Source organism: Thalia democratica, chromosome 3, assembly GCF_965202585.1.
Source record: "Thalia democratica chromosome 3, ktThaDemo2.hap1.1, whole genome shotgun sequence".
In the NCBI taxonomy this organism is placed as follows: Eukaryota; Metazoa; Chordata; class Thaliacea; order Salpida; family Salpidae; genus Thalia; species Thalia democratica.
Genome location: NC_139167.1, coordinates 14,926,899 through 14,996,490, shown reverse-complemented (window position 1 = coordinate 14,996,490; position 69,592 = coordinate 14,926,899). Strand labels below are relative to the sequence as shown.

Below are 69,592 nucleotides of genomic sequence, written 5' to 3'. Positions count from 1 at the left end.
CTTAGTTTGTTTGGCTTATAACGTTATTAAAAAACTCTACATTATAAATACTTTGTTCTGTTTTATCTAGTTTTCGATATAAAGCTAGATGTTTTTTAAGGTTATTTAATACGTGTTTTATTTGAAAACAGACAAATAAAGCTTAACTTGCTTTAAAGTAGTATTCGTTCTATCTAAACGCTTTTTGATTTATTGCGTAGCATGGGCTCAGCACAAAAATGAGAGTCTTTTTGATGCAGACAATTTTTTTATTACTTTTATAAAATGTGTTAGACAGTTCATTGTTTACAAAGTTCGCCACTGCATGTGCCTTTTTTGTTTTATTAGATTAAAAAAAATTATAGCTTTATAAACGCTTAACACAAGTTCCAAGATACAGAACTAAAAAGTTTCAGATTACTAAACAAGTTGTTTTTTTTTGTATAAGAACTGAAGTTTTATTATTACTGAAATTAAGATTATTATGCTAATTTAATTTTTTCAATATTTTATTTAATTTATTTATACTAATATTTTTTTAAAGTCGTAAAGTTTATGCAAAACATTTGAATAAATTAGGTAGAAAGAATGTCTGCTATAACAAAGTAACTTACGAGTCAAGTTAGTTAAACAGTATTAAACCTAAATATTTTTACACAAAAGTTTTGAATTGTTTTTTTAAACTATCTTAAAACCAAAAGCTAGATGTTTTAAAAAGATTTAATTTGAGCAACACTTTTGTTTTTTCTTGCAGAAAAAATAGATAAGAACGTACTTTTTTAAACTTGTTGATTTAAATACACATAACTAACTTCTGCAACTAAGCTTTACACTTTTTTTGTATAGTTTAAAAAAAGTTTATGTAAAAAAAATAGTCATTTTATTATTAGAAGATAACAGTTTTTTTTTTGTATCACAGGTTGTCTGAACTGTTTTTATTGACTTCTCACTTTCAAATGTCAATTTATATTTATTCAAAACTTCAAGTTTTTAGGCAAAACTAAGCTATAAGTTTTCCAAAAAAATCGTTAAGCTCTATTTTATTACAAAAATATTGTTGAAAGTTAATTTCTTGCATTAAATATTATGATTCAGCTGTTACAGATGAGTTTTAGGAATAAAACGATCTTAACTTCAATTACTTTACATTTGATACAACAAACATGTTGAAATTTTTCAATATTTTAAATTGTATTAAAAAAGATAAGGGGTAGTGAATACTACTACTATTAATTACTTTTTTTAATATTACTTATTTCTTTCCTGAATTCTTCTTGGATCATTTTTCTTAAAATAATAAATTTCACTGTCTTTTTTTAAATGCTGAAAAAAAAATTGTTGACCTTCAATTATTTTAAGTAACATGACACACTGTTTTACCAAAAATAAAAAAAAATGTTGTAAATTTAGAAAAAAAATATACGTGTTTATATATGTAAATCATCAGGTTTATGTTAGTAGAGAAATTAAAAGTATATTTAACTTTTTTATTAATTCAACTAAACTTTTTTCCACAGAAAGCTAACTTACTTAATAAGTTTATTTTTCTTTAAATGCAGATATATATTTTTCAACTGATTGATTTATCTTAATAAACTTAGCAAATTTTTCACAAAAATATGTAAATATATGGGAAGTATTGTCAACTATTTTCATGATCTTATGACAACAAATTGATATTTGATTTAATTTTGTCTAGTTTTGAAAAAAAAAACATATAAATCATCACTTTTAAACATAATTTAAGATTAAAAAAATTAAAACTGTTAAGTAGAAAGCTGTGTTTTTTTTACAAATACGTATATGGATTTACATTTAATAAGATTTGCGTTATTGTTAAATGCAAACCAATTGTTTTCAACTTGTAGGGGAACTTTATACATACTCTTGTAGTTTGTATTAACTTTGTTTATTTAAAAAGATACTTATTTTTGTTCTCATTATTTTTGCAAAAAAAAAATTTTTTTCAGAGTTTTTCTTTTAATTCGCAATATTTAAACAGTTAAACTGACTAAAAAAAAGTATATTAACTATTGACACCAGTTTAGATTACAGTATTAAGAAAGTTTATAAACGCTTTTTGAGGGAAACACATAGAATATAAAACTTATACTTCAGTATAAAAGCAAAAGTTTTTTAAAATAACAAAACTCAGTAATCATTTATGAAAGAAAAGTTCATATTTTTAATAAAAAATTAATAAATGAACTTGATTAATTTAGTTAAAAGTATAACGATAAAAAGCATTTGAAATATCTAAAAGTAGACATATAAAAGAATAAATTAAAAAGAATCAAAATATTTATTGTTAGAATTTTAAGCACTTAGCTTTTTTTCTCTCTCTATTTACTAGCAGAATTCTAAAAGGCGAAAGCTTTTTTTACTCTAAGGTGCATATAAATAACAAAAACTAGTTTGTTTAAAAATAAGCTTTTGTCTTGTTTGCTTCGACTTACAACTTGTGTAATGAGTTTATAATTTAACTATTAATCTGTTTATTCAACAAAACTTCACCTTTCGTTTTTAATCAGTCCCAATGTTATGGTGTAAAGACAGTCTTTCAGGGTGTGATTAAAAAAGGTTTTGTTTTAATTTTTTATTTTCTGATTAAAAAAATCCAATTGTTTTTTTAACACTAAAGTTATGATTTTTTACAGCTAAAGCATTAGTTATTTTATTTAGTAAACAGTTTAGTTAATAAAGTACATTTAATTTTATTAACAATATAAACTTGTTTTTCTGACAGTAAGCGTGTTTTTAAACTGGTTTTAATTTTTTACAGCTTTTTAAACGCATGTTTATTAATTAAATAACTTTTTTTCAAAACAAATTAACTATTGTTTTAGTTTTTTTCCTACTTGTAAAATAAATACGTACTAATGGTTTATTTAAATTGAATGTTGTTAAATAGCAACTTAAAGTATAAACTTGTTTTGGTTTGCAGTGAAAACTTTCATATTTCAAGACAATGCAAGTAAAAAAGAATTAAGCTATGTAAAGTCAACGAAGGTTTTATCTTTTAGTTATAAACTATAGACTGTTTTCTTTGAATTATCATTAAATTTAATCAAATTAACAGTGTTAATTGAAAACATGTAAAAAATTTTTTTTTTAATTTTAAAAGCTAACAGCAACTTGGTTTTTTATTTATCTATAGTTTAATTTACTTTCAAATTGCAACTAATTGTTAGCTACTGTAGTTTTTAAAGACTTGGAAACTTGTAATAAAGTATTTAGATAAGATCAGATAAGTTAATAGAATGTATGCTTCTATAACAAAAGCTAATAACAATTTAAAACTAATTAAATTTGCAAAATGTTTTGTTATTATTTTTTATATTTTTTAATAACTTTACAAATTTTAATTTACAAAATAAATTGTGAAAAAAAATATCCTAGCTCTTTATCCATCACAGTTTAGTTTCAAATAAAAGAGTGTTCTTGCTTATCCAGTTTCATTTTAACAAAAACTTAACATTTGATGATTTTAGTATTAATAATTGTTAGCTTTATTTTCATAGCTAACATAAATGTTTTTAGACTAACACATAAATAATATTTATTATTTTACTAGCACAATTTTGTTTTGGACTAAGCAATCTTTTTTTATGTTAGTTATTTTGTAACTTGGAACTAGAAAATTAAAACCTAAGATACTTTTGACTTTTTATTTACAAGAGTTTTCGTGTTAAGACTCCAGTAACAAAATTTTAGTTATTCAAATAAAACATTTAGTTGCTTTAACACTAAAAAGTAAGAACGTTTTTTAAGCTAATTAAGATAAATTTGTTCCGGTAATACTTATTCTATCATTTAAAAACCAGAAAAAGTATGTAGTATTTAAACATGCATAAAAATACAGCTATTTTGCATACTAGTAACTAACATATGTTAGCATTTAGAGCTATTCTTTGTTATTTGTTAATTAGTTTATAAACGGACAATTTGATGAACTATATTTCTTGATGGTTACTTAAAATAAAAGTTTAAAAGTTGATTTTATATAAATTTAAACACTTTTTTGTTTGTTAATCATTTAACTTAACACAGCTTTTTATATTACTATTCGTCAAAGTTAAAAAACCTCACAAAGTAATATTATCTGAGTTTAGTTTTCTTTTTTTATTATATATCAAAAATTAAACAAGTTGTTTAATTTTACACTGCAAAAAAAAAGCACAAAAAAAGCGTATTTAAGACAAATTTCAAGCTTTATGTAAAAAAGTAGCAGTTGTGTAGTTTAAACAGTAATAAAGAATTTTGTCAGGAAAATTCGTAAAAAATAGTAAATTACTATAAGATTTGTCATAAATTTGGCATTTATTAGTAAACAGACAAGAACTAAAATACCATCGGATTTTGCTAACTACTTTGGCTTTGAAATTTAATTTTTATGTTAGCAAGTTAATTTCAAGTTCGCTGTAGTTCACTATACATTTTTTAAAAACGTCTACAACAAAAAGTGGTTTACTTTTTAAATGTTAAAATATAAAATAACGTGTATCTTTAAAATATTTTGTAGTTTAGCTATGTTATATTTTAATTATAAAAATTGCATAGTTGTTGCTTATTTTTTTAAATATTTTAACATTTTTATGAATATGTGAAAGTCTTACAACTATCAACCCGATTTTAAAACGTTAAAACATGTTTGATAAAATTAAATTCTGTATTTTTTAAATTTATTTTATTAAGAACTACACAACTTTATTGATTTCAAATACCAGAACCAGATGTTAAACTATTTTCCTTTTATTCTTTAAAACTTTCTAACGTGTTAGTAATAAAAATTAAATATAAATAATTAAAGCAAGCAAGTAAATGTTCATAGATTTAATAATTGTACCAAAACTTAAAACACTAGCTAGTTTTCTGACATATTTCATATCAAATAGTTGTTTTTCCCAGGTTTGATAGTTTTAGCTAAAATGAGATGCAAATTACTCATCATCATACTGATATGCAAGCTAGTAGTGCTGGCGAACTCACAAGGAGTCAATTCGAAATCGATACTTGATTATGACAGCAAGCTACTTGATCAGCGTGTCACTGAACACAAACAAATGAACATTTTGCTCGTGAGTTTCATTAATTGATTATTATAACTTATATATTTAGTATTTATTATTTATGTATTAAATACTTAATTACGACAGTAGGCAAATTGAAAAACGAATAAATACGATTGTTCTAATATAGTTACAAATATAATTGTTTTCAGTGTTACGTCATTTACATGCATTATCTTAAACGGCATTCTGAATTTGACGTAGGAACATAATAGTTTTATTGATTTATATGTTTAATATTTAGTTATTTGTTATATATACATTATTTTACTATCATATATTAAATAATTGAATACGGTAGTAGGCGTTTAAGCGTATAAGAAAAACATTCAGCAAAATAAAATAAATTATCATTTTACTCATAGGTTAAATTGTATATTATTAAAAGGATACACAATTTGTACCTAAAATACTTAATTTACTTTATTCTGTTATATTATTATAATGTTATACATTTAGTGAATTTTAATAGTTAGTTTGTATTTAAAGTATACTAAAACCTCTTCAATTTACATTCAAAAAAGTCTTGTGCTATTTTTTAATGATAGCAGAGATAAATAAACAACTTTTCCAGTAGTAAACGTTTTTCCATTAAAATAATTAAATTGTTTAAAAAAAGTAAAATAAATATACGGATATGTTCTAACTTTCTATTTTAACTGACATTAACTAACACAATAAAAAAAAATAAAAATTTAAATATAAAGGAAGAAAGCTACCAACATCCGTTTTAAATACTTTAATTTTCTTTTAACTGTTATTTAATTTCCGATTTTACTGAAAATATATTAAAATAAATTTTGTAACTGTTAGCTTTTTATTTTAAATTTTTTATAATAGACTTTTCTTTTTAGAATAAAATTTTATTTAGTCAGAAAATAAGTTAAACTATTATTATTTACTGTCTTACCTAAGATAAAAATTTTATAATATACTACAAATACAAGTAATAAAGATTGTTTTATCTTAAAGCACAGCTTATGTTAACACTAGCTAAAACATTTGAGAAGGTTTGCATTTTTTTTAACAATTATGGCTTACAAACTATAAAATTTTACATAAATCTATATGTCTTCATGATTATATTATTATTTTAACAAAACATGTTTTGTTCTAGAACAAGATATTATCACAACTGCTGAACGACCGAAAAGCTATCAACCCTGGTGTCCATGGCAACGGTTTTCAAGGGCACCCCAAGTACATTGACGAACCAAAACAGGCGTATGGGGACCGAACGAAAGTCCAAAAGAGGGTTTCGGAAAGGGACCTTTTGCACATCTTGGGTAGTTTGCGGGAGAGGCAGAATATAAGAAAGCTGGACAACAGCATACTGAATTCTTATATTATGCAGTACGCACATAGGAAATAAATTGATGAAAAAAATAATTTATTTAAAACAAATGTAATTAATGAAAATAAAACATAGTCCGGAAAAATATTTAAAACTTCATAAAGAAGTTGCTAAAAAAAATAATTATATTTAACTAGTTTAGTATGAAAAAGAAAAAATTAGTAAAATTACTACATTCCTTGTATTATGATACTTTTTAAATTTCTCAACAAACTTTTATATAAGTGGAACAAAAAACTCTCAGCCATCTTCAAATTAAAAAAAAAACTTTATGTTCAATAAAGTCTTTATACATCCAAATACTTTAAAAATTAAATATAGTAACTAGCTGCATATAATGATTTTAAAAATATTTTAAGTCTTACAAATTTATAGGGCTTAACTTTATTACCTTATATTATTTATAAAATTAACAGCTAACTTTAAACTTAAGCTTTAGTAAGTTTAAAACTCTTGTTTTTTAAACTTATCTACGTCACAAGTACTACACTAACTCCATTTGTAATTTATTTATAATTATTCATAATAGTCTTTAACTTAAAACTAAAAAAAAATTTAATTGCTGTTCCAAAAAGTTTTTAATGATTTATACAATCTCAAAATAATTTTAGTATTGTTTAATAAAGAGTTGTTAATTAAAAGTTTAAATCTTATAAACTTTTTTTTTCATTGAAACTACTCAAAATTAGTACATTTTAAAAGCTGTTCTTATACTAAACTATTTTAAACCCTTTTTTGTTCATACTTGCTTTTTATTAAAAGTTTGTTCGTTCTAGAACATTGTGTTTTTTTTCTATTTTGAATAAATAGCAACTAATATTGATAGCAGTTATTTTGTTTATAAGTTTTACTTAGTATTTTTCAATAGATATAACTATTTTTATGTATCAAGTAAACAAAATTTTATGAAAAGTGGTGCAAATTTGAAGATTGTTTAAGTACGTACATATTTCCTTATGTACATTTCAAAAAAAAGTAAAACTAAATTAGAAACACATAGAAGTTATTAAGGTATCAAAATATACGATTAAGTTTTTTCCAAAGTTAGGTTATTTAGATTTTTAGTTATATATTTTTCAGTAAGTTTAAATTTTAATGCATCATAGTGAAAAGTTCTTTAAAGTTAGAATTCTTTAAAATAGTTTAAACAAGATTAAGTACATATAAATTTTTTATCAATAAACTAAGTGTCTTCAAAATGTTGTACAGTCTATAAGACTGACATCTAAGTATTTTGTAAGTTCATTTTTATTTTGTGCTTTACTGAAAACTTGCTGGGCAATTAAAAAAAAACACCCAAAGTGATATAACCAGTGTGTCTTAATAGATTTTTTTGATGTACTTACAAACTTTTATCTCAAATGAAGAGTTTTTTTAAAATATTTGTTTAGTAAAGTGCTGACTAAGACTAAAAATTAACTTACTAAAAAAAAGGACAAAAACTTTTAACATTAATGCAGTGTATTTTAATATTCTAACAGTAAATAAAAAGTTTAAAAGTTTTGTTTATTTTTGTATCTTTTAGGTTTGTAACTATGTCATAATTTATGAACTTTTCTCAATCAAAAGTTTTTTTTAAGTTTGAAAAACGTTAAAATTACTTAAACTAGTCAAAGTAAAATTAAAAACTAGTCAAAGTAAAACGAACTTAAGCGATAAAGAATTTTTGAAGCAAAAACGGTTAAAACAAAAGATAAGTAATTTCTGTGCAACTTTTTGAAGTTTTTAAGCTAGTAAAGCTATTAAAACGGACTGAAGACGAAATTTCACGAAGGCACAGAATTGTAAGAAGACATTTTTGCACGAAGATAAATTTGCACGAGGGAACAAAATTGCACGAAGACAATTTTGCACCAAGGGTCAATTTTGCACGCGTTACAGTTTTGCACGAGAGTAAAAAAAAGAAAAAAAAGGTATTTAATAAAAAAACTAAAAAAAAAAAAAATTGAGGATTAGGAGTAACAGTGATAGTGAAAATAAAAATAAATAAACTAAAAAAAAAAAATAATAAAAAAATTCAACCCGTGCATAAATGTCTCCGTGCAAAATTTTTTGTTCGTGCAAAAGTGTCTTCGTGGAAAAGTGACCCTTCGTGTAATTTTATTCCCTTGTACAAAAGTATCTCCGTGCAATTTTGTCACCTCGTGGAATTTTGTACGCTCGTGCAAATTTGACCACTACCTATAAAAACATTACTGTGGATAGAATTAAATTGGATAATAGAAACTTAAAAGTACATCGTTTGTATTTAAACGTTTATTTAACACACTAAAAATTGCTATACTTGTAGAGTTTTAAAAACATACTATGTTTATCTTATACAATGTTTTGAAACAAAAGCTGGTACATCATGTAATACTTTTCTAGCAATACATAACATTAACAGTGTACATTATTTCTCTTGTTTTTTTTATGGTCAACAAATATGTCAAAAAAAGTTTTCTTTTCTTAACTATTTTAAAACGACTTATAAAAGTACTTTGTTTTTTACACATAATTCTCAAAGTCGCGAAAGTAGATAAAAATAAGTGAATGTTTGTTACATGTATTTATAGCACTAACAGTATGCAAATATGTACTAACAAATAATGTTTATCAACCACTTTACGATGAAACTAGTAAAGTTGAATTTCTCTTTCAATTGTTACAAAAATAGTAAAAACATATGTTTTAAATTTTTTATTTAGTAGTATTATTGATAATTTAACAAACAACAAAAACCACAAGTACATGTGTAAAGTGATAAATTTATTATTAGTATGCGAATATACAACACAATACTAATTAAGTAGGCTGTTTACATAAAATCACATTCCTTTATAAATGTTTTAAAACGACTTCAAAATTATCAAATTAGTGTCATAAATATAATATTTGCAACGGAAAAACAAAAATAAACATTATTACGAAAACCATTAAAAAACGAATACACAAAACAATTTTTTTTTTAACTACTCAGATTCGGGTTTTGGGGCCAATAGTTTAGCGTTCGGGTTACACTTGTACCTCTGAACCAGCTTGCATTTGCCTGTTGAATAAGAAAATATTACAAAATCAATAAAATACTGACCGAGGGTAATGAGTAGGGGTAACAGTGATAATAAAAAAAAATAAAAAAAAAATTAATGTTAAATACAATAAAAATTAGTTACCGACCGAGGGTAATGGTTAGGGGTAACAGTGATAGTAAAAATAAAAATTTAAAACTTAGAATCAAAAAATAAACTAAATTAATGTTAAATAAAATAAAAATTAGTTACCGACCGAGGGTAAGGGTTAGGGGTAACAATGATAGTAAAAAAACCAAAAATAAAAATAAACATTCAACCAGTGCAAAAATGTCTCCGTGCAAAAATGTCTCCGTGCAAAAATGTCTCCGTGCAAAAATGTCTCCGTGCAAATCATAACAAAAAACAGATGAAGCGTTGAAAGCACTCCGAGAAAATTTACTAAAACAAACAACCACTTGGACACAAACATCTAAAATTCTAATAAATGTAATGTGTATTTAATAAAAAGATCAGAAATATTAAACTAAATCCGAGCCAACTATCTGTAAAAATTTAAAATATACTTAAACTTAAAAAGTGTTAAAAGTTGTTAACTGTTTTAGGTTCAACTTCGTTACAATGCCTTTTTTTTTTTTAGTTACAAAAAAATTGCTCTAAATAGTTGCTTTTTTAACACCAGTTCATTAAAGTTTACCACCTGTTATGACATATTAAAAACGCTAATAGTCACTTGTAGATAAAGTTTTGAAATTAAATTTTGTTACAATATCATTTATTTAATTTCAACTGTAAGTAAATAGTAAAATTGTCTAGAAATCAAAGCTTATGTCAACACTATCTTAATGAAGCTTTTCATTATAATTATTTTTACTGAAAGTAGTTGTGTTTTTTGTCAAAAGAACATCAGTTTAACTGTTTTTAAAACGAACTCTTATAAAAAGTTAACTTTATTTAAAACTAGTTAGATACATTTTTAAACTCAATTTTCTAGTTTTAATTACAACCCATTTAGTGTAAAGCTTTTTTTTTTTGCTTTTATAGTTTTGTTTAAAGCGTAATAAAGGTTTTTTCTTTGAAAATAAGATTTCTTAAAGAAAGACTTAACACTTCAAGCTTTTATTATAAAACAAAAAAATTTTAGATAAAAAGATAAATCTTTTTAATTTGTTTTTGTAAAAACGGTTTTTATCTTATTTCTTTAGTTTACATTATCTAATTTCAATTTTATTATAATTTTGTTATATTTTTCTTGTTATTTCGCTTGTTTGTTTTTGATTTCTAAATTAAACTTTAACTTTGTAACTGATAGTTAATTTCACAAAACGTATAAATAAGATTTGAAATTGAGTTTAAATAGCATTTTAAATTTCTATCTAAAAATTAAAAGCCATTTTTAAAACCAAACTATTACAGTAATTAAAATAAGATAAAATATACGAGCATATTAAACTGCCTAAGATTTAAAACGTTTACATTTAGCCATTATGTATATACAAATAAAACTGCAGCATTATAATTTACTACCGTTATACAAAAAAAAAGAAAATAATATTGTAAATTTACTTTTAGTTTTCGGATTTCTCAGTCTGTTGCAATTGAAGGTGAAGTTTCCGCTTGAATTTCTGTTACAAATTCTTTTTGTTTGTGACTTTCCTAAAAAATTCGTATGTTAGTTGTAGCTAAAACTGCTGAGTTCAGTCTTTAAGTTAACCAACATTTGTATCGCTGAATCATTTTAAAGAAAATAAAGTAAAAGAATCTTTACAGCTTATATAAATGTAAAATTAAAGTTATGTCAGAAAATACTTGACGGTTGTTTAAAAGTGTAAATGTATAACATAAAAAGGCAGACATTTAAAGTTTTATTGTTAACTTTAACATAAACATGCTTTAAATTGTTTTAAAATTAAACAACTACAGATGGTTTGTGCATTTACTAAAGTTTCTTTGGTTATCTGTTTGTTATAAACTTCTTGTTTTATCACGTAAAACTATAACAGTTAAAAATGAAAAATGTATATTTACTTTAATTTACTTAATTTTCAATATGTTTTTATTTTTGTACTTTTTTCCTGCAAATATTTTACTTAAAACGTTTTTTATTTCAAAATTTTAAAGGTAAGCTGAAATATTAAAATTAAAAAACTTAAAAATAAAAATTAAAAACTTACTTCTTCCGGCAGTGGCACCTGCGATCAAAAACACCAGAACGACGAAAAACAAGAACCTCATTTTTGTCAGAAGTTTGCTAAGATATGACAAAAACTAAAAGCTGTTTTGCTTTTATATTGATTTTCACATCCTCCTTAAAACCCCGCTGTTGCGTCATGATGGTCAGCTGTGTTCTCTTTAAAATCACATGTTTCCGCTTTAATTGAGACGCTGTTTGATTATGCCCTCATCTCAAAAAGCACCTGACGCGTTAATACGTCACAATGTATGACTTTTTACGAACTTAAAACCTTCTAGTACAAACTTAATTTTATGAGATTTAGTTTTCAATGTCGTTATATTTGTACCGAATGATTAAGTCTGTATGCTTAACAAACAGCCATGTGTTTTTTTACAAAACAGTTTGGCTGCTCCACTTAAATCTTAAATTACCTTGGTTGTCAGACATAGTTTCAATAATTAAAATAAAAATACTAGTCTATTACTTTACTATAAACAAGTGAAACGTTTATTACAAACAGACATTATAAAATTTAAAACAAATGTTTTAAAGTTGTGAACTAACACTTTTTTACTAAATGTAAGTTAATCAGTGTATGCTTTGTAATACAAGTTTAATTTTATTTAAGTTGTTTCTTTAGGTTTCAACTAAAACCTGTAATGCTCATTGTTAAAAATGAAACTGGTAGTTTTTAAAAATAAAATAAATCTAATTTAAACAAAATTTATTTCAAGTTTAATTTAAATAAACTGTTAACGAGTTTAATCTACAGCCTTAATACATTGGTTGTTTCTTAAGTTTCAGCAATAAAATGTAAAACTAATAGAAATATTATAAGTGTTTTTAAGAATAAGTTTTCAGAAAACTGTTCTAAATATTTTTTAGTTATTTATATAATTTTTATATCAAACATTTATGTTTTAATTCAAGTACTGTAATTTAAGAATATTTTGCTCAGTTCTTGTTGTGTAAAATAGCGTAGAGATTTCTTTCATTACAGCCAATAAAGTTACTATAGTGCTTTTATAAGTATTTATATAGTTTGATAACCAAATAAGAAGTACTTATGTGTTTTATTATTCATAAGCGCTTACAAGCTAGTACATTTACTTGTCTACATTAATTTAGTTAGACTACAGAAGCTAATAATACTTAGTATTAAATTTCTAAAACGTTAAGTATAAGTTTCTTTAATGTTTTTACAACAATACTAACTTGTATTCAATATTAGTCTTAATATTGAATTATACTTTAGCTTTAACTAAATGTTTATATAACTAACTTGTAATGTATTTAAAACATTATAGAAGCAAAATCTACTACAAGTAAGTATTACTTTTAATGTTTTTAAGCAAGTAAGTAACACTATTTGTGTTAAATTACCTATTTTTGTAATTATACAATGACATTGTAGCAACTCTGTTAGGTAGTTTACTAAAAGAACTAGTCAACTAACTGCATAAGGCAGTTTAGTTACTAATTTTTATTTGTTTAAATTTTTAATTAAAGTAAAAACTGTATTTTCAATTTTTTTGTCGATAAAAACTTTAGTATATAAATACTTTGAAGATGTCCTGGACAAGATGTTAAAAGGTATCCATGGTGTGCAACCCGATAACCAAAAGATTCTTCGTGCACCGGGTCCTAGGACCAAATACTTTGAGCGTCTTTTTTTATTGTTCAATAAACTGCAATTACTAGCTCAAGGTTTCTGCGTAATAAAATTTATTAAAAACAAATAATTTTTTATAAATTAGGTGACTTGTTAATATGTGAAAAAAATAAAGTTTTGCTATGTAAATTTTGTACCCTTATTTTTAGCACGGATATAATTTTCTTGTGCACATATATTTTAGTGGGTACTGACTGACCAAACTTTCTAAATCTTACTTGAAATAAAAGACTTAAAAAGTATAATTATTAAATGCAAATTAAGTGCGTACAAAAGTCAGTTTTATGACGTAACAATATACCAGGTGGTTTTCAAAACAAACGTAGACAGACTTCATGCTTGGTTAAGCATGAACTTGTTAGTTCTAAGAAACATTCTGAAAAACAAAAAATTGCAAATGTTTTAGGAATTTTTAAATTAATTTTTAAAAACAAATTTTTACAAAAGTTACTTTCAAATTAAAATAGTAAAATTTAATAGTATTTTAATGAACAGTTTTTGAAAACATTAGTTTAATGTTTTTACGTATTCACTTATTCATTATCAAAAACGTTCAAAAAAACATATTTTTATAATTAGGTAGCTTCTTATGTGAAAATTTTTATCTTAGCCATGTAAAAAATGGGTTGCAGCTGTAAGGTTTTGGAAGTTTTTTAGTGCATAACATTATGCAAATGAAATTAAGTGATATTACGGCAAAATATTAAGAACATATATACCCTTATCTCTAACCCACCTTACCAAAACAAAAAAAAAACATAAAATAAAAAGTTTTATTAAATAGAAATAAAAATAAAAATAAGTGAAATAATAGCCAACCAGAAACAAAGTAATTGGCATTTTATGTTTTCAACGCGCATGTATTTCTGCTATGCACATACATTTTACTGTTTTCACAATAGTGAAACTCTAAACCCCTACTTTTTAGGTATGACTATCTAATGCACGTTAATCGCGTATGATTGTTAGCTTTATTACGTCACAAAGCATCGGGTGGTCTGAACTAAAGACGTTTTAAGACGACACGCTCTACTTGGCATGAACTTTTGTGATTACAAGAAAAATGCATTTAGGGTAAAGTAATGATAAAGGCTAAAAGGTAAATGTATAAAAGCTGAAAAGTATGTCAAAAACTTGTCAAACTACAGAAATAATAAAGAGATGAAATTCTTATCAACTCTTTTGTTGGCTTTTTTAGTTGTTAGATCTTCTACTAGCAAAAAAGGTGAGTGTTAATATACGATTTTTTTTTAATTAACCGATATAAAAGCTTTATTTTATATACAACATTAGTATTTGAAAAAAATTATATAACTCAACTTTTAGTTTGTTGTGATATTGATCATAATAATGAGATTAAAATTTAAAGTTTGTATAAAAAGTTAAATTATAAAGTATTTGTCTACTAAATTAAATTCTATTTGAACTGAAATACATACTTAACTGTACTGCAAAAACATTCTAACTAAGTTATAATTTCTATTATTTCCGTAAATGTTTTGATTATTAAATACCAAACATTAAAAGTATTCAAAACAAAGTTTGTTTTCACTTTTAAACACAAGTTTAAATACAAGCACAAATAAAAACAGTGTAAATATTTTATTAGTTAAACAAACATTTTTTTTTATTCACCAACTAATTTTAAGTCAACAACGATGTCAAGCTCCTTAAACCTCCGAAAATTGATCAAGAGGCAATATCTTTATTTAAAAAAATCAGTGAATTGCTACGGACTGCGAAACCCACTTTAAATCCTCATCGGCGCATAAAGTCCCGGTTTTCGGCGATGGACCGACCTCGCAAACCGAAAAACGAATAGAACTGCTCGATGATTTTTTGAAAACACGAACACCCAGACCCCTTGAAGTTAGGTAAACCCAAAAAAGATTATAAAAAAAAAAAAAAGATTTTTGGGTCAAAAGAGGAGCCTAACAACTAAAAAAAAATCTTTAAACTTTTTTACAGTAATTGTTTTTTTTTCAGACGTTTTAAAATTTCGGTAATTTTTTCTACAATCAACTTCATTTTTACTTTCATTTCATACTAAAAGTTCGTAGTTTTAGCAAACAAAAGCTTAAATCTTTTTTTTTTTATAGTCAAATTATCCCCTCTGTGGGAATATGTTGCTCACTTACCAAAAATATATGTTTGTAATAAATCTAAAAATGCTTTATTATTATTTCGTTTTCATTTCATTGCATTGTAAGTCTTGATCGGTGAAATGCTTTGTTTTAATTAAATTTTCGATTTCAATAAAAGATAAAAAGTTAAACATTATTTTAACTTTTTGTAAATAGCTTCTAAGATAATTTATTTAAACATATACATACTAATAAAAATAACATAAAGTTTGTCAGGTGTTTTATTTTAAGTTAATCAAAGGTAAGACATATGCATATTTTAAACAACTATTAAAAATTTTTACAATTAGGTTTCGACTTGTATATTAAGAATTTATTATTTAAAAGCTTGAATTATGTTTTGAGTCAAGGTAAAATTAAAAAAAAAAAACGAACAATAACTCAAGTAAAAGAATTGATGTTTTTTTCAGTTTTTTTAAACATATTCACATTTAAAGAAGTATGATTTTTACAACAAACACAATGTTTAAATATTGTTTTAAGTATCTTTGTTTAGATTCTTTTAGTTATTACATATAGTGAAAATTTAATACGTTGTAAACTAAAAACTGTACAAAAGAAAGCATTAAACAAATCTAAGGAGTTTTAAACAATTTGTTTTAGATTTATAATTTCCAACGTAATTTAGCTGCAGCCTCTAAAAGCTAATTTTTTAGAAAACATACTCGCGAGTCACATAGTTTAAGAAAAAGTCTTCCGCGAGCCACTTCTTAAAAACCAAAAACACTACTTGTGATAACATAAGCAAAATAATAAAAACTTTAATTGTTATCGTTTAAAAAAGGAATATTTTGAGCTGAAAAGTAACTCGCGGGCCGCAGTTTGGAGAGCCCTTATTTAGCGCTGAATAAAAGTTAGCTCTGTTATTTAAAGCGCATGATATCGTTTAGAAATAATACCTGTCTAAGACAACTTTACAAGTACTTTTATATTTTTCAAAAAACGAGGTTTTAGCAAAAAAACGTTATAAATAATATGCTTTTAAACATGTATATACTTTTATTATTACTATGCTTTGAAATGCTTATCTTTAATATGATATTTCCTTTCTAATTCTTTTTGAATATGATTTATATTGTATGTGAAGATCTCATTATTCTTATTTAAATTCGTTTATCTTTATTAATAAATGTTTCCCTATAATAACTAATTTTTGTTTTAAGTTTTAGTTCTGTGTAATTTATACCAAAAAGTTATTTATAGTAAGATTATAATACTTCAGAGTAACTTACACTTACTTCTTTTATTTATTTGAATCATTTGTCTGTATTTTTATAAAAGTCCAAATTTATTTTCTGCTACAAAAACTAAACTATCATTTACATAAAAATTAGAACTTTAGTAGTGCTTTAAAGTAAAGTATGTAATAACTTGCAATATATCTCTAACATAGTCTTTTAACTTTTTATACACAAAATTTTCAGTTTAAAAACTGATGTCTGAGCCTATAAATATTTTCAGCAGTATTTTTCATTTTTTTTTTTATTCTCTTAAACTTTAAGTTTAAAAAACTTTAAGTTTCGGCTAAAGTTTTTTATTTATTCTTTTAAACAGTATAGCAAATCTCAAGTTGACAATTATTTATACTCATTGCCCAAGTAACTTCTATACACAGTAAGTTTTTAATTTAAGTTCATTTTCAAGTATGGAAATATTTGTATTAGAGTTTGTATTATTTTGAAAATACTCAAAGAATTGGCATTCTGTTTTTTTGTTTCATATATAGAACACAAATTATCGTCATGTTCAGGTAAACTAATACCCGCGGGACAATTTTTTAAACAAATGCTTTCAATAAGTTACAAATAGTAGTATCCAGTTTAAAAATTTACTTAAAAAGAAAAATGTGATAAAATGGGCAATAAAACAGCATATTAATGGTTAGTTTTTACTAAATATTTAGCCTAAATGTAATTTTTTATCACAATTTTTTTTTTGTTTCAAAAAATTAGTTAAGAGCCGCAGACGTGTGCTTAGTGTGTATATTACCGATGGAAAAATGCAGTGCTTAACTTGAGTTTGTTGTTAAAGTGTTGCATACTAAGGTTTTAATATCATTGTTTTCCTGCTTGAATTGAAAAAAAAAAGATTACATAAATACTTTTAGTGTACAAAATCAAAAAATTCTATTTTAATTAGTAAGTTGTTAGCTTGAGTCTTGCTTTACTGCCTAAGTCATAAAATTGATTTGTTTTAGCCACACACGGTTTGAGATTTTAAAACAAATTGTATAAACTGATATTTTTTTGTTGTCCTGAAATTGTATAACCTAGCGTAAGTTTATCGATACATTTCTGATGTGTTTCAAATTAGATTTGAAAAATGTTAACACAATATGTGTATAGCTTCGTATGTTATCACAGTATAATCTTTTTTAATTAGCTTATTATGAATGTTTTTTGTTTAAACAATAAACATCTTTTGTTGCAGTAGTTATAACATTTAAACTTATCACAAGAAAAAGTTTTTTTTTTTAATAATGCTAACAAAAATTTCAGTGCGTATAAACTCAAACATGGTTGCTTAACAAACTTTATGTTTTATAAGCAACAATATATAAATATAAAACATGTATACCTCTTTTTTATTAGTAATTACTAGTTATTAATACAGTTGTAATCGTATTTGGCGAAGTTTATAAATAAAAAAATATTTTTATTAAGTTTTATACACGCAAATTAAGTCTTTAAATCTATGTAAAATTAAAAAAAAACGGTGTTTGAAAAAGTTGTAATTAGTTGAAAACAACTCAAGCAAGAATTTCTTATGGTTAGATAAGATAAAAATTTCAAACGTTTAAAACACTTTAAGCAAAATTTTTTGTTTCTGAAAAGTTATATAAGTAAAAAAAAAATTATCAAGTGAATAAATCATCACTCTAACAATAGAAAGTATTTGAATTCAATAGCACAAAAACTGGTTTTATATTTGAGTGTGTACTTTTATAAATTTAGGAAAGTCAAAGAATCTGAGCTACATGTGTTTGTAAAAAATGACATCTGAATAAATATTGTTTTTTAGTAAAAAAAAAACAATAATTTCAAAAACTATGTTGCTACAAAAGATTCTACTTTATGTTGGGTTTATTTTTAATATACACCGGGATTTAAAGAACAATATGTTTTGATTAAAAAAATTGTTAAAAAAAAACAAAAAAAAGTTGTTTATTTCAGTAAATAATCAGAATTTATTAATTCAAGTCAAGTGTATAAGCAATATAGAAGACATAGCAAGTAGCTTTCAGTTGTCATCTGGAAATTTGTTGTGTTCGTGCCCGCAACTTAAGTAGTTCCGTTCTTCGGAGGCTTTTGAAGTTTTAAGGCACTCAATGAGTTTGATGAGTAGAATTAGCTCTTCTGCTGACATTTTCCTTCTATGTTTTGTGGGTAGGTGTCGCTGTACATCTCCTTCCAGCAACTTTAAGTGTTTGTGGGATCCATCACCGTTGCCGACTGAAAGTTAAAAACTAAACAGACAAATAGATTTTAAAAAGAGGTTTTTTATTTAGAGTTAAGCTTGTGGTTCAGGTTAAATACAAGATCTGTTTTAAGATCATTTTAGGTTTGTTAGTAATAGTTTTGTTGTTTTTGAAAGTGTTGGGGTCTGTCTTCGTTGTCAACTTAAAATTAACAATTAAGTAAATATTAGTTTTCTGGTATATTAGTTTAACTTTTGGTTAAAAAAGAAATTTTGTTGTTTGAAAAAAGTTGTTTGAAAATATTGGAACTTATTATTTAGAAATTAAACCGTCTTCGAAAATAATAAAGAACAGTATTTAAACTTAATTAAACTTATTAACAGTATTGGTACACAGTTTGTTATTGCGTATAGTTTTTAACTAAACCAAAGCTTGATAAATTATTTACTTCGATTTAATTGCTTAATAATAAAAGTTTAGTTATAATCTTTTACTGATAAATATCAACACTATATACTTCAAGGAAAGCTCATATATTAAAACTTACCACTTTTGCTAACAGAAAATACAGTATTTAAAGAAACCAATAACATTTACCAAAAAAAATATGACTAATAAATATTGTTGTTTTTTTAAACATTGTATTTTCTATTAGCAAAAGTGGTAAGTTATAATATATGAACTTTCGTTGAAGTATAAAGTGTTGATATTTATCAGTAAAACGAAACTTTTATTCTTTAGCAATTAGTCGGAAAATTTTTCTACAATAGAAAATCTATTCTGCTTAGTTACAACAATCTTATTACGTTAAAACTTACTGCTTTTACCAGAAGAATATCCAACAATCATGAAAGCCAACAACAGAACTGATAAGAACTTCATCTCTCCAGTCTTTAAAGATTTTTGGAATATGATGAACTTTTCAAGCTTTTCAGCTTTTATACATTTATCTGCTAACCTTTACCGATACTTTATCTTAAACACTAGTTTATGCTCTGATTACGTTTGAACCTTTTTATAAAATATGATGTCATATATTCGTTTTCGCAAATTTAGTTTTCAAGCCTGTTTTATAACATTACTTGTATAAAATTTTTATAATAAAGTGATAAAACATTTCGTAACAGTTCTAGTAGTTAAAGCTTTATGAAGTTTGATCAGTTTATACTAATATTCGCAACTACTATACGTTCATACTAACCGCGTTTAAACTTTCACCATTGTTTTTTGTCTTAATAAAATAAATTTGTGCTCAGTTGTGCGTGAAGACTGATTACGTCTGTTGTTTGTCTGATGCTCAGTCGACTTTTATACGTACATTTGGCAATTATGCATCACAAGTTGGGGCTTAGGAGTTTTTTTAGAGCAAAGTCGATTTTTATTCGTACTAAACTGTTATAAAAGTATTTAATTTTTTTGAACTTTACTGAAACTTTTACACGTACATTTGATAATAATTCTTAGAAAGCGTTGGAATTTTTTAGGGCAAAAATGTTCACCTTTGTAATACTTAACGTTAAGATCACAAAGTTTATGCTTTAATTAAGTATTTTAAGTATTTCTAAAGCAACCTTATTTGAAGTTGACTTTGGTATTAAAGTTGACTTTTGTTAACAGTTTTTTTGATGATGGCTTGTTCAAATTTCAAAAATTCCAATTCCTTAAAAATTATTTAAGTGGCAAAATCTCAAAAAAAAAAATCTAATAAAAGACGCTTTAGATCCAATAGATAAAATTAAAATATTAAAACACATTGTATTAAAACTTTATTTAAAGATAATTTGAAAAGTTACTAAAATTTTTAGTTTTATAAACTTATTTCAGCTATACCTCAAAAGTATTTAAAATTTTCCAAAAAAAAAAGTCTTTTGTAGGTAATTGATAATTTTAAACTGCTTTTTTAATTTTATCGAATCTATATATACATATATATACTACTTCTTGAGGTAAGGCTTCTTAATAGTTTTTTTAGAATTAAGCTGTCTGAATTTTAATAGTAGCCGTTTAATGAATGTTTATTTGATGGTCAAACCTGTTAAGCGAAGTTTTAAAAAACACTAAAATAAAAGTGCACAAGAAATAAGTGCGGCAATAATAAAAAGAAAGTGCTAAACTTTACAAATCGAAAATTTCCTTTTTCATATACAAACAAGCTAGTTAGTGTGCAAACTAGTTATTAGTTTATTTTAAATAAATTCTTTAAACAATCTTTTAGCAGAGACATTTAACTAATATCTTCAAAATACTTACTTACTAAAGTTTCATAAACAAAATGATACAAAATACGATTTTTAATTTACTTTTTTCTGAGTAAGTTGATAATAAAAAAAGTATTTACATAATGTTATAAAGTTGGCCAGTTCTTTGATTATAAACTATTAAAACAGAAGTGGTAAACCGTGATTTGTTTAATCAAGTTAGTAAATAGACACAGATACCGTCAACAAATTGTTTGAAAATACTACAAATTTTACTTTAAAAGAAATTTGTGTGACAAAATTTTCAATTAACTGTGCAATAAAACTAATGCTGTATCATTGCTTATTTTATCAGATTTTTGGTATAAAATAGTTTTTTTTATACTTATTACTAATTAAACTGTTGCTTAGCATCGTTTACTAAGAAGTTTGGCCCACGACTTATATTAGGCTGCTATCCCTTGTAACAAGCTGTATATATATGTACCTTCTATTTGTTTTTTAAAGTTTATTTAGCTATATAAGTTTCGCTGAAGAGATCGTAATTTCTTAAGATAAACTAAAAACACTAAGTATTCATTTAAAAACAAGGGTTTAGTTAACTAAGCAATTACTCTAAATATATTGAGAGAACAACAAAACTTTACAATCAAATAAAAACAAGTTAATATATTTAAGCGAAAGTTGTATATATGTATACTTTTTATTAACGATAAATGTTTTTGGTGCAAAACTAAAAATTAGCGTACAAATTGACTAATATGTTTTTATTATATCGTTTACAGTTGTTCTAAGTTTTTAGAAGTTTTTTAGACGCAAATAAATATCAAAACTATGTTAGTAAATTAGAAAAATATAATCAACAGAGAAAATGTTCTTATCTTATTATCTAATATATCTTATCTCAATAATGTTTTAATTGTTTAAAATATTAGAGTGTTACCTAGTTTTTCTGCAAGTCTTAAAAAATAATACTTTTAACTCGGGAGTGTATAAACCTTTTGTTTTGTCACAAACGTTCAAACTCTCCAAAACTCATGGTAAAAAAATGAGTCAGATGCTTTACTAAGGTATTATAATTTTATTTATTTATAATAAATGAGATAAGGACATAATATACTGTAATATATTTTATACTATAAAATGTATTTTAATAAAATTTAAATCACTACTTCTAAGCCACAAGCATAAAACAGATAAAGCAAAAAAAAGTTTAAGTTTAATCAAATAGAAATCAAGTTTTAGCTAATCATTAGCGCCTTAAATTTTAAGCCAAAAACAATAAAATGTTAAAAATCCTAAATTCTAAATCAGTAAGTACAAAAGTCGCTTTTATGACGTCACAAAATTTCAGGTGCTTTTGAACATCAAGAGTAGCCAGACTTCATGCTAGGCTGGGCGTAAACTTTTGTTGTTTTACAAAAGTGTTGCAAAAAAACTTTTAAATGCTGCAAAGATAAAAGCATACAATTTTATCTAACAATTCAAAATACATTGGGAAATACAAAAGATTAAATTCTTGATATTCGTCGTTTTGAAGTTTTTAGTTTTTGACTATTCTATTGCAAGATGTAGCAAGTTTTATTGAACAAAAATCAGTCTAATCAATAACTATTCAATGTTAAAAACGTGAAATAAAAGTCTTATCTTATGTGACTAAATTTTTTAAATGTTACATAGCTTGAAATATTGTGTCTTGGACAATACATTAAACTGAGTCCGTGGTGTAAAACTTGATAGTTAAAAGAATTTTTTGTGCACTAGGTGCTTGGACAGATTTTTTTAAGCGCTTACGTTTTTGTCGTTCATTAAATAATAATATTAAAGAAGAGTTGGTTTTTTTAATTATATTAACTAGAATAGGTAAAATGCTAAAAGTTTTTTTGGCAATTGAGTACTATTGTTTGCTTGTTAACAATTTTACGATTGCGTAAATATAATTCTGCCTAATAAGAAGTTAAGTTTAGAAATAAGTTTAAGATTTTGATATAGACTAAAACTGATTTATCAACCTTGTTTTGTTTATTGACAAAATTAAGCTATGTCGTTCCTTGCCTAGGTTCAAGTTGGCAACCTTTTCATTAAATATTTTTGCTCTTCATTATTCCGAAAAATATGTTCTTACTCATTTATTTTGTTTTGAGCCAACAACCAAGATAACAGTTACATCATTAAAAACGATCAAAACTAATTCGAACTAATAATAACAAGATTGGCAATACTTTTTTCAGTAAGCAACGGTAATAGGTTTCTTCCGAAACTTTATATAAAAATTACTTTCTTGAACTACCTGACTTCCAATTAAATACACAAAAGACCAGCCTAAAATATTGCTGGACCCGCTAAAAATCGCTTGAAAAAACTAAGTTCTTGTTTTGTATTGATCACGGAAAGAGTATACATGTTGAAGGAAAAAGACTAATCACAAATAAATAAATAAACTATTTCAACTTTATATCAAAATTTTATTCAACGATTTTTACTTTAGCTAACCATTTTCTCCTAAAAGGATCTTTAGAGCTTTAAAGTAATATCCATTTTAATGCTTTCAATTTTCTACAGTAAAATAAAAATTCTATGAAGGTAGCCTAGAATTTAATAGATTGTTCCATGACTAACTGTTTTGTACGCAAAGCCTTTAAATCTTTTAAAATTTAAGAATTTTATAGCTTGAAAAACAAAACAAATAAAATATTTTACAGTTAAATAATTAATGTTAAAAATTTTTCACTTACTAGAAACGTTTTTTAGCAGGGTTTTGTTAAATATTTTTTACTTAAAATCACAAGGTTCTATATAAATACTTTTTCTCTTATATTGCGATCTGTCATACTGTTAATTAATAGTTAAGAAGCAATATTTTTTGAATTAAGTTGTAAAATATGATTACTAAATGTTTTAAATTTGTGTATATATAATTTTACTTTTTTATACGTTAGTTTAAGATTAAGTTTATAAATTAAACTCTACAAAAAACTAAATATAATTTTTGTTGTTTATGTAGAGCTTTATAAATTATGTTTAAAGAACTTTTACCTTACACACAATTACACATATTTTATAGTGCCTATTAAAACTTAAAATTTCCTAATTATATTTACTTTTCATTTTATATGACTAAATTTGTTGTTAGCACTGTTATAAACTTAAAATTGCACGAAATTTCTTAATTTCATTGGGTAAACTTATGAAAATAAACAAAAACAAATTGCAAAAAAATATTTTTGTACTTTTAACAAAAAAAATATTCACAGTGAAAAACGCTTGCTACGATTGTAGACTGAAATATTTGACTTAAGTACTTTCAAAATATATAGAAACTATATATACTTAAATATATACTTTTTTATTTAGTTGTTAAAAATACTAAGCTAGGTTTTACTTAATGGAAAAAAGTTTGTTACAAAAAAAAAACATTAAGTGTACATAACTAATAAATCTTTTTCTTAAAACCATTAGAGAAACTAGAAAGACTAAGTTTTATTTTGCTTGACTAAGTTCTCAAATGACTTATATACAGAGCAGAAAAAGTCTTTTATAGATTTTTGATTGTAAGTATTTCTAATTTAGACTTAAATGTTAGAAAATTTATAAGCAGTAGTGTATTTATTGAAATTTTTACCATAAAAACTTTTAAAAATAACCATGTAAGTTAATAAAGGTTTCTTAAAATGTTTTGATCTCATTAAGATTTTTATATTTTAGTTTTTGTTTGTATCTTAATGACTAATTTGTATTTTAAAAAGCTAAGAGTTAGTAAATAAATTCAATATGCTTAAATATTAAATACTTTTCTTTTTTAATAAGTTACACAAAAGCTAGCTGGAAAATTATATTTAGTAATAAAGAAACCATAAGTAAATTACACCTTCAGATTAATGGCTTTAGTATGTTATAAAAATAAAGTAAACTATATCAATTCTTTAGTCGTTTAAAAATATTGAAATACGCTAACTTACGTAAATATATATACGTTAGTTTGTATACTGAAAATAAAACAACAAATTTAAAAGTATTAGAAAGCTCTATTTTTAAAAGTAACATAGTCTTTATAGATTTATGAAAAATTCATATTTGAATTTCACAACACAAAAATTTGTTTAAACTAATACTTTTTTAACTTGTTTATTTCAACATTTAAAACCATTCTAAATAATAGTTTAAAAAAATCAGTATGTAAAGCATATTTGTTTATTGTACTTTATTAAATTGATAACTCGAAACTAACTCAAACAATTTGATCATGATATTTTTAACTTAGTAACGTAAGCACAACAAAAGTATTTGAATTTTTGTAAAAATGTGATTTTATGCAAAACTTTACGGTTTGCAAAGACAATTCTTATTAAAAAAGTAAGTCTTATTTCCCGAACAAATTTTTAATATCGCTCTTTGGGTTTTGATAAACTAGATAAGAAATTTATTAATATAGAAAACAAATGTGTATATATAGAAACTGTATTTAAGAAGAAAAAAAAAGTTTTCAAAGCAAATTTTTTTTTAAGACGAAACAGTTGGATACTTCAGTTTAAACTATTTTGTATTTTATTGCCTCCTTTATATGTATAAAATAGAAAATTATTTTTTTATGCTGATTTTAACATGAAACTTTTTGATAAAATTTTTTTTAAACTACTTTAAACTTTAAATACAAAATATAAAACATTTTTTAATAAAAACTATTTTTCTTCTATTCCCACCTCGGGTACTGGTTTTTCGGCGCTCTCGCCAATCCTTCACGGTAAGCGATTCTGCGATTTTCTGAAGGTAGTGGGGGGTGTTTTGCCCATGTTTTTGGGGGTGGAGGCGGTTCTTTCAGGACCATATCAGGTTTCATGAACCTGTCGTTGGGCATTGGTGGCGCTTTCATTAAAACTTGGACGTGGTTGTCGCATTTTAATTGCTGGGTTAGTTTGCATTTGCCTACATAAAATTTAAAACTAAATTTAAAGTTAAATTAAATTTAATACATTATTATCTATGTTTGATACACAAATTTATATTCAAAACAAACTAATTCTCTTATATAGTAACTTAAATTATTGTTTATTTAAATAGTTTCTTGTCAATGGTTTTATAATGTAGCAACGCAACATACAACTAAGTTTGCTATGAAAGTAAAAAATTTAATTTGTAACATACTGTTTGTCAACTATACCTATTTTTCACTAGGTTATCAGTTTTTACTACTTCATTGTAATATATCTATTACACAAGTACGCTAGTATTTGTTATTTAGATATACACTTTTGATTTGAATTAAACAATAATATGCAATGTGCATCTATTTGCAAATAGTTTAAAAGAAAAATAAAAGTTTGTTACGTGGAAGTAAAAAACAATTTTAATGTTTTAATTGGATTTTTTTACATATTACATCACCCTATTTCCCTTGTAAATTAGTATAAAATAGTATAAAATTAAACAAGTAATTATATATACAAAACTTAACACTTTAATGGTTTTATTTATTTTAACCTAGTTATAACAGTGCATCTGTATTCTGTACCATTTATTTGCATTTACATAAAATATTAAATTTAATCAAAAGCATAGTATTTTTGTGCGTTTGTAAACTTTTAAAATTGATTTTATTTGATGGAATATACTCGTCGCTGCATATTAAATAAACATGCCTAAATATTGTTTATACACTAATAACATAAAACTACTCTTTGTGAAAATTGAAAATACTTTTTAGTTGGTTTCTAGATTTTATTATAGTTTTTAATAAATAGATCAAAACACTAAAAAGACAAATTTAAATCAAAAATTGTTATACCGCATGCGAACCTAGAACAATGTTTTTTTAAACAATTATATATAAAGCTGTTATAGCTTGTGTACATTAAAAAAAAAATAATTCTATTTTAGTAGTGAAGTTTATACAATTTAAACACTAAAAGGAAACCTATAAAGTTAAAATATTTGCAACGATCTGAAAAAAAAATTCTAACTTATTTACATAAATTTTACGTATAACATTTTTATTAAAATCAAGGTTTTCATAAAAACAATTAGTTCTCGGTTTAGCAATGATGGAAACTGACATAACAATGTTTTGCAATAAAACTAAGACAATAATTAACTTAAAGTTTAGGCATAACACTTACAATACAGATACGTGATTTTGACAAAACAATTTATTTGTTAATTTATTTTCAATTTAATAATTAAAATGACAATGTTTTGCACTATGACTAACAAAAACATAAGTTATTTAATGGATATGCTTGAATATAAAAACTAACTTCTAGCTCTACTGTATCTCAATCTGTTGCAATTGAAAGTAAATCTTCCGTAAGCATCTTTTTCACACCATCTGCTAGAAGTATATGATCCTAGATAAATATAAATTAAACTATATATTAACAATTTAATATAATGTATTAGTAGTATTAGTAACAATTCTCCCACTATCTACTACTGTACGAGCTTTTAAAATTACAAAATAAATCTTGGTTATATTTGTATATGTGACTTTGTTAATAGTAACTAGTAAAGTATTTTATTAATTTCACTATCAAGATTTGTTTGACTAGTTAGAAGTTTAGCACAAGTATTCTGCATAAAAGCATAATGTATCTTTATTGTGTATAGTTATATAACATTTGTTTAAAACTTTTCAATATAATTTTGTATATGTTTATATTTAAATAAAAAATTATTTCTAATTTATAGTTAATAAAGTATTTTACAACAGTCTCAAAACTAAAACAGAGTTTATAAGCTTTCTTTTTTAGTCTTTTTATTGTTATATACTTAACACGATCTGTAAACAATTTTAGTTATTGTAAGTATAAAGTTTAGTGTATACCCTTAAACACTTTTTTTATGTACTAATTTTGACGTTTAAAATAAAACAAATCAAATAAATACCTTACTTAAAACTTTAAAAACAATAATAAGGAATATAAGATTTTGTTTGATAGCTTGTATAAATAAAAATAATAAAAGAGAATGATTAGATTTGGTTTGTTGAAAGAGAGTTTAACTAATAAAACTAACTTTTTTAAAATTAAAATCATTAAAACTTATTATCTTAATTTTTGATAACAATAAAACCTGTTTGTCGTTTTGTCACAATATTGCTTTGTAAACTCTTTTATAACTTGTTTTATTTTTTATAAGTATCCTATTTTGTATTTTTATTTGTTATTTTACTTTAGTGCCCTAAAAAATTTTTACAGCTGTTAATTAGCTTTTAATCGGCAATAAACTTTACTTTATAGACAACTAGTAACATGCAGTTCCATAATTAATAAACAAACAACACTATAACCAAGCAAAACTAACGAAACTTACTGCTTCTAGCCACAGAGTACTCAATCAACAGCGCCAAAGGAAAAACCAGTAAAAACCTCATGCTGCTTCAGCAAAAGTTGCTAAAGTGTGACTTTTATTCGTTAAAGTTGTAGTTTTAAGTCAATTTATTCTGAACCTTTTTTTTTAGTTCTGAAACCTTTTTAGTTTGAATTTTGAAGCAATTTTTGTTTAAAATCACAAGTTCATGCTTTATGAAGCATGAAGTCCACTTAAGCCCTCTGTTTAAACTTATCTAGTGCTTTGTTACATCATAATGGTGCTTTCTTGTGATGAAGGTCAGTTTAATAGAAATTAGTTTTTTAAATTTGTTTTCAGATTTATTAGAAATATTTTTCCGTTGTTTTGCAAAATGATTGTACAGAAAATATATATTATTCTGTTTTAAAACAGATTATACTTCAAAATGTAATTTTTAGCTCTACTGTTTACCAACAGTTATAGGAACATGTTTATATATTGATCTTGTAATAAAGGATAACTTTTTTAAAAATGTTAAAACACGTCTTGAGTCGAAGAACTTTGATAAACAGGTTTCTTTTTACCGTAGTGCTTATAGTTGTTTAAAACGAGCAGCTCTAAAGTTTTTTCGTTAATGATCTATAAAAATGTATCCACTGTACACCTTAATCATAATTGTTTAAACACCGATATGCACTTTGAAGTATATGTTTGCTTATTTAACATATCACAGAATAATACACAGTATTATAAATAATAAACTGTTCCTAATATAAAAAATTTTATTAATTCAATTACACCAAACATTATAAACCAGAAAAAAAAGTTTTAGTTTTACAAGTAGTTTTGTTCTTCCTAAAACTAATTTCTTACTAGTGAAACGTTTACCTTATCTAAATGTCTGTCTGATTTGAATATTTGCTGAGTCAGCAAGTTATTTTAAAGCTACTTTTGATTGATGACTAAGCAAATATGCAAATCTGCTTGACCTTTATGTGTACTAGCCCGTACTAGTTAATAAACCAATAATACCAAAATAATAAAGTATTACAAAAACTATTAACATTATTTGCAATTTCAGAATAACAAGTAAAACAATAGTTTTACAACTAAAGATAGTATCTAGCCTACGTTTAAGACCAACCAAAAAAGAATTTAATTAAATCGAATATCGCTCATATCTCAATACTAATGTTAAAAGTTAAGGTTTTAGCTTTAAAAGATGTTTATTAAAAAAATTTATCCATATTTTGATGTAATGGTTTGTAAAAATATTTTAAAGCGTTAAAATTAGATTGTGAGTAAAGGCAATGATCAAAAATATATTTAAGTAGAAAAGTTTTACGTAATTGTAATTTGGTTTCAAGGGTAATGTTTACTTTTAACGGAAAATATTCTCAGTTTTAAATTGTTTTATTAATAACTTCCTTCAAAATTTTGCTACAAAAAGGTTAACTTAATTTTTGTTTGATTTAATCTCAGTCAACCAAAAAAACAAACGGTTAGTATTAAGTAACTAACTGCACTATAAAAACAAAATTAGTCTGTTTATTTATATTCCAAAGCAAATTAAAAACTTATTGCCACATTTTAAATAAAAAATACCTTTTTATAAAAGCTGCAATTTTAATTAATTTTGTAGCATTTTAATACTTACACTATTTGTTATAAATTAATTTGTTTTTTATATTTAGTATAATTAACATTTACTTTCTATTTTAATTTATTCTGATTCATAGGTCATATTCTCTTTTTCTAATGTTTTATTTTTGCATCCTTTTTTTTTTGATAAGTTTTAAATACTATTTTTAATAGCTTAAAAAGTAAAAAAAAATATATTTGAGCTCGATATTAAATAACTACTTAATAAACATGATATTAAAGAAAAAAAAAATTTATACACAAAGAAAATATTTATTTATACTTAATTCTATTACAAATTATTTTAAAACGTAAGGAGTCAGACGAAAGTTTATTTACAAAAAGTGTATAACGTTTTTTTAACTAATCTGGAACATTGAAAACTTCACTGTTTATATTTTTTTATTTTCAGTCAGTATTACACAATATTTTAAATTATGTAATTCAAAAAAAAAATACTTAAAATTAAAAACAAAAGATAAAAAATTAGATTTGAGACGAATTATCCAATACAAACAAAACATATCTCAGTTATAAAGAAAAAAAAACTTGATTAACTTTTCTTTTTTAAATTAAGTTCCTCATGTCAATACTTAATTTGTTACTTAGTTTTTTATCTGTTCTATATATCGGTACTTAACATTAGAATATGTATTTAAATAAGTTGTCAAAAGAAAAACCATATTTCAATGAAAATCCAACAAAAAAAAATATTTAATTCTTTTTTAACTATTTTAAATTAATATTTTTTCGTTTGTTTTTTTTTTCTTTTTTAGGTCGATTATTTCTTGATCCACTCCGCATAATAACATTGTTTTCAACACACTTATATCTCTGTATTAGTATGCACCTGCCTGTGGTTAGTTTAAAAAAATTTACTATAAAACCTTTACAGTATAGTACTATTACGGTCATCATTAAAACTATTCGGTTGTAAAAAAATTCTACCTTTGCGTTAATTTGTATCTGTTTTTAATTAATTTAAATAAATAGATCATGTCCTGAAATGTGCTGTAGTTAGTTTGAAAAATTTTACTATAAAACCTTTACAGTATAGTACTATTACGGTCATCATTAAAACTATTCGGTTGTAAAAAAATTCTACCTTTGCGTTAATTTGTATCTGTTTTTAATTAATTTAAATAAATAGATCATGTCCTGAAATGTGCTGTAGTTAGTTTGAAAAATTTTACTATAAAACCTTTACAGTATAGTACTATTACGGTCATCATTAAAACTATTCGGTTGTAAAAAAATTCTACCTTTGCGTTAATTTGTATCTGTTTTTAATTAATTTAAATAAATAGATCATGTCCTGAAATGTGCTGTAGTTAGTTTGAAAAATTTTACTATAAAACCTTTACAGTATAGTACTATTACGGTCATCATTAAAACTATTCGGTTGTAAAAAAATTCTACCTTTGCGTTAATTTGTATCTGTTTTTAATTAATTTAAATAAATAGATCATGTCCTGAAATGTGCTGTAGTTAGTTTGAAAAATTTTACTATAAAACCTTTACAGTATAGTACTATTACAGTCATCATTAAAACTATTAAGTTGTAAAAAAAATTCTACCTTTGCGTTAATTTGTATCTGCCTGTTACTGGTTTAAACATATTGGTCATGTTCCGAAATGTGCTGTAGTTAGTTTGAAAAATTTTACTATATATCTTTTTCAGTACAGTACTATTACAGTCATCATTAAAACTATTAAGTTGTAAAAAAAATTCTACCTTGCGTTAATTTGTATCTGCCTGTAATTAATTTAAACTAAGTTTGTGACTAATTTAAGCATTTGATCATGTTTCGAAATGTGTTGTGAATCATATTAACAATTAACTAAAAACTGTTGATTTTACAACTAAGATATCAATGAAAAAATCATCAAAAGCATTTGACTAAGAATAACAACTGTTCAAAGAATAGTGAAGAAGAAATTGATTTAGTGTTTTTGATCTGGCTAAAACCTAAAATATACTTATTTGTATTTACTGGTCGACTTAAATAGCTTTTGGTATTTTAATTTTAATTGGGTTATTTTTTGGTGTTAACAAATTGCTTACGCTTGATTTAGCTTTGATTATTTTTGTTGATTTTATTAGAAAGTTATAAACGTTAAAAATTCAAGTTGTTTAAGTTAAAATTTAGTCGTTTGTTAATACAAATGTATGTACACTGATGAAAATTGTGTTTGGGTTGAGGAAAAAAAAATGTTTTGTTATATTGTATCAGAATTTAGATAGAAAATTTATGTTTATAGTGTTTTGTGTTGAAAAATGTAGACAGACAAAATTAAATCTTTTATAAGTATAGTAACTTCTTTAAGACTTTTTATGCACTTTAAAGCAACTTGACAACTAAAAATTTCATTATATAAATGTTTATAAAACTAGCATACTTTTTTAGTAAACAACCTTTTTTTTATAAACTGTATAAAACATTAATGTACTAGTGAACTACAATAAAACTATTTGCTTTGATACTATCTAGCTTACTTTTTTAGTAAATAACCAATTTATTTATATGTTTTTTTAAGTGTATAAAATATATATGAGTTAAAAAATAAATAAAAACTAACTTTCTTGCTTTGATTTTATGTAGCTAATAAACAATTTATAATAATACTTTTTGATAAAATTTTAATTAATTATTAAGCTACAATGAAACTAACTTCTTGCTTTTGGATTTTTAAATTGATTGCAGTCAATTACAAGGTCTCCTCTATGGTTTCTATGACATACTGTAGCTTTTGATAATCCTTAAAAAGTTATTAAATATACATATATATTTTTTACTGATTACAACTCATCTAATGACACTTATCCTACAAACTTTTTATTTTTAAACGAAGTTTCTTAATGTTTTTAACTTTTATTCCTAGTTCCATACAATTATTTTATAGCCACTATTTTGAATATCTTAAGTAATTTTGTTTGTAACTAAAATTTGAAAAGTTATATTAATAAAATCAGTTAAATTTCAAATAATTCTAGCATAATATAGTTTAATATTTTTCTTTTTGATAATTACACTAATTAAAAATTAAATCTTAAAGAACAATTTTGACAATTGTCTTTTTAATTTTTAAAACAAAACACAGTTTTGTTTTGTGCTTTTATAACAAATAAATCTATAAGTCTTACTTTTTCTTTGAGCCTGGGTATAGCCCATAACGAAAAATACCAATAAAACGAACAAAACAAGTTTCATCTTGCTGTAAAAAAGTTTGTAAAAGTTTAATTTAAAACATCTGCTGCTTTTAAACTTACTATTGTTATCTTTTTTTCTTAGAATGTTTTCTCTGAACGTATTTTTAGCTTAATCGTTTCCTTTATTACGCGCCATTATGTAATTTAGAGTCATAAGACTGCATTATTACAAAACATTACTTAATTTGAATTAAATCTGTAAATGTTATATTGAGAAATTACTTTAAACACAAAACTCTAAAAATAGATAATTGTGTTATGCGACAAAGTCTGACTTTCTTTATCTGTAACAAACATATTGTCTTAGAACAAATAAAATTTAAAACTGTTTTTTTTTTAAACTTAAAAAACACATTTGCCGTTGCTATAAATAAAACAAAGTGTGCAATTAGAAATAATTATTTTTTTTGCGATTTTTAAATTTTTAACAAGTTGTTATTTTATTAAGAATGATTAACATTTAACAGTCTCTAAAGCAGGTCTAATGTTTACTTAGATTATTTAAATACAAAAAACTTGGCATACCTATTTTTCAAACGTATATGATAACTTTTATAAACGAGTTAAAAACTAGACCAACGAAAAAAGAACATTTGTAATAGTAAGCTTAAATTCTTTTAAACTATCTAAAAACAATTAAAAACTTTAACATTCTAAGCAAAAACACTGAAAAAAGCTCAAGTTGTTAACAATTGGATACACCAGTTAAACAAGGCAAAAATAGTATGAGTATAATACTGAATATAATATATAAAAGTATGACTGATAATATGTAATATATATGATTCATTACCATATTCAAATAACAATGTAGTAATAACTTAACTACTTTGCAGAATTAAAACCTTTATTTTTAAAAGGCTTTCTTAGATATAGCTCTTTTTTTCTAATTAAAAATATATTTGTACTCGGTTTAGCGTTAAGCCCAATCAAGATTTGTTTATAATCTTTTTTTAATTTGTGACTTCATTTTGATTTTGTAACAAAAAAACAATTAATTTAAAGATTTTTTGTTTTCTATATGCCAGGTTATTGTATTAGCTTAATAACATACTGTCCGTTAACAGATTTTTTAAGTGAAATCTAGCACACAAATCTTTTTATATAACTCATAATAAATAGGTAGTATCAGTAAACATTTTTATATGTGCAAAAAATATCAGGTTTATGAAATATCTAACAAGCCTAAGCTAGAGTTTATAAGCACTATTGGTTTTGTTTTCAATAACTAAGTTTCAAAATAAAAACAAATTGAGTGTTTTAAACACTGTTTATTATAGTTGTTACTTGAATTTTAGTAAAATACAAAAATTTTAATAGATGCTTACAACATTATTTTTATCAAAAAAAAGCGTACAAAGAAAAACGATATAGAACACTTTTAGAAGTAGTTTAAACTGCAACTAATTCAAAATCTACTGTGTAAACTTGTTAATTTTTATATATTTTGTATCAAAATTAACTTATGGTAGTAAAAAAATTAGCTAATAAAATAGTTGTGTTAAAACCATAAACAATAATTTAGAATGTCATAGTTACTCTTTATTATGCTTTACTTAACAAAAATACTTTACTTTATCGTGTTCTAATAGCTAAACACAATCTTTAAAAATTTTATTGAGATAAAAAGATGTAAGTTTAAATTTTTTAAGTTTAAAAGGAAGTTTTAATTTATAACGTAAGAATGTTTTATAAATGAGGGCATAATTAACACCTTGAAAAACCTGTGACAAGTGCTTTAAAATTAGAGAAGTAATTAAGTACCAGTTTTATTTGATACAAACAGGTGACTCTAAGGAGAAACAACTTTGTGGTAAAAATTTCAAATAAAAGTGGTTTAAGAGTCAATAAAATAATATTCACTTTATTTTGTTACACTTAAACTATACTAAACATACTGTTTGTTAATATTATACTTAACTTACATTAGTGTATATATGAGTATTCTGAGTAGGTAAAACTTTTGTATTTATAATTTATGAAAGTATTGTTTTATGAAACTTTGTGGTGTTTAAATACAGTATAGTTGTATATGTGCGTATTGTATATACAATCTATAATAAAATTTTATAAATAAATTTTAAAATATTTACTATTACCATGTTTTATAGCCTTTTTTATGGTTTTACATTACACTAAATACACTCTTACAGAACTTTTAACTATAATAATATCTGAAAGAAAATTGTTAGTTAAAACTTATTTTAACAAAGAACATAATATTGCTAGTAGTTTTTACTTAACGACGATTAGATTGATACTGCATAATAAAACATTCTTATTGCTTGAATTTATTTCATCTTGTAAATGAAAACTAATAACAATCATTTATTTGAATACGTATATTACTTATTAGTTATTCAGGTATAATTATGACATAACATAACTGTGCAAACAGAGTTTGAACTATTTTGACTTGTTATAGTACTGATTGACATCTTTTTATAAATGTGCGCAAAGTATTGCAAAGAAGTTCCAAGTTTTTTACTCAAGTTCAATTCAGAATAAAGAAAGCTGAAAACCTTGAAAGGATTATTTTATAAACACTAGTAAAATAAATAAAACAACAAATAAAACAAAAAATGACTATCTTATAAGCTTGTGCATAGAAAATTAAAAAGCAATAATACAAGTAATTGGTATAATCAAATTTTTATTCTTTTTTTACAAAAAAAATTTCAAAACAACAAAAATAAGTAAACTTCCTTGTTTTACTAATATATGTTTAAATCTTAATTCAACTAAATCACGATAAAGCTGCATTTATTTTTGTTAATAAAGTTATTTCATAAAATGAAATAAAAAAAAATCAATTATATATAAAGTATTTATAGTTTTTAGTGTTCTTAAATAAAATAACACTTCCATCTATGTGCTTTTTAGTTTTTAGTTTTAAGGCGATAAGTGAACTTTATTCCTCCTTCTAACCAACTGCGATCTAAATCGAGATGGGACAACTTTGTTGTTTTTAGAGTGTCCTCTTTGCATACGTCTTCTAACAAAATTTCTAAAGTGAATGGATCTAATTTTTTCCAGAACGTCGGTATATATTTTTCCGCTTGATAAGCTTGTTAAAATTAATTCAACTTTGTTTTTTGAACCAGGTAGAGAAGGTATTTGAACTCTCACAAGTTTGTTATCTAAAAAATAGTAATATTTTAGGTTTTTTGGTCAGGTAATAAAAATATACAATTCGATATATAGGTTAGTTTATAGCTGATAAATACTTTAAAAGTTAATCACTACTTGAAGTAGTTAATAAAAAAATATATATTAAACAAATGTAAATAACACTAAAGTTAAGTTACTTGTATAATTTCTTATGCTAAAAAAACCTATTAAACAAAACGCAAGACTTAATTGGTTAATTGATAATTACTTTTGTTTGTTTTTTAAACAAAAGCAGGTTCAAACTTACTACTTCTAGCAACAGAATAGTCGACAACCAAAAACTTCAAAACAACGATTAGTAATAGTTTCATCTTTTACATATGTCTTCTGAGTTTAAATATAAAATTTCTACTTTTAAACATTTTTCTTCGCAACATTTTTTTTTAAATCACGGATTTACGCTTAACTTAGCATGACATCCAAATAATCTTTTTTATTTGAATACTGTTACTTCATAAAGACGATTTACATTTAAAAACGACGTATTGTTGTATGTAAAAATTCTTAAACGATGATCAGTAAGAGTTTTATACTTTTATGTTGTTTCCTGGTTTTTAAGCTAAAGTTCTTTGCAGAGTTCATTGTGTTTATTTTTGTAGCAGTATTTAAAACACAGATTTACGCTTAAACTAGCATGAAATCGACCTAATCTTTTTTTTTAACAAGTTAATATGTTACGTCATAAACTTGATTTGCATTTAAACGCGATGCATTGTTATGTCATTGCAGCTTTATAAAACATAAATAACAACAAAACCAAAATCTCAGTATAAATAAGAAATATCAAAATGCTTAAAGTAGTTTAACACTTACCATTGCTTGCACAAAATTAGTTTAAAACTGATAATGAAAAACCAACGATTAATAAAAGTTTCATATTTTATTTTGTCAAAATTTTTGATACTATAAGCAGAATTTGTAAATGTTAGATGCTTTTAAATAATTTTTGAATCTTTTAAAGGTTTAATTTTGCAGCATTTTCGTTTTAGTTCTCTTTTTTTTTTTGTAAACAAGTTTGTGCTTAGTATAGCATGAAGTCAATCTAAGCTGGGTGGGTGTCAGAATGGTACAGCGACACTTTTGTACAGGGAGTCACTTTTTCATAGCGTCATTTTAGCACAATGGTCACTATAGCACAATGGGTCACTTTAGCATGAAGGGTCATTTTTGCACGGAGTCTTATTTTTGCAAGAAATAAAGCTTTTCATTATGAAGATTTATGAAACCTTTATTTAACTGATAAAGAATATATTTTATACTCTAAATTGGTAAGATTTTTAAGCTTTAACTTAACTTTTTTGTAACTAATTTGTTATTAGTTTTTTAAGAAAAACTTATTTTTATATTTTCTAGTACTTTGTAGATGTAATTATTTAGTATCAAACCTAAAAACGCTTAAGTTTTTTAATAATCATATTCATTTTAACTAAATAAATAATAAGTTATATGATAAGATAGTAAAGATAATATAATAAGTAATCAATACAATAATATTTTTTTTTAAATAAAAGAAAGCTTAGATTTTTTTTCAAAATTTTGTAAAAAAGCCAAGAATAAGAAAAATTAATCATTTATACTATATTTTTTGAAACAACTATATGTATTTTAGTATTGAATTAAGTTACATACAACATATACTTTAGATTAAACTTTACTTAGTACTAAATTTAAAAAATATTATAAAGCATAAGAAGAAATGTTCAGCGTTTTTCGCAAAAAATTGCAAAACTTCAATAGCAAAACAATGTACTAAAATATATTGCTACTTTTTGGCTGTTTTTAAATTATTTTGAATATAACTTGATAATAAACTAATACAGTTTTTAATATAATACATACAGTTTTGATATTGTTTTGTTTGTAACGAATTTCACAAAACTTTGAATGTCTGTAGACGTTTTACTACTAACTTTAAAATATGTGACTAAAAATTTGTCCGCTAGTTTCTAAAAATATCTTGTTTTACAATGATAAGGATTTTCTGTTTAAGTAAGAAATAGTACATTTTAGTTAGTTAGTATAAAAATAACTTAGTTTTGTTGTATGATTAAATTGTATAAGTATGCTATAGTTTACTTTGTTGTAATGAAAAATAAAAATTCATTTTTTGTTCAACGTTGTTATTAGTACAAAAATGTTTAAGTATATTACAGTTTAACTATAAACTTTTTTGAAACAACATTTTTATTATTGACAAACAAAATGATTTTTTTTGTTTTACACTGTATTAACATTTTTTTAAACTTGGTAACATTTATGAAAAGCAGCTTTAAACGGATCTTGATTGCGAGGAACATCCGTATTTATTACGTCATAAAGTTTCTGTCTCTTTATGACGTACCAAAGAATCAGGCACCTTAAAACTAAAGTTCTTGATTTAAATTAATAGTAAACCAGAGGTCAGCATGATATTGGTTCATAATTTATTTACACTCGTAATTTGCATTATTACTATAACTTTACACAGTTTAAAATTTTTATAATAACGTTAATAGCATATTTATTTCGTACAAGTCGAAACATAAGTATTTAATTAGTTTAAAACTAAAATAGAACTTTTTACTATGTGTAATTTTTAGTTGTAAACTATGTAAAATCAGTTTTAAATATTACTAGCTCCGTTTATTATAAATATTTAAATTAATATTTTAACTATGTGTTACAATAAAATATTCTTAAACATAATATGGAAACACAATGTAAAAATGTTTTGCAGTTTGCACTTTAATATCAGTTAAGTAGTTTGAAGTGAAAATGTTATAGAGAAGTTTTAATGAAAGAAAAACAAACATTTTATTAAAACTTTAAACGTTTAAGTACTTAAAGCGAAACAAGACATTTCCAAATAAAAAAATAGCGATAGTTTTAGAAATTGTTTAATTATCTCCAGGTTTCAGGTAATCTTTTGCGTGGTAATCTCTAGCGTTTTCCAGAATATTTGACCTGACGTGTTGTTCCAGAGGTTTCCCATCTCGAAACCATTTCAAGTTTTTTAAAAGCATATTGTATTGTGCCGCTGCATCCTTTGGTATCGTTGCTGTTGGTAATTCTTTTAGATTTTTTGGAAGTTTTTGAGCAGCATGGTTAACTAAACAGAAATAATGACAACAGTTTTTTATTTTTTGTAATACATGTAATTGTTAGTATATGTGTAATTTTTTAGCTTTGTGCTTTTAGTTTAAACCAGTGGTACTGTTTTTTTATTTTTATGTAGATTAAGTTCATTTATAATTTGTTGTAAGTAAACTAAAGCGTTATAAATTTCTTTAGTAAACAGAAAAACTTTTATTTTCAATATTATTCAAACAACTATAATTTAAAAGCTTGGTTATTTTAGACGAATTATTTAGCCATAAAAACATACCATTTGTTTTAAATACGAACATAAACTTAATGTAAAGATTGAAACTTAAGCTAATAGTATCATAAAGAATATTCTATAACCAAAAGACTTAAAAAAATTTAAGTTTTATTAAAAATTAATTAAAACCTGTTTAATAAAAACTTACCACTTCTGCCTATAGAAGATCTAACAAGTATAAAAGTAAGCACAAGAGTCAAAAACACTTTCATTTCTTCAATCAACTAAGCCCTCTGATGTATGGTAAGTGTCGGATTACCTTTGCAGCTTTTAAACATTTTTGTTTGCAGCGTTTGAATTTTATTTTTGCAGAATGTTTTTCTTAGAAACAACAAGTTTATGCTCAGTGAAGCATGAAGTCTGATTACGTCTCAAGTTTAAAGCAGCTAATTTTTTATAACGTATGCTGACTACTTTTATATTGTAATTACTAAGAGTAAATGTTTTTATTTTCCTTAAAAGTTTTAACTTCTGTTTTAATTAAACTATTAATCTTAAAACTTCGTTTAGCTTTCAATTTATTAAAATTAATAAATATAGAAATAACTTAGCTGAAGCTTGAATATAAGATTAAACTTGAAATTAAGTGTTTTAAAATATTCAAAAATATATAAGTATAAGCAAGTTTTAGAATGTACAGCACAATAGACCATGATTTGACTTAAAACCATAAATGTTTCATAAATTAAAATGATTTTAGTTACTGAGAGTGAATATTTTTTTTTCTAAAAACTTCTAATTTATTTAAACTCACAAGTTTTAGGAATAACTTAAGTGAAGCTTGAATATAAGAATGTGTAATTAAGTTTGTTTTAAACTGAAAAATAAGAGTTTCGAATCATTTTAAAATATATGGTGAAAAACACATTTTCGAATTTACAGCACAATAGACCATGATTTGAGTTCAAAAATAAATGTTTTTGAACCTTTCATTCAGATTTAAGCTAATCTCTCGAATTCAAAATAAGTACTAAAACTTGTAAACTGTAATTAAAATCTAGTTGCTTCCTAATTTAATAGAAGTATTTAAACAGCTTAAATAAGATTATATAACTTCCAAGATAACAGAATTAAATCTATAAAAAACTTTTAACTTTCTCGGAATTCTTACACAACTAAATGACTAACAAAGTTATAAAATCGTTTATAACTGCAGTTGTGTAATACCTTATTTTTATAACATAACTAAGGAAGATGTTTACATTTAAAGCTGATGGTAGGTGATCTTGTATAAAAAGTTTTTAGAACTAAGTTAATTTCTTGAAAATTATAAACTTTTTTGTGAGTAATACTTTTCGGCTATGAAGTCCTTTGTTTACTTTTTGTAACAACAAGTATTTTTTAAGTACCATGTTTGAAAGATACTGTATTTAAGTTTAATAAAATGTTTTAAAAGTTTTTTATACATAAGTATTAAAAGCCTATTCAGTGAAACTTAAAGGTTGATATCTTTAGACTAATTAGAAAATATCTAATGCAATTTTTTATAAGTAATTTTTATTAATTAATATTTCTTGTTTAATATTAAACTACCATTTTGGACGAGTGAAAACTTCTTTATTGAAAAAAAAATCCCGGTGAGTATCTATAATACAAAAAACTATACTTAAAGTTGCTAAAAACTTTTTTAATTTGTGTAACTTGAGTATATTTTAGTTTTTGTAAAAGTGAACCAGCTTTAGCTTTTGAATAATAGATTAATAAGTAGACAAAACTAAATCTTTAAAACTATAAAAAAAACATATTAGTAAAACAAACGTTTCAAGTTTCAACATAAATGAAGAGATTCCTAAAATACTTGTTTTACGACTAAGGTAGTACAACGTTTTCTAACCAACCTATTTTATAAGCAATCAAAACTATTTTATTCTATTTTCAAAAAATAAAAAAACAACTCCCTCTAAACTTTTATTTGTTTATAAATACATTTTATTGTAACTTTTTTATCGAAAACAGCTATAAATAAGTCACATTTCTATGTGTAGCAAAATTCATGTAGTTTTTTATGCTTATTTAATCTTCAGTTCGTCTTATAGAAACTATTTTTATTGAACTTTTTTTAAAACTAATCTTATTTTCAAAGCAAAAATAAATTGATTAAATTATATTTTTCACAATAATCACACTGTAAAAATCATAGTCTATGTGTTTAGTATATACTCACTTTCATTAATACTTTACTATCACAATGTTTATCAAAAGCAGCTATAAAAAGTAAGTTTCTTAATGTTTATTAAAGAAAAACTTTTTTGTTACTAAAACTTCAAAACATCGTATACTTTATAACTTTCTTTTACCTTAACCTTTAAGTAAAAATAAGTTGTACTTTAAAAATTATTTAAAAAAAAACATGGTTAAAACAAAGGATTATATGTATATAGTATATACTCACTTTCAAGGTTTAGTCGTGTTTAATTTAATATTTTTACATATTGTTTTAGTAATGCCTTATATAGAACTTTTAAGCATGATATTTGATTTACTATTGACAGTTTATCAGAAAGACGGAAACACTTTAGTACTTTCAACCTTGATAGCTAATAATTTGATTGACAAACTTTCAAGTTAAATGCAGAAATTTGAAGAAATGTTTAAAAATAATACTTATAAATTGATGAATTGTAAACTATTTTAAAACTTATTAACAGCTTAAAAACAGTTTTGCTTTTTTTTAAAGAATATATTTAAATACCTAAATTATAAAAAAAATTGTGCAATTGTATTTCTAAGTAATTTATTAGTATAAAAAAAACCTTTAAAATTGTCATTTGTATTTTTAAAAATGAAATGCTTGTTACAGCCCTTTAGACCTCCTCAGTTTAAAATTTCATGAAACTACATTACCTTTATATGACTAATACTACAACTTCATTTTAATTTTAAAAACCTTGAACTACAAATGTACTGTATGACTACCTCATTGTTTACTTTATATTTTACTATTTAACACAAAAACAATAACAAACTTTGTAGTAAATTTTGTAGCTATTAATATGCTACAACATACTTTGATCATAAGATACAGTAAACGTGTATACAATCCATTTTTATTTATGTAATCAATTCTCACGCACATTGTTTTAGATAGTTTTTATTCGTCGAAAGATGAAAAATCAAATACATTAATACTAGAAACATGCATGAAAGTACAAAAGTATGTCTTAAAATTTTGTTTTATTTTAAATTTCTTAAGTTTTATTATTACATATAAGCTCAAAAAAATTTATATTTTTAATATTGAAAATGAGCACAAAACATTTTAAATTTGCTAAGTTCAGTGTGAGACTTTTGTATAAATTAGGCTACAGTATTTTACTTTTTTAATTCGTCAACAAATTTAAAATAGAAATAATATAATCGACAACATTTATTTTCTCTTTAAACAGAATTAGAAGTGTTTAATTAAAATCTATACTGGACAGTTTTAATGTATTTTAAGCTTTAACATTTAGAAGATTTCACACTAATTGAAAAACAGACACATTTATATACTGATGACAGCATAATCTTTCTTTTAATTACACAAAACATTACCTTTTCAATGGTTTTTATATAAATGTTGGTTTCTTAAAGCTAAAAACTTATTAAATTTAAATACAGAGATGTAAAAATGGAACATTAATTTTATTCATAACACAAAATTGTACATATTTATAACAATCACTTAATTACTTGGTCATTTAAACTACTTTTTTTGGTTGATACTGTTAAAGTATAATAAAGCACCTCGACAAAAATATATCTCTTTATTAAATTAACTATTAACACCTTACCTTAAAATTTTTTAACTAATTACATGGCGATTAATTCATTTGTTTATAATAAGTTTTTCAATAAAACATCAGCATTAAGAATTCAAAGCAAATAAATAAAGAAAACTTAAAAGCTTTTTAGTAATTAAGTAAAACCATATTTTTGATAAATCACACAAGTTAAAAATATTCAGATTTTAGATATTATATTTAGTTCATTTTTCATCAAACTTTTAATGGTAAGGTATTAAACATTGAAAAGAATAGAATTATTTGTTTTGAGTTTTATGTACTGTAGATAGAAACCACGCAAAGTAGCTTTTATGAAACATTAATTTTTGTGTAATTTTGTTGGAAAATTTTTGGCAATTTTAACTGAAGCTGTTTATTTCTAAAAATAAGCTAAAAAAATTGTTTCTGTTTTAATTGCAATAATTTTGAACAAAATATTTACGTTTTAAAAGTTTGTTAAGTGCTTTAAACTTTATTTTTGTCATCTTAAAAGACGCGTCAATGCAAATTTCAATTTTAATACAAGTTATAGTTTTTGTTTTGCTTAATTTTATATTTTAGATAAAATCTGACAAAATATATAAAACTAATATTCAAAATTTTTACTAAACTTACTATATAGTTACTAATAATAAATGTTTCATAAATAATGTCACACAAAAATTTTATAAATATCATTGTTTTCAAGCAAAGACAAACAAGTGCTTTTTGCATTAGGATTTCAAATAAAAATTGCCATAATAAAAACAAGTAAAATTCATCTCTTTCCGATAAAACTTGCTAAACTTTCTTTTATGTTTGTAGATCTGAAGCAAGGGTAATTTTCAAACAAAACATAAGCTTGTAAAATTTTATTTTTTTTTTCTAAAACTAAAAAAAATTAGGCTCTTAGTCTTATAAGCAGTAATTATTATTGATTAATTGTACATTATTTTGTTGTATTTTTGGTTTGAAGCATTTTTATTTGTTTTATTTTTAATAACTTCATACCGCGGAAGACCTTTTTATTTACTAGTCTGAAAGGGTGCCGACCTCTGGTTTAGCACAAGGTTTCAATTAAGTTGTTTTGTTAAACGCGTCTGAAGACCTATCACGTCATAAAGGACCCGTATGACGTAAAAAATAGATTTTCGTACGCAATCAAAGTCGCAGTTAGTTTTTTTTTTAATTTTACGTTTTGTACTTTTACCAACAGTTAAGTGTAAAGAACTAGAATTATTCAAATACTATCATACTTTTTTATTACTAATCAATACTTTTAGTTGTAATAATTCTAACGTTTAGCTTTGAACGTTTTAAACTTGTAGTTGCTGTTAAACAGTTTAAGTCAACTCAAGTTTGATATATAAATAAGTAGTAAAATAATTTTATCTTAATATTAAGAACTTAAATTTAACAAAGTTTATATCATTACTGTTATTTTGACAATTTCTCATAAAACCAAAAAAGTAGTTTCAAACTTTCTTTATTGAATAAAAAATTTTAATAAGATCATATGCTTGTTGTTTATCTTAAAGAAAAATAGACTTTGTTATGTAATTAAGCACTACTTTGAAACCAAATATTAAGGTAATGTTAAAATGGTCAAAAAACCTATTGATCTATTATTGCAAACTAAACATGTTTTTTTAAAAAAATAAAAATTGTAAATTAATAAGTAGCTGAACCTGTTATATATTAGTTTAGTTTGATTGAACTTCATTTAAGCAGGTAGAAACTTGTTTTAGTTACTGTTTTTATATTATTCGTTATAAACTACACCGATGCTCAAAGGTAAAGTAAGATATTATAATTTTTGTTAACAAAACTACTAAAATAAAATATATTTTTTTTGTATGTTTTTATTTAATGAAGTTAAGCTTGACACTTCTTTCAGTTTGAGGTTAATTAACATCTCTAGTTTATAAAAACTTGAAACATTAGAATTATGTAAAATGTATTCTACTGTGTCAACACAGTTTTAAAAACAATCAAAACTTAAATTAACTTTTTACTACTTACTATTTTAATGATGAGTATAAAATTAAACTTATTAATAAGTTTTAATCAACAAACAGAAAACAAACTTTAATTTCTTTTGAAATATTTTTTTTTTTGGTGTTAAATTTTTTTTTATACTACTTTATACTTTTTAGTATATTTTGAACTAATAAAAGTTAGGTGCAGATTATTCAAAAGGTACAAATGTGTAGAAAATAATGTACCCAAAGACTCAAGAAACAACCGACCTAAAAAAGACAATAAAAAAAATCAAAGAAGCAAAAGAACCTTGGTTTATACTAACTTATGAAAAAATCCTCATTTTTTTCTTATTTTTTCTTTGATTTATGTTTTTGCTTGTGATAAGTCGTTTTAAATGCTTTTTATTAAATTTTTGTGCTGTTATTTGTGCTGCTTAATATCGAAAACATTAAGAAGTATTAAAGTTAAACATTTTTTAGAACATTAGAAAAACATTAGAAAATAATATTTGGTGTGGTCCAAAAAAAAACAAGCCAAGAAACCGGCCAAGAAAATTAAAAAAAAACAAAACAAATAAGGTTTATACTATTTTATGAGAAAAAATTCCTCAGTTTTTTATCGTGATTTTTCTTTGATCTATGTGTTTGCTTCTGATAACTCGCGTTAAATATTTTCTATTGAATATTTGTATTTTTCTTTTTTTTGAATAAAAAACTAAAAACATAAAGAAGTGTTAAAGTTAAACATTTTTGAGCTCAAAATAAATAAATATTGTTTAAAGTTTACATAAATAGTTCCATTTCATATTCTAACAGTTCTTATATAAATTGAAAGCATAAACAGAGCACATTCTGATTGAACTAAAATTTAAACTTCTAAAAAGAAGTTAGCGTTTTTATTAAAGTTTAAAAAAGTGTAAACAGAAACTAATTGATTTTGAATTTAGTAGAAGCGTTTAAACAATTTTAATAAGATTATATAACTTCCAAGAAGACTGAGTTAAATCTATGAACAACTTTTCCGGGAATCTTATGCAACTTAATGACTAATAAAGTTTTAAGTGTTACACAATTTAATTGAAAGGTGTTTACATTGAGAAACACCAGTAGGTGTTTTAAAAAATCAAATTCCTAAGAACTAAGTTAAACTCTTAGAAATCTTACATTTTTTGGTGAGTAATACTATTAAGCTAAGAAGGTTTAATCTGTTTACTTTATCTGACATTGCAACAATAAACAGCTTTTTTTAAATACTAGACTTTAAAAATATGATATTTGATCTTATTAAAATTTCCTACAAAAATATTTTTTTAATAAAAAATAATTTGTTAAGAGTTAAACGAAATCATTAATTGTCTTGAAGTTTACATTTTTTGTAAAGTCAACTCTTAAGTAGTTTTTTTACTAACATGTTGATTATTACAAATAAATTTACTATTTCATTAAGTTCCAGGTTAGTATCTAAAGACAAAGTTACATTTCATCTTTATTCATATAATATTTAGATTTTAAAGTTTAGAACGTTTTTACTTTACTAAAAATTTTAGTAAAAAAAAACAGTTTTGGCTTATAGTAAAGGCATAAAATTATAAAATTTAGACTCTTAAAAGAAGAAATAAGCTACAAAAAAAAACAAACAATTTGAAGCTTTAATATAAATAATGCAAATCCTAAATATTTGTTTTACGACTATAAGTAACAAACATACATAAACCAACCTATTTTATAGCCAATGAAAAACATTGTATCTACTGTTTAAAATATAAAAGTAAACAACTACCACTAAAGTTGTATTTGTTCCCAAAATGCATTTATTATCAAAATCCTAACCAAAAGCAGCTATAAATAAGTCAGACTTTTAATCTTTATTAGATACTAGTTTTTGTATACTTACTAAAACTTCAATACATCGTATACTTACTATTTTTCTTTTACTTCTTTCTTTAAGTAAAAATAAGTTGTACTTGAAAAATTATGTTTTTCTCAAAAAAAAAACCTTTGTAAAAATGTATATAGTGTACACTCAAATTCAAGGTTTAGTAGTGTTAGAAAATACTCTCATACACTGTTTTGATAAATCTTTATATAGAACTTTTAAGCATGATATTCGGTTTATTATTGACAATATATCAGAGAAACAGGCACACTTTAGTACCTTTAACCTTGAAAACTACTAATTTGATCGACAAACGTTAAAACTAAATACAGAAATTGAACAAAGTATTTAGAGATATAAATTTTATATTGATAGGTTGCAAACAAATTTTTAAATGATTTAAAAGCTTAGACATAGTTTGGCCCATATCAAAAACTTGTGTTTAGATTAATAAAATTTCAAAATAAGTAACAGCTCTTGCAATAATATATAAGTAATACTTTAATATATAAAAATATAAACAAAACTTTTCATTTCCCTTTTAAAAATCACCAGCCCTTTTAGGCTCTGAAGTTATATATTTGATTACACTGCATTACTTTCATATGACTAATAAACTTTTATTTTGATTTCAAAACCTTGAACTACATATTAAACTGATGTTACTACAAATTTTTATTTTGATTTCAAAAACCTTGAACTACATTTTAACTCGATATTACGTCATTGTTTACTATGAGATTTACTACTGCTTTTTTATACAAAAACAATAACAAACGTCGTAGGATAGTTTTTAAACTATAAATTTATATTCAGAACATTTTTAATTATAAATGAAACATAAGTGTAATAAGTTATAGGTATTCTAATTTTTTAATAAACTATATAGATCAAAAAAGACCTAAGTTATGAACAAAGGTTAGTTAATGTAAATCAAAACATCAGACACAAATATAAAAATATAAAAGTTTTTTTTTTTGACAATTTGCTTAGATTTTTTTTTACTGTTAGAAATAATGACAAAACATATTTTTTTTGTTTTAATGACACCAAGTTTATTAAATTTCTAAAATTTAGTTTATGGTTAAACTTTCTCTCCACTATAAAACACTTAAAATATCCTTTTAGTGTATGACATACAGCTTTTGAAAATAATGCAAGCTTTAACATTTATCAAATTTCACACTAATGTATAAATACTCACATCACAATTGCATACATAATTATTACAACATTACATATTTTCTTTACATAAAACATTATATGTTAAGTTTTTTATTATATTTTTTATGGTTTCACTAAGTTGACTACATTCTAATTACGTCATCACATTTTTTATCATTAACATTTTTATCGTTTATTTATTATCATTTAATTGTTTTAACAAAACTAATTTCAGCTAAACAGCCGTTTAATTTCAATAAAGATGTATACTTCTAAATTTTTTATAAGTTTTAGGATATTAAGACAAAAGAAAACAAATTTTAGGGCTAAAAAACCGTATGATAGTTACTTATTTTATTTTGTTGATATTGCTTTCGAATAACAAAAATTTACACCGTAATATATCACATTGAAAAAAATTATTATTTAAACATTACCTGAAATAAGTTGAAATTGTACACATTCTGATTTAAAAACCCCTAAAATCATCACTATTGTTCAAAGTAAAAAATTAAAAATGAATAAAGCTTTTTGGTTGTTAAAAAAATTCATATTTTTTCCACAACCAAAAATTTTTCAAACTGAAATGTACGATTTAGTTTCCTTTTTAGAATTAATAGCAATAAGATTAGACTTAAAAAAAGTATCAAGTTAACATTTCAGTAATATGTACCATGTAAACCGTTTTTCAGAAACTATCTAGAACTAGGTGAAAAATAAACCTTTATATCGTTGTTAGTAAGCTTTGTGATAACAAACACAAATTAAAGTATAAATAAAATTAAATTTAATAACTTTAACACGTTAATTGTGTTGCCACGATTTTTAAATATTAAGCAGACAAACTTCTAAGCTCATTTATTTACTTTGTATGAAAAAGCTTCTTTTTTCACGATTATTATTCAGGAGTAAACCTGAACAATATTCTAACCGTAAAAAACTTATTTAAATAGCTATAACAAAAAATAAAGTAAAAGCTTAATACTGTTAAGTGTTATTTAAAACTCAAAAAAACAAGTAAAAATTTGATAAAAATATTATTTAGACAATATTTTTATGATAGTAACAATAAACCTAGCTCATTATTCTAATCTTGTTTGCATTCTGAGTAGATTTTAAATCTTTTAATATTTTTTTATTTTGTAATTTGTTTTAAATCAAACAATTCAAAGTTCTCGACTTACAAAGCTTTAAGGAGATTTTTGTCTATAAGTTATTTTTACAGTTTATTATAAACAAAACAATCTTGTTATAGTTTTATTATATTTTTATCCTAGCTAAGTAAGTTTTGCCTTTATAAAGATACTCGAATAAACTGCAGTTTTAGATAACGATAACTCTTATTTTATTTCTGAAAAATTGCTCAAGTTATTTAAAAAGTCATAGTTGGTTTTTCCAATTTTTTTTTATGTAACTCTTCGGGTCACTGTTTATTATAAACCTTACACAACATAGCTTTTAATTTGTTTATTGAAACTAAACTTGTGTAAGACACCGGTTTGTAGACTCATCGGTGATTTTTTTTATCTTTACGTAAGTTATTTTTTTACATAAGATACCGGCAAATAAGACTCATAAAATTTTTACCGGCGAAAAAACCCTTCGTTATGTGAGTTTCAAATTAGTTTATCTGTTTTAAACAGCTTTTATTTTTACGCAACAAATTTAGTGTAAAGTACCGGCCTTTAGGGTAAACACCAAGGTTCAAAGTTAAACAAGTAAAGTTTTTTTTTTAGTTTTAATTAATTACTTTAGAATTTACATCAGTAACGACTTTTAGGTTAATTGAGAGTTTAAAAGTAAGAAGCTTTTTCAAGTAACACTAAAAGTGTTTATTAAAATCGACTGTAAACAAAAAGTATAAACTTATTTCTCAGAATCTAAGGCTTAACACCACTTAATATTCTTGTTGACGTATATTTCAACTTAAAGTTAGTAAAACTTATATACATTATATATTAATTTTTTACTCTATAACACATAATCATAAACAATTCTTAAATTTTAAGAACCTAAACGAAACTAAAAAATTTAAAATTTTATACTTTGTTCAATTTGTTTGTTTGTTTTATTTTTTGAACACAATTTTTATAGCCTTTTTTTTTTGTTAAATGTAATTTTTTTTATAATATATTTTCATTAATGATTGAACACAATAATTTTTAATACTTATAAGTTTCATTGTATTTTTAAATTTGAATTTTTCTTTAATTTTGAAATATTATCAGTAGTATTCTAAATTTTACCATAGTTTGTTTTTAAATGTTATCAACTAGCTAAATAACAAACATTTTATACAAAAATGATATTTTAAAAACAATATACCGAGCTTATTTTGATATTTGAAAAAAAATTGCTAAAAAACAAAAAAACTTTTTCATACAGTTTGAAGTATTAAAATCGCCAAATATTTTTTTTAATATATTATAAAGTACATTTTTCTATTGTATATATTTATTTAGTACAAACAAATTCTGACATGATTTTAACTGTATGAGTAATACATCGTATGATTGTTGGCCTTGAAGTTGTTTTTAAGCTCTTTACAACAAATCATTTTACCAAGGTGGTAAAAAATCGTAAATCATTTAAATACAAACAATGTGGTCAAGACTACAAATGTCTTTTATCTTTTCGAAGGACAGCTTTTAATAGTTAAATTTAATTAAGATAAGTTTGATTAAAACGGAAATAGTGAATGTTTAAGTTTAAATTTAGAACAAAACATAAGTATGAGTTTTACTTTAATTTAAGCTTTGTTTTTAATGAAAAAAAGCTATACTTTTAATTTAAAGGTTAATAATTAATACTTATTTGCTTGTTTGTAGACCGTATCCTGTTAAACTAATTTTAATATAAGATACACTTGGATAAAAAAATATTGTTAAGAAAACACAAATCATAAATATGAAGGGTTTTACATGTACTAAGTAGGGTTTTTTTTTTTGTCTTTTTGTCTAAAACGTATGAATGTAAATAATTAACCGAATGTCAAAAGATTGTTTCACTTAGTTTTACATGTCTTAAAAAAGTTTAAACAGAACTTTATTTTTCGATTCTCAGTAGACTTACTGTTTGTATGAGTCTGTGAAATTTTTCCTTTAACTTCCAAGTAAAATCAACCGCAAATAGCACAACGTTCTAAGAAAATCTGACAATTTTTTCTCTAAAACCGCAATTCTTGTTTTCAGAAATTTTAATTGAAAATTTTCACCAATTTTTTTAAATTTTCAACCTATTATAAAACTAACTTTAAGGTACTTTAAGATAAAGTCAACAAAATATGAACATTAAGACAAAATTGATGTATGATAAATGCGCGTTGATCTACTGTATAATGCTTAATGACATACCAAGAATGACCTCAAACTGATTAACCAATTAAAGTAGTTGCATTGTAATAACTAGCCAATAAAAATATTCCATTTATATAACTACCTGATAAAATGTCAGCATCAGACTTGTTAAAATGCTAACAGTTACTATGGTAATTCAGCAATGAAGCCTATAAACTTTGGTTTGTTTTAAGTTAGTAATTTCACGCTCGAGTAAACAAAGCAGTGCTTTATAACATGTCTGGTCAGCATTCATGCTTTTGCATTTAGTGCTTTTCTTGTTAAAATTTATAAAAATAATCGACACTTTTGTTTTAATTTTGTTTAAAATATTTATCACTTTTTTTTAATTTTAGTCAGTTTAAAACGCTTGTTTTAACATTCAAACCAATGAAGGGCCAAGCAAACAACCAAATAAATCTAGTCTTAGAAATAGTCCACTTATAATACCATATTAGTTTTATATTTTTTATTTTTATACATAATAGGGCAAGTTTACGTTAAAATTTTACACAATTTAATCTAATTCATTTTTATAAAATTTAAGTAATGTAATAACAGGTTTATAGACTCATAAGTGGTTTACTTTAATTCTATTTTTGTACATAAGACGCCGGTAATAACACTCTAGGTTATTTTTATTGGCGAAAAAACCCTTATGTAAGCTTTCGTAACTAAGAAAAATTATGTAAAGTATCAGTCTTAGTTTACGTTAGAGCACAGGTTAACTTAAAAGTTGTTTACTGTCGAAATTGTTTTTAAACTTATGTAATTCCGATTATTAGTTTCAGTGGTATTTTTAGAAAGACAAAACACTGAGTACATCAATATTCTGCAAGCATTGCAATAAAACAATATATTTGATCATTTCACTTTTTGAAGCAGTAATATATTAATATTAGTACTAGCTAATTGAAAAATAATATCACTTAAAATATTTTTCCTGGGACCTTATGCACGAAAAACTTTTCGATTATCGAGTCGCACACCACGGATAACTTTTAACGTCATGTGTCAGACAAAATGATGGTTAAAATATTAACAATTTGTCAGCTAGAATTCTACTACCATATTAAACCTAAAATCTAGCGTAATAAATTGTAAGACTCTTAACCTTGAAATAAATTGTTTTCTACGTTAATCTCTTGTCAGCAAATCATTATATCAGAGTGATAAAAATTATAAATCAACTTTATACAGTCAATGCTTAAAGTCTCACAGCTTATAAATTTAATTAAGATAAGTTAGCTTAAAACCAAAATCGTGAAGCTATAAATTTAAATTTAGAACAATTCATGAGAATGATGACTATTTTTGTTTTAAGTATTGTTTTAAAATAAACATTATCAAAAATAATAATTTAAAGTTTAATTTATTAAAAGTTTGTGTACTTTTGGTGTACCTTTTATCAAACCAACTTTAAGGAAAGATGACCTCAGTTAAAAGAAAAGCTTAAAATAAAACATAATAAATATATATTTATATTTATAAAGAGTTACAAATATATTAATTATTAAATACTTTTATACTCTTTTTCGTTTAAAAAAAATTTAAAAAAGCAATTTTTATTTCTAAAACCAAAGATTTCTGTATAATTAGTCAGCAAAAAATCAGAATATCGTTAAAGTATTGTCAAACATACTTTCACAAGTATAGCGAAACTAATGAGAACTTTAATAGTTGATTTCATGCAAACGTGTTGTTTATGTGATTCTGTCGAAATGTTTTTCGAATTTCCAAGTAAAACCAACCGCAAATGACACAACATTCTTAAAAAAGCTTAAAATCAACCGACAAAAATTCTTCTCAAAACCACAAGTCTTGTTTTCAGAAAAGCGTTTAGCTACTGCGAATCGACTTAACACTTTATTAGAAACCACTTAAATACAACCAATAACAAAGCGTTATTTAAAGTATTAGCCAACCACGATTGAGAAAAAATAATTAAAGGTCTGTTGAATGATTGTCCTTCAGATAATTGTCCAATCAAAATTCTCGGTTTCTAATCAAATGTAAACGTTGACGCTACTGAAGTCCTGAATTTTGTTCAAACTGTTAAGTAGATTTTTTATTAGTTAGTGTTTACATTAAAATCTTACACAGCTTTGTTGTGTAATAATATTTGTTTAAATAATAAAATATTGTTTTTATGTTTTTCATTTCTCTAGAAAAATTTGTAGAAATAAACAAACATTAAAAGTCAATTTCATGTAAACTTATTGATCATGTGATTCAGTAAAAGTTTTCAGAAAACTTCTTAGAAAATTTAACCGCAAATGACACAACATTCTTAGAAAACCTGACAAATGTTTCTCTTTAAAACCGCATCTCTTGATTACAGAACTTTTAAAATTAAAACGCTTTAAAACAATTTCTTTAAACTGTAAAACAACTATAAAGCTTGCTGTAAGGTTTTAGCCAAGCGCAATAGAGTAAAGTTAAGACGAAGTTAATACACTATAAATTTTAAGCTGCTGCTTGCTCAACGCCAAATGACAATACAATAATTACTTTTATCCAATTAAAACACTTGCATGTTTGTAAGTAACCAATTAGAATTAACTATTTAGTCAAAATAATAACCAATATTGAGGTTAAATACCCGAATGCATATTTAATACTAAGCTAATACGCCAAATGACCTTCAGATAATTACTAAATCAAAATGTTCGATTTAAAAGAAATATCCAATCAAACGTAAGCATTCACTCTACTGAAGTTAAGAATTTTATATAAACTTTTATGAAAGTTTTCACCTTTCAATGTTTACATTAAAACCTTACACAACTTGAATTGTGTTTACTTTAAGTTGACTAAATACCCGGTTTTTAGGCTAATGGGTGTTTTTAAGTTTTCACGTAACCAAGGTTGTTATATTTTTGACTTATTTAATTACATAAAATACCGGTGTTTAGACTCATAGGTATTTTTTTTTTCGTAACAGATTTATTTATATAAGACACCGGTTAGTAAACTTGTAGGTGTTTTTTTAATTTTTTACAGACTTACTTTATTTTAAATAAACACCGTTAAATAAAAGTCATAGGTGTTTTTTCAGACAACTTTAAACTTACTTATGTAAGCTTCAAATCAACTTTTTTTGTAAACATTTTTGTTAGACTCACTTAACTTGTGTAAAATACCGATTGGTTGTGTTTACATTTACAAACCTTTAAAATATGTTTTTATTTATACTTAAGGTAATCATGTAGGTACTGGTTATAATTCTCGTGGTATTTCTATAACAAAAATATTTTAACATGGAACTTTAAAGTAAATTTGCAAAGTTTAGACACTTTCGATTTATTTTTTTCCTAAACATTTAAAACATTTCTTTTTCTATCAATGTATAGTAAATTATAGTTTCACTTTATAGTAAAGAAAAGCTCACATGATTGAATTAAATTTTATATTGATTAGCTTATTAAATTCAACTAAATAAAACATTTAAAATTTTAACTTTAAAATTTTGATAAGTGAAAAAGAATTTTTAATTTAGCTTGTTGCTAAATGTTTTAAATATAAAAAAAATTTATAGCAAAAGTTTCACTACTATAGTTAAGACACTATAGTTTTTTGACAGTAAAAAACGCTCAAAACACTTGGTCCTAGGACCTGGTGCGCAAAGAACCTTTCGGTTATCTTTATGTTTCTTTATAGTAAACAAAAAACTCACACGATTTTAATTTATTTTTAGTGAGCGATAAATCACAATATTTGTGTCCTTGAAGTAAAAACTCTAGTAGCAGATATCAATATCAACGAAATTAATTAAAAGCTGCAAATCAAGTAATGTAAAGCATATTGTGTATACATCAGTTAATGCAACAAGTAATTAGGTCAATCTGTATGTAGGTAAGCTTAAATATAGGTCAAATAATGTAAAGCATATATGTGTGTAGTTATGTCTAATATGGTATATTATCAAAATCCACCCAAATTTTTATTACGTTTTCTTTATTTACTAATTTATTTTATATATTTTTTGAACTTTTATTTATTATTCACTATCACTGTTACCCCTAACCCTTACCCTCGATCTATAAGCAGTTCTCGAATTTGACTGGGTGGATTTTGATCCCGGATGGATTTTGAACGTGTCCCGTCTAATATAGTGTATTAAATTTATGAAATAACTAAATAAGTCAATCTGTATGTAGGTAAGCTTAAATATAGGTCAAGTAATGTAAAGCATATATATGTGTGTAGTTATGTCTTATATAAAATTTATGAAATAATTAAATAGGTCAATCTGTATACAGGTAAGCTTAAATATAGGTCAAGTAATGTAAAGCATACATGTGTGTAGTTATGTCTTATATAGTGTATAAAATTCATGAAAAATTAAATAGGTCAATCTGTATGTAGGTAAGCTTGTATGAAGGTAAAATAGGCAACGGAATGATACTTACTATTAACTAAGAAAACTTTTCTTTTAAATCATTACATTCCAACTTTTCGTTTTTGTTAAAAGGATTTCTATACACACTAGCAAATTACACTATATACAAAACTCCTTTTCGTTTTTCTTATATACTGTAAATCAATATAAACATGATGTTATATGTTTTGATTTTTAGAAAACAAAAACGAGATCTCAACTACTAGAGAATAATAACGAATTTATTCTTTCAAGACTTTATTTTACAAAATAAGTTTCGGTCAAAGACCATGCCAGTGCTTAAATAAATCTAAAAATATATGTAACAGTCATGGAATATAGCAAGTAGTAAAATTTGTTTTTATTTGATTGTTTAAATGCTATTTTCCATGACTGTTACATATCTTTTTAGATTTATTTAAGCACTGACGAGGTCTTTGACCAAAACTTAGTTTGTAAAATAAAGTTTTGAAAGAATAAATTTATAAACATGATATCTTAAAATTTTATTGGCCTTTCTAAACAAATATCATCACTTGGTAATACAAGAATTGTAAGCTGACTTTGCTTTTGTACTTAATGTTCAATATATTTCTTTTAAAAACAACGAATTTTTTTGTAAGTAAATAGCAATGTGACCTTTCAAATCCTTTAAACAGTGTTATTGCAAAGACCATAAACCACTTTTATCAAAACAAAACTGATTCTATTTTTTAATTTACTGATAGACAGCTATCTATGACAAGACTTGTAATTAAGATAAGTTGAAATAAAACCGTGAAGCTACAATATTTAAAAATAATTTATACTATGATTTATTAACTTTGTTTTTTATAAACTATTTGTCTTCTAAGAAAACTTCTAGAATTTTTGTTATAAAAATAAACATTTCAATAGCTTGAAAAGTATTTACAACAATTGTTTTAACGTGTTTATGACTTAGGACAATAATGGATCAGAAGTATAATTTAAAGAATATTCTTATGATAAAACACTTTTTTAAATATTAAATTACTTACAGACGGCTATTTATAACCTAAACAAGTTTCGTTTATCTGAAAAATTTCAACTTTAAGATACTAATCAAAATTATTTTATAAAAATCAGATAAACATCTTTATTTTGTTAAGAAGTTTTTAAGTAACTAAAACTAAAGCAGTTAATGTTCTAAAGTTTTAAACGTATGCAAAAAAAAAAAAAAAATTAACCATATCCTGTGAAAAATATTATAAAAACTTGTTATTATGCAAAACTAAACTAACTGTAGCAAACATACTAATCAAATCAAATGTAAACTATAAATACTAATCCTTCGCTTTAATTACTAAAATAAAACTATCAAAGTGAACTAAAAGATCATTTTTCTTTTAGGTAAAGCAATTTTTTATTAACTAAACAAAATCTGCTACTGATACAAATTATAAAAATGAAGTTATAGCTAAATACTACTTTTCTTTGCGACTGTAATATGCTTAACGAAATTCCAGTATTGACCTTCAACAAATTGACCAATGAAATCTCTAGAACAAAAACAACTAACCAATACAAAATGAAAAAATATCAAATGCAACCTAAATTTTTCGTGTCAAACACTTAAGATTTTAGCTAGTTTTTTAGCTTTTGTACGAAATGCTTTGTGAATTAAAAATGATTTTCCAGGAAGTTACTTTCTTTGTAGTGTAAATAACGTTTGTAAACGGTCATAGGTTTGGTGTAGTTAAAAAAATGTTATTGACTTGACAATAAGAAGGAGTTTCAAAACCTAAAACTTGACTTTGAAACATAACTTACAAGATTTTCTTTTTTTTTTAGTTTTGTTAAACATTGTATTTATTTGAATCACATTTCAGTATAAAGCAAATTTTAAGTCTTTTAAAGTATACACATAATGAAAAAAAGTACAGTATTTTGTTTATTATTTAAATTAAAATTGAGTAACTAATTTCAAATAAAATATTCTTCCTTTTGTAATTTAAGCACTTGCTCAGAACCACTTATTATTTAAAACACAATCTTAATATTTCACTATATTTTTTGTAAATGTGCATAAAAATCTACTTTAAAATAGTTCGATTAAGTTTTTGAAAACTGATTTCAGTGTTTTCTAAAGCGTGTTGTCTAGATAGAAAAATAAAACCTTTTAATATAAATAGCCAGAATTAACTACGTACATTTTACGTCAAAGTATTTTTATAGGTATAAAACATACATTTTCAATGACTATTTATGTATTAAAAACAGAAAAAATTGTAATTAAATGTCTTCTAAATCTCAAAATATTGTTTTTTTATTTTATCAAATAAGTTTTTAAGTTACAATTTCTACTATAAATTGAATTTAAAGTATAGCATCTAGTTGAACTTTATACTAACATTAGTTTCTTTGTGGCTAATTTAATTATGTTGTATCTCGAAAAATATATACGTCAAATTCAGGTTTATGTTCAATTTGCATAATAGTTTGATTTAACATGAGACTTAATTAGTTGCCTTTAATCTGTTTGATGTACTAAATTTGAATTTAAGACGAAATTTATGATATTAGCATAATCTCTTTTTGGCTTTTAACTTATATTTAAATCAAACAATAAAAGTTGTAAATTTATTTTTTTGTTTTAGGTTTAATACAACAATTATTTATTTTATACTCATTTGAAGTACCGGATTTTATTGTAAACAAATTTAACTCTAAGTAAGTCCTATATTCAAATACTTTTATTAAAAAGTTATTATCTAAAGTTAAACTAATGCCTTTGCATATTTGATTTTAAAGACAGGATTAAGCAATCACTTATTTTGCTAACGTTTTATAATTCTTTTATTTTAAAAATTAAAAAAATAGTTTTAATATAGACAAATTAACTTACTTATTATATTTAAGATAAAAAAATTTTTGCTCAAACAAAACTAATAAATTAAAATAAATAAAAAAATAGGTTAAGCGAATGTATAATTTTTCTGACTAAGTTTTACAATTATAAGTAAAAATTTTCACTAATTGTAAATATAATTAGTCTTCAAAGTAATAAGAAGTTCATACTAGTAGAAAAAGTTTAAAAACCAGAAAGCTTTAAGTAAGCACTTATACAATTTAAAATTTTAAATCCCACAATGTTTTTATGTTTATTTTTTATGATTATAATATACTTTTTTAGTTAACTTTTAATACCAACAATTTACAAAATAAGACTTAATATTAAAACGAATATAAAAACTTCAGTTTATTATGCAAATCCCTTACTTAATAGATGATGACAAAAAAAAAGATGTTAACATAGAATAAAAAATAAATGATATTTATTCATAAAAGCATTCCAAGATTATATTATTTTTAAACTGTTCAATAAAACTGCGCTACAGCTTTGATAAAAAATGTTTATACCAAAAACATTTTATCAAAATATAATAAATTGTGGAAAATAATAAAAAAGTTATAGTTAAAATAAATAGTTCTTAATAAAAATTAGTTTTTTTAAAAGTGTGTGACACAAAATTTTTTCCTTGACTATCTTAATTTTGTGACTAATTTGCCTTGAAACAATTTCTTTTTTAATTTTTAATAATGTGTTACAAACTTAAATTTGGAAACTGAAATCTATGTTTTTAAATATCTAGCATGCATGCGTAGGATACGGACTTTAGCATATTGATTTATTTTTAAGATCAAGGTTGTTTACATAAACCTAATTATTTGAAAAAGTAGAAAAAATTTTTTTTATGTTTTGAACACCTTAAAATACTTTTATTTGTAATGAGGTAATCTTTGAAAATATAATAAATATTTTAAAGATTGTTTTATTTTAAACTTAAACTACTTATGTAAATACACTTATGAAAATAAAACTTGTTGATATAACTAAACTTTTTCACAATATCAAAATGATCAAAAATTGTTGGTTGAAAATAATTCAAATTAATTCAAATTTATACTTAAGACTTAATTGTGACAACATTATTTTTAAGTAAATATATTTAAAAATTAGGATTAAAATTAAACTCTTACAAATGCTATAAACTTGTTTTTTACCAATCAAGTTTTACATTAAACTAATAGACTTTTCAATATTAACAAAGCTTTTATAACAGATAGTTGTGTATTTCTAAATTAAAACAATTTTGAACGTTTATAATGAAATACTTACTTATTTGAAAACAAAACAATAAAAACTTTTTAAGCGGTTTTTATTCGTATATTCTATTAAACTTATGTTTAAAAAATAATTAAAAAACAATTAAATATAACATTAACTTGCAACTAAGATTAAACCAATTATTTTGTAGAAATTTATTTGCTTTTAAACGTTTGTTTAACCAATTTTTTACCATGTAATATTTTGAAACTTAAGATTAGATTTTGTTTTGATTTCAATAATTTTTAAAAGTAACCTTTTTCTGAAACAAGTGTAATGATTTTTCATACTACTAACAATAAATACGCATTTAAGGTAAGCACTTTATTAGTAAAACCTCTAACAATAAAACCATTATTTATATAGTTTTAAGTAGAGGAAATTATTAATTTTCAAAAACTAAAAGTGTCTTTTATGTATATATAATGTTTCAAAAGCTAAAATGTTTGTGTTCTTTTACAAGTCAGGGATTTTACTTCCTTTTAAAACAAAGTAGCGTTAGTAAAATAAGTATTTTAAGCCAATTATAAAGACTTATGTAAATTGTAATTTACAAAGTTTGATTTCCGTTACAAATTGACAACATATGCTACATTTACATTCACTCATAAATAATACTTCCCTTAAAAACTATTAATTTATAAATAAACTTAACGTTTAAGTTAATTTACAGTATTTAAAAATATATATAAAAAAATCAATAAATGAGTAGCTACTTAAAGTATTAAAACAAAACTTAAGTTTTACTGTCATGATTTTTTATATACTTACTTCATAATTATTGTCTAAAAAACCAAAGTATCATTTCATTAGATCTTAATTGGTTTTAGTATATTAAGAGAATTTTTACTAAAATGTTTAACTTTTCTGAGTTCTTGAATATATTTAAATAAATTCTACTGACTTTAGCTAATATTTTACAAATAGTAAACTCATTTTTTAGTATATTAGTCTTAAAAAACAATTTTTAAGTCTTAAATCATAAGTACAAAATTTTATTCAGTTTAATAAAACAGTATAAATTAATTGCTTTTTTTTATTACAACGGCTGACATATGTTTGGCCATACTAATAAAACAGGTGTTATAAATCAAAATCGAATAATTTAAATCTTCATTTATAAAAAGATTAATAGCTTTTATTAAAAAATTTCCCAGAAAATTTCCAGCCTACTAATAAAACTTGTACTATATATCAATGTCATATGTTTTAGAAAATTTAATTATAATATTAAAAGTTTTTATAAAAAAGTTTTCAAAATTTTTCACAAAATTTTTGTACGTTCAACAGAAAAAGTTTAACCTATAGTATATAAAAAAAACATCAAAAATAGAAAAAAAGCTCTCTCTCTATTTCAGAACTAGTATAAAAGAGGTACAAGTTTTCAACATTTTATCAGTTGTAAACTGCAGCTTGTTAGTGAATACTAAAAACTTAAATAACATGCTTATTTTAGATTGCTTGTTCTTAGTCTAACTTGAGTTACAATTTTTGATTTTTCAGTATAGCAAAGAAAGTTTGGTATCTTAATTATACTGCACTTTAATTATTCATATATCAGATTATTTTTTCTAAAAGAGGATACCAAACAATATAATAACTAAATAAGTTTGAAATACAGTAACATGTTTTATCGAATGTAGGTAAATGAACTAGTATTTATGTAGATTCTTATTTAAAAATATAATGAAAATGTCTCAAATACTACTGATACTTTTATCTCTTGCTCTTTACACCACTGCTAAACCTGCTGTAGAAAGCTCTAAAGATAAAATTGAAAATACTCTAGAAAATACAAGCATTAACGACCTTATATTCACGAAAGACTACAAAAAGTTCACTGAAAAAGCTTTTGGAGATTTGTCGCAAAAGATTTGTCCGAACCTCGCTAAACCGGACTGTGACACAAAAATGTCGACTAACATCATGCTGGGCAAATGCGAAGTTTGTGTCGTAAAAGAAAATGAAAAATGCGATCCCGATTTTGATCCTTGTACAAATGGGACGATCTGTTTGCCTCTTTCCATGGATGATTTGAATGGAAATGTGTGCACGAGGTTCTCTGTTGATAATTTTAATATGGTGTTGGAACAAAAGGAAAAGTATGAAGGTTTTTTAAATATAGTTGTATTTGTTTGAAAAAGATAAAATTTGCTGATTTGTATCATTTAATTTTATAGCTTTTTGACGAACGTATTGTAATTATTAGAACAATATATTTTTTACAACAGCAATTTCAGTAGAGATACCTGATAAGAACTTTCAACCGAAAAGAAAACAGCGCAGAAGAAAGGCGAAATGCGGCAGCAAGAACAGTAAAAAGTGTTTGAAAAGTAGGATTCGAAATAAAAACATTAAAAAACTGAACAGACTTCCTAAAAAATTTGCTAGTTCTAAGGTAAGTAAAGCTAGTTTTGATCAACTAATTTAAAATATTTTGTGTTTAAAAGAATGAAGTTTTAAGTAGTTAATTTTATAAAAGTATGTTATTATTCTTAGTAAGTGATTGCAGTATTCTTTCAACGAGTTTAATGATATTACAGAACCCTTGCAAAGCTCATAAAAGGTATATGAAGAAGAGGAAAAATATTAAATCTTGGAAGCCTTACTGTACTAAAGATGGGTTTTATTCAACAACTAAAAAAGTGGTAAGTTTGTTTTCTTGTAAATAGTTAATACATACAAATGAAAATTAAAGTAAACTTTTATGTTTTCATTTTTGAATAAATTTTTGTTTCTAAAAAATAAAAGTGTTCAACTTTAAAAATCATGCACTTTAAGATTCTTCATGCATTTTCAGTTTTACTTTTTACGTCATAGGAGTCACTTTCGTTTTTAAACAATTCTCGGTAATCGAAACTAAACCTTTAGTTCTAGGATTTTTAATTATTTTAAAGTAAGCATTCACGTATAATCTCTTGCTTCGTTGTAGGAGGCAATGTACTCATAGAGTATAATTTTAGTTAGATTTTTAAATATTTTAGCTGTTTAAAACACTCTTATTTGTGATTACAGTCGTTTGTTAATTTAAAAAAACTTTAAAAGTAACGGAAGCTCAAATTAAACTAGAAAGTTAAAGATAAAAAAGATAATAATAGTTGTTAAAAAGTACTTATGTTAAGAAAACTTATACGTATACAACATATTTTTTTTTATTTCATACAGTGTCGGAAGTCAAAATGTTGGTGTGTGGACAAATATGGATTTTATTTGAAAAAAGTTTCAAAAGAATCTTGCTAAACAAAACTTTAGCAACTTTGTTTAAAATGCAGTAAAAATTCACCTCAATTCCTTATTTTCAACATACTTGCATTTTTTACGATTATTGTTCTTGTTTTGTACTATAAATTTTTTTAATGATTTTTATTTATAGTCACAATTTAAACAGATTAAGTTCTTAAATTTACTAAAATTTTTTATAGATTTAAAGGTTTTTTTTTCCTTATTTTTTAATTGTGTACATGCTAAAGTATTACTAAGCTCTACATTAATACTGTTGGTTTAGTTTGAAAATTTTGGAATTATTTATGCTTTTGGGGCTTTAATTTATAAGTTTTATAAAACACTGCCACTTTTTATGTAAACAAATTTAAAAAGCTGTTTAAAATACTTGTGTTATGTTGTATTTACTGTTTAGTAATTGAAACTAATAAACTTTTTCGATATTACAATAAGTAAATATACGTTACAAAAAAAAAGTTCGTGTAGATCACAGCTAATGTAATTGATAAGTTTGAAAAATAAAAGTATACTAAGAGAACACAAAGTATTTTCAGAGAGATCGGTTTTTTTAATGAGTTATACTCATCACACAAATAATTTTTTGAAAATTTAATTTTTTGCAGAAATTAAAACAAAACAAAATTTTTTTTTTCTAGTTTCTTAAATTTTTTATTAGCTATTTTAAAAAAGTTTCATTAGACAAAAAAATGTCATTATTGTCTTAGCATTTTTTTACGATTTCTTGATACTAAATTTTTTAAATCCACTTTAATTAGACTTGCATCTTCATGAAATTAATAAATAATAGAAATATACACTTTATAGAATATTTAATACATTTTTGATATTAATAAAAAGTGCAAATAGAGTTTTAGGACGGAAGAATTTTCTAGATTAAACACAAAATCTAAGTTAGTTTCAATTTATTTTGATTGGTAATAATTCATACGATTATCAACCTTAAATTTTTTTTTTTAATAAGCTGTTAAATATAAAATATTTTATCAACATAGTAAAATAGTTAAATTAAAATTACAATTAGTAATAATAAATTGTTGTGAATTATTTCTGTAGTGAAATGTGGTCTAAATTTTAAAACTTTGTTTAAGTTTGTTGATGTCAATATTTAATTTTTAATAAAGCATCTTGGCCCTTTTGTTTTATCTTCAACCCTTTTTTCTAACTCTGTTGATAAAACAGTTTTCAAATTGTTAAAATTTATCGAAGGACAGTTTTTTATTTTTAAAGTAAATTAAGACATGTTTGATTAAAACCGTGAAACTATAAGTTTAACTTTAGAACAAACCATGTCAGTATTGCTTTGAAAATAACTACAATCAAAAAATAATATTTATGCTTTGAATTTAAAGATAAGTACTAGTTTTACTTACTTAACCAGCATATTGTATTAAAATTATCTTAAGAAAAGATACGCTCAATTAGAAGCACAGGTTAAAAACATATAAAGAGTTGTGTTAGACGATGAAGTTACACGCTATCTGTTGTTTCCACACCTGCTATTTACATTAAAACAACTATTTCTTTAGCTATTCATTTTTGTGTTATGAATCTGCAAAGTATCAACCAGTTGTTAAAGTTTTGCTATCATAATTTCATTCGTCTAGAAAATGTTTGTAAAAAATTCAAATAAATTTCAAGTAAAGGTACTGTTTATATGAGTGTGTAAATTTTTTTCTCAAACTTCTCAAAGATTCAACCGCTAATGACACAACGTTCGTAGAAAACCTGACAAATGTTTCTCTTTGAAACCGCAACATTTGTTTACAGAAATTTTGCTGACAAAACGCTTTAAAACAACATTAGAGAAATTCTTTAAACTATTAACAAACTATAAAGTTTACTGTAAGATTTTAGCCCAGCGCAATATAAAAAAGTTTAGACGAAATTAGTACATAATAAATTTTTAGCTGCTGCTCTACGCCGAATGACACTAAAATAATGACCTTCATCTAATCAAAACACTTGCATGTTTGTAAGTAACCGACTAGAACAATTTACATTAACTATTCAGTCAAAGTGTTAGCCAGTATTGAGGTTAATTATCAGAATGCAAATTTTTTTCTAAATGACCTTCAGATAATTAACAAATCAAAATGTTCGATTAATAAGGAATATCCAATCAAACGTACGCATTCACTCTACTGAAGTTTAGAGTTTTATATAAACTTTTATGTAAGTTTTTACATTTCAATGTTTACATTAATTGTGTTTAGTTTAAGTTGACTAAGCACCCAGTTTTTAGGCTCATGGGTGTTTTTGAGTTTTTACGTAACCAATGTTGTTTTTTTGACTTACTTATTTACATAAGATACCTGTATGTAAGAATCATAGGTATTTTTTACGTAACAGATTTATTTATATAAGAAACAGGCTAAGAAACTAATGGGTGTTTTTTCTTTGCGTAACAGATCTATTTATATAAAACACCGGCTAAAAAACTAATAGGTGTTTTTTAATTTTTTACAAACTAACACCGGTAAACAAAAGTCATAGGTGTTTTTTCAGACTATTTAAAACTAACTCGTGTAAGTTTTAAATCAACTTTTTATGTAAACATTTTTCTTAACCTTACTTGGTTTGTGTGAAATACCGGGTTATGTTTACATTTGAAAACCTTGAAAATTTGTTTTTTATTTATACTTGAGATAATTATTTATTAGTTGTATAATTATTAGTTATAAATCTTGTGGTAATTTTGAAATAAAGACTTGTTTCACAAAAATTTACTATAGTTTGTTGAACAGTAAAAAAACGCTCAAAACATTTGGTCCCAGGACCTGGTGAACAAAAAACCTTTGGTTGTCTTTATGCTTCTTTTTGGTAAACAAAACCCCACACGATTTTAATTTATTTTTTGTGAGCAATAAATCACAAGATTGGTGTCCTTGAAATAAAAGCTCTCGTAGCGGGTATTAATTTCAAAGAAATTTATTTAAAACTGCAAATCAAGTGATGTAAAGCATATTGTGTATACAACAGTTCATGTAAAAAGTAAATAGGTAAATCTGTATGTAGGTAAGCTTAAATATAGGTCGAATAATGTAAAGCATATATGTGTTTAGTTATGTCTTATATAGTGTATATAATTTATGAAATAATTAAATAGGTCAATCTGTATGTAGGTAACTGAATAATGTTTATTATTAACTTCCTAAATATTTCTGTTAAACGTTTCAATTTAATATTTTAATTTTTGGAAATAGATTTCTATTAACACTAGCAAAAAACACTATATACAAAACTCATTTTTGTACATTTTTATATTTTAATCAAATATATCATTCAAATTTATAAAATCAATATAAACATAGTATCTTAAAATTTTATTAGCTTTTCTTAATATATATAATCACTTGGTAATACAAGAATTGTTAACTGACTTTGCTTTTGTACTTAATGTTCAATATATTTCTTTTAAACACAACGACATTTTTTGTAAGTAAATAGCAATTTAACATTTTAAATCCTTTAAACAGTGTTATTGCAAAGACCATTAACCACTTTTATCAAAACAAACCTGGTTCTATTTTTAGATTTACTGATAGACAGCTATCTATGACAAGACTTGTAATTATGACAAGTTGAAATAAAATCGTGAAGCTACAATATCAAAAAATGATTTAAACTATGAGGAATTACTTTCGTTATTCATTATCTATTTGTCTTCTAATGAAAGAGTTATAATTGTTGCTATAAAATTAAACATTTCAATAGGTTGAAAAATATTTACAACAACTGTTTTTAAGTGTTAATGACTTAGGACAATAATGGACTACTTTGAAGAATATACTTATGATAAGACACATTTTTAAATATTGAATTACTTACAGATGGCTAGATATAACTAACATAAGTTTGGTTTTAATTGAAGTTTTTAACTTTAAGATGTCAATCTAAATTACTCTTTATAAGTCACACAAACGGTTGAAAAAAAAAATATTTTTGAGTCATATCTTGTGAAAAATATTATAAAAACTTGTTATGATGCAAAAATAAACTAACTGTAAGAATCATACTAATCATCTCAAATGTAAACTATTAGTACTAATCATTTGCTTTCAATATTAAAATAAAACTCTCGAAGTGAATTGAAAGTCTTTTTTTAGATAAAGCAATTTTCCATTCACTAAACAAAATTTTCTATTAGTATAAATTATAAAAATGAACTTAAAGCTAAATACTGTTATTCTTTGCGACTGTATAACGCTCAATAAAACGCCAGTGTTGACCTTCAACAAATCGACCAATGAAACCGCTTAAATAAACATATTGAACCAATAGAAAACGAACAAAGATCAAATGCAGCCTAAATTTTTCGTGTTAAGTTTCTATCAAGCACTTGAGATTTGAGCTGGTTTGTTTAGCTTTCGTTCGAAATACTTTGTGAATTACGATTAATTTTCCAGGAAGTTACTTTCTATGTAGTGTCAATTTCGTAAATGGGCATAGGTTTGGCATCTGTGTAGTTAAACAAAATATTTATAGACTTGACAACAAGAAGTTAAAACAAAAACTTTACTTTAAAACATAATTTGCAACCTTTTTGAATTTTTTTTTTTCATTTTGTTAGGTATTGTGTTTATTTGAATCATATTTAACTTTAAGATGTCTTTTAATTTGTTTTAAAGTATACACATATTTAAAAACAGTACAGTATTTTGTTTATTATTTAAAGTAAAGTTGAGTAATTTTTTTCAATAAATTATTTTTCTTTTTGTAATTTTATTACTTGGTCAGGTCCACTTATTATTTCAAACACACAATCTTAATATTTCACTACATTTTTTGTAAATATGTTTAATAATCTAGTTTAAAATAGTTCAATTGAGTTTTTGAAAATTGATCACAATGTTTTCTAAAGCGTATTGTCTAGCAAAGGAAAATAAAACCTTTTAAATTGAATAGCTAAGTTAAACTAACTACATTTTACGTCAAAATGCTTTTGTAGCTATAAAACCTACCTTTTCAATAATTATTAATATATTAAAAATAAAAATAAATGTTTTCAAAACCTCAAAATATTGTTATTTTGACATTATCAAACAAGTCATTAAATTACATTTTCTACTATAAATTGAAGTAAAAGTTTAGCGAGTAGTTGAACTTCACACTAACATCAGTTTCTATGTGGCTTATTTAATTATGTTGTACTTTAAAAAATATATACACGTCATATTCAGGTTTATATTCGATTTGCATAATAGCTTGATTTAACATGAGACTTAATAAGGTGTATGTGCTTTTAATCTCTTTGATGTGCTAAATTTGAATTTAAGACAAAAGTTAATGATATTATTCTTAGGGAATTTTTGGCTTTTAACTTAAAATTGGAAATTAAATTCAACAATAAAAGTTGTAAATTTATTTGATTGTTTTAGATTTAGTACAACAATTAGCATTATATACTCAATTAAACTACCGTATTTTTTATAAACAAATGCTACTCAATGCAAGTCGTATATTCAAAGACTTTTATTAAAATGTTATTATATAAAGTTAAGCTTTTGCCATTGCATATTTCATTTTAAAGACAGGATTAAGAAATTACTTATTTTGCTAACTCTTTTTAATTTCTTTTTATTTCAATCATAAAAAATAGTTTCAATTATAGACTAATTAACTTATTTATTATATTTAAAAATAAACGATTTTTTGCTTTAACAAAACTAGTAAATTAAAATAAATAAACAAAATAGGGTAAGCGAATGTATAAATTTTCTGACTAAGTTTTACAATTATAAGTAAAATTTTTCATTAACTGTAAATATACCCAGTCTACAAAAGTAATAAGAAGTTCATACAAGTTTTATTATATTTAAAAATAAACGATTTTTTGCTTTAACAAAACTAGTAAATTAAAATAAATAAACAAAATAGGGTAAGCGAATGTATAAATTTTCTGACTAAGTTTTACAATTATAAGTAAAATTTTTCATTAACTGTAAATATACCCAGTCTACAAAAGTAATAAGAAGTTCATACAAGTAGAATAATTTTTTAAACCACAAAGCTTTAAGCAAGCAGTAACACAAATTAAAATTTTAAATCTAACA

At 23.9% G+C, this 69,592-nt stretch overlaps 1 protein-coding gene and 5 long non-coding RNA genes across 9 annotated transcripts; 1 reads left to right on the top strand and 5 right to left on the bottom strand.

Moving 5' to 3' along the window:
* Positions 1–9,135: 9,135 nt before the first annotated feature.
* On the bottom strand, positions 9,136–11,715 carry LOC145831507 (uncharacterized). Its single transcript, XR_014369678.1, has 3 exons — positions 11,585–11,715; positions 10,977–11,066; positions 9,136–9,430 (listed from the first exon to the last, which is right to left on the bottom strand). It is a non-coding gene; the product is annotated as an uncharacterized LOC145831507 (long non-coding RNA).
* Positions 11,716–14,372: 2,657 nt separating this feature from the next.
* Positions 14,373–15,473, top strand: LOC145831766 (uncharacterized). Its single transcript, XR_014369685.1, has 2 exons — positions 14,373–14,483; positions 14,908–15,473. It is a non-coding gene; the product is annotated as an uncharacterized LOC145831766 (long non-coding RNA).
* Positions 15,474–18,459: 2,986 nt separating this feature from the next.
* Positions 18,460–20,069, bottom strand: LOC145831765 (uncharacterized). 2 transcript variants are annotated; one of them, XR_014369684.1, is made up of 3 exons: positions 20,022–20,069; positions 19,639–19,831; positions 18,460–18,854 (listed from the first exon to the last, which is right to left on the bottom strand). It is a non-coding gene; the product is annotated as an uncharacterized LOC145831765 (long non-coding RNA). The 2 variants fall into 2 exon arrangements; XR_014369683.1 differs by lacking the exon at positions 20,022–20,069 and having other exon boundaries at positions 19,639–20,005.
* A 5,107-nt stretch (positions 20,070–25,176) lies between these two features.
* Positions 25,177–28,478, bottom strand: LOC145831773 (uncharacterized). 2 transcript variants are annotated; one of them, XM_082939106.1, is made up of 3 exons: positions 28,315–28,474; positions 27,270–27,359; positions 25,177–25,941 (listed from the first exon to the last, which is right to left on the bottom strand). In XM_082939106.1, the coding sequence occupies exons 1-3, from the start codon at positions 28,382–28,384 to the stop codon at positions 25,709–25,711; spliced, it is 393 nt and encodes a 130-aa protein (XP_082795232.1). In that variant the 5' UTR covers positions 28,385–28,474; the 3' UTR covers positions 25,177–25,708. The 2 variants fall into 2 exon arrangements, with proteins under 2 accessions (XP_082795232.1, XP_082795233.1); XM_082939107.1 differs by having other exon boundaries at positions 25,183–25,941; positions 28,324–28,478.
* A 2,137-nt stretch (positions 28,479–30,615) lies between these two features.
* LOC145832060 (uncharacterized) lies at positions 30,616–33,153 on the bottom strand. The gene is made up of 3 exons (XR_014369722.1): positions 33,089–33,153; positions 32,617–32,703; positions 30,616–30,797 (listed from the first exon to the last, which is right to left on the bottom strand). It is a non-coding gene; the product is annotated as an uncharacterized LOC145832060 (long non-coding RNA).
* Positions 33,154–38,744: 5,591 nt separating this feature from the next.
* LOC145831886 (uncharacterized) lies at positions 38,745–39,966 on the bottom strand. Of its 2 annotated transcripts, none has more exons than XR_014369691.1 (2): positions 39,835–39,966; positions 38,745–39,362 (listed from the first exon to the last, which is right to left on the bottom strand). It is a non-coding gene; the product is annotated as an uncharacterized LOC145831886 (long non-coding RNA). The 2 variants fall into 2 exon arrangements; XR_014369690.1 differs by having other exon boundaries at positions 38,745–39,413; positions 39,835–39,947.
* Between the last annotated feature and the right edge of the window lie 29,626 nt (positions 39,967–69,592).

Coding starts and splice junctions, on each gene's coding strand:
- LOC145831773 (XM_082939106.1), bottom strand. CDS start 28,384: ATGAGGTTTTTACTGGTTTTTCCTTTGGCGCTGTTGATTGAGTACTCT. Junction 27,360..28,314: donor GGCTAGAAGCAGTAAGTTTC/GTTAGTTTTGCT, acceptor ATATTTATCTAG/GATCATATACTTCTAGCAGA. Junction 25,942..27,269: donor GAGATACAGTAGAGCTAGAA/GTTAGTTTTTAT, acceptor AATTTTATGTAG/GCAAATGCAAACTAACCCAG.